This window comes from Miniopterus natalensis, chromosome 6 (genome assembly GCF_054644295.1).
Source record: "Miniopterus natalensis isolate mMinNat1 chromosome 6, mMinNat1.hap1, whole genome shotgun sequence".
In the NCBI taxonomy this organism is placed as follows: Eukaryota; Metazoa; Chordata; class Mammalia; order Chiroptera; family Miniopteridae; genus Miniopterus; species Miniopterus natalensis.
In genome coordinates, this window is record NC_142086.1 from 73,455,219 (window position 1) to 73,527,307 (window position 72,089).

The 72,089-nt window shown below is 40.2% G+C and overlaps 1 protein-coding gene and 1 pseudogene across 1 annotated transcript; both read right to left on the reverse strand.

Moving 5' to 3' along the window:
• Positions 1-23,601: 23,601 nt before the first annotated feature.
• TIPARP (TCDD inducible poly(ADP-ribose) polymerase) lies at positions 23,602-54,539 on the reverse strand. Its single transcript, XM_016222615.2, has 6 exons — positions 54,310-54,539; positions 50,243-51,200; positions 34,651-34,819; positions 32,493-32,653; positions 26,247-26,525; positions 23,602-25,573 (listed from the first exon to the last, which is right to left on the reverse strand). Exons 2-6 carry the CDS (start codon positions 51,157-51,159, stop codon positions 25,126-25,128), a joined length of 1,974 nt encoding a protein of 657 aa, XP_016078101.1. The 5' UTR covers positions 51,160-51,200; positions 54,310-54,539; the 3' UTR covers positions 23,602-25,125.
• On the reverse strand, positions 33,226-34,642 carry LOC107544671 (large ribosomal subunit protein eL34 pseudogene; annotated as a pseudogene).
• Positions 54,540-72,089: the final 17,550 nt, after the last annotated feature.

Here is a 72,089-nt window from a genome sequence, read left to right on the forward strand (position 1 = left end):
CATTTTTTTTAACTGATAAGAAATGTAACAATCCCTGTGACTGGAATTTTTTAAATCATCCGAGAGCTGATGCTACCTTTTTGGGGAAGGGGGAGAAAGTACACTGAAAAACCCAGTGAACACCAGCACCCTGGTGACAGGTAAACGACAGTGACTCTCCTCAGACACGTGCTGCCTTATAAACCCCATCATCGCGACTCTGGCCCCCAGGCCCACGAGGTATGTCCACTGCCTGCCTGACCCACAGGGCTGCTGGTGGCATTGTGGAGTTAACTCCAGCCAAGGCAGAAGTGTTTTCAAAACGCACAGAGGGACTTGCCAGTCTGAGCAGAGGGGGAGGGTGACACTGGAAAAACCATAAAGTGGATTCATGCCCAGCCCATCCCTCCAGCCAGACTTCCTGTTTTGTATAGAAAACTGTATGTCAGGTGAAGAGAGCCCTGATGAGGCTGCAACCCTGGGCCTGGAGGCTGGGTCAAAGGTCTGCTATTCCAGTGCAAAGGCCATCGATGACTTCTTCCTTCCCACAGGCCTGTGGATGTCAGCAGGCTTGCAAGGTGACCTGTGGTTTTTGTCATCAGCATCTAAGGTCAGTGTTCTTGAATCATCAGTCTGATGTCCTGAAACCCCCAGTGAGACATCACAGCTCCCAGTGGTTTTTATTCGTAAGTTGATCACTGAACAGAAAGCAGATCAGCCTATTAAAGAACGTCCCTCGCCCAGACAAACAAGAAATAAATAGGGAGAAAAGCCCCAGTGTAGTTTAGAGCTCAACTCTGCTGTTCAGAGTAAAAACCAGAATTCAGCACCGTCTAGATCTTATTCTATGAATCCAGGACGGAAGACAGCTCCTGGGGCTCAGGCTGCCAGAAAGATGCACCTCTGAGGCACCCACTGAAGTCCCAAAGTCTGGGACCCGGGAAGAGAGAGCTCAGGGTCTTAAAGTAACGGCCACCATGCTTGGTTTTGCGGTTCTGTTTTTGCTCTCCTCACCTCAGGAATTCTCCAGGAAACCTCTGAGAAAATTCCCCATGTGCAGTCAGACACCGTGTCCTCAGAGGGCTGCAAAGCACCGTCCCACCGCCGATTACGCTTACGCAGGTCGCCCTGGCTTTCCCACGGTGCAAGTGTGGCTGGCCGTGAACCTCACCCAGCGCGGCCCGCCGCACACAGCATTCCTCCTGGGGCAGAGGCTCCCCCGGCCCCCTCCCTGGATGCTGATAACCCGAAACAATGCGCTGTGTCCACAGAGCGCTGAGGCCTATCTCCCCGAGCCAGGCGCCGGGCTCTGACCACCTCTCGGTCACACTGGGCCTGTGACGCACTTGGAACACCTCAGAGGAGAGGTCGAAAAGGTATCTCTTTTTACTCAAAGGACTACAAGCTGTTCATCGTGGTTAAGAGCAGGGAGGGGGAAAGGGTGAAGAGAAAGGAGAGGAGGGTGGGCACTCGGCCACTGGTCACAGATTAACAAGAGGTCCAGCTGCCAGGCTGTGTTGTTTAAAGCAAAACCATTTCCTTTGCTAGGAGAGCTTACTTTCCTGGGGATAAGCTTTCCATTCAGTCTGAGGTGAGGAAGGTAACAAGTTGGCTAAAAAAAGAGCTTTCCTTTAAACTGTGGGAAAGCCTTGCGGAGGGACCCCTAGCAATGCTGCACCTTGCCCTGACACTCTTCAAAGGCTCTTCGCGTCTTCACTGCGTGCTGAGTTTACCTTTGCACTTTTTGGTTCCCAAAATGACAATATAGCTTTCTCTCATGCCTTCCATTTTAAATTTGCTTCATCCATTTTAAATCATCTCATCACGATATCCATTACTCCCCTAAGTGAAGAAAACGTTGGATGAAATGAGGGGCTAGAAGTTGAATCATGAACTTCCACCCTCCTCCTAGCTCTGAGAGCGGCCCCAGGACCACAGTGCGTCTCGCACGCCCTCCTTAGCACATCGGACATCATCATCATATCAGATCATTTACCGGGGTAATTCAGGTAATGGCAGGTTCCGCCCGCAGTATCTGGCCAAGTGCCTACAGCCGTTGGCTGCCCATGGCTTCTCAGAAAATAAATGCCTCCCAGGCGTAACTTTTTGTTCTCTTCTGTGGAAATGCAACTCATCAGTCCTGGAAACTATCTGCCCACATTGGGTAATCATTCCTCTTTTGAAGGGACTTGGATAAGGAACCAGAGAAAAGGGCTCCTTCTGGCCCAAAGCCTGCCCAAGTGTCTCTCTCCTGGGCCACCTGGCTCCCGCAGCCTCTCACCTTTGCACAGCTGGTGCTGACATCAGGTTACTGCTCGCAGATCTCCTGAAAGGTGGCAGCAGGTCAGCCGGGTGGGGGCAGGTTGCAAAGCTCACTTCATTTCCTGCCCTTACATCTACGTGGACTTTCCAAATACTGGCTGGTGGGTGATTCACACACATCCCTAGGAGGCAGGCCAATAGCATCAACCACACTTGTCAATGAAGAAATGAGCACAAAGTGGAAGCTGGCAGGCGGTCCAGGGCCACACAGCAAGCAAGTCAGCCACACAGCCAGGCAGCACTTGTGGGGCAAGGCTCATGTTCCCCAGGTCCCACCCTGGGCAGCTCCACCTCCTCTGAATGGCATGTACTCTTGGGGAATCTCGAAACTCCACACAGGGATAAAACATTAAACAATGAACTTTAAAAAATGCAGGACTGATTGAGCGTTCACACCTTAGCCACACACAGCAAAGCCTCTAGCTCTGGCCAGACTATTGGTGTAATATGTAAATGGAAGCTTCACAAGGGCAGGGAGAAGGGATGTTTTCTTGGCTGTTGCATCCCTAGTGCCTAGACCCTGGCCTGGCTCATCATAGGGGCTCAATAAATACTAAATGAACTGCAAATGAGGCTCTACTGCATTATTTGCCTTCGGTGCTATCAGCGGGGCCTTGCCTGGCAGGTGCCTTTGTGAGCCCAGCACTCCCTACCCAACTCACTGATAAAGGCAATTTAAATAGGCTTTTGTTTGAGCTTCTCCGAAGAAATCACAGAAGACTGCATCTAGAATGGCCTCTATGCTAGAGATGGGGAAGCACAAATATTTTGAGGCAAAAGGATTTATTCAAGTTCCCCCAGCTGGGACAAAACCTCAGTTATCCTGATGTAATACCAGCTATGAACTGAATTGTGTTTCCCCCAGCCCCAGCCAAATTCACATGTTTAAGCCCTAATCCCCAATGTGATGTTATTTGGAGTGGGGCCTTTGGGTGGGGCCCTCATATTCTCTCTTTCTCTCTCTCATTTTGACACAGTGAGAAGACGACGATCTGTAAACCAAGAAGAGGGCCATGGCGGCACTCTGATCTTGGACACCCAGCCTCCAGAACAGTGAGAAAACAAGCTTCTGTTGTTTAAGCTACCCAGTCTATGGTGTTTTGTCGTGACAGCCCAGGCTAAGACAATACCCCACACTGGCTTTTCTAATACAACTTCCTCTCAGGGTTAGGCTACAGCCATGGCAACACTGGTCGCCCTGTCCACAGGTCCTGGACAGAGCAGTTCTGTAGAGGATTCAGTAACTTACAGAGAAAGCCACGTCCTCACTATTGTTCCCTTAGCTCTGGGAAACTGAGTCGATACACAGGTTCTTGTTAGGTATTCAGCTGAAGGACAGACATTGGTAAGGCTCTAAGCCAGGCTTGGTGAAATGAGCTTTCCTAAGGGCTCTCTTAATTAAAGGGCATTTTGTTTCAGAAACAATCTCAGTGGATCATCTGAATGGGAATTACAACATCGCTCCCCATTCTACATGCTAGGGAGTATATGTTTCTCTATACCTCTTCCCCCCCAGGCAACTTAAGTTACTTGTGGGAAAATTCTTATTTCCTGGGCAAAATCTAAGGCAGGCAAATGGATGTTTCATAACCTATAAGGAAAAACAGAAATTGGAGAATCTTAAGTGGGACAGAATTCCAGCATTATTTCTTTTCAAAATCTTGCACATATCTTAAACATAAATATGTAGTTCACTTTTCTTTGAGGGTATTTTGCAAAAGATCTAGAAAATATAGGCTGTGAAAAGGAGGAGAGTCTTGAGCCCATCAGACCAATTTCGGTTTTTACATCTTAGAAATCAAACAAACTTTAAATGCTCTTGTCACCCCCAATGCAGCGCTGTACTTTCTTCCCAGCTATGGAGAGGGCACCTATTCAGATGCCCCGGTCTCAGAGGGGTAAGGGCTTTGTACAGCCCTTAGAGTGAGGGTCTTTTTGCTAAGTGTTATATTTGGAAGTTTCTAGTTGTAGATCCCAAGCCTGAGAAGAAACCATTTGGCAGACTCAGAAAAGTCCTCCTACCCCTGGTGCCACTGAAAGCATGAGAAAACATTAATTGTCCATTTAAAGAACTGGGGAAGATCACTAACAGGGATGAAGGGGGTCTAAATCCCAAAAGCCTCCCCTTGGCATAGCACTGGAGCACAGAAGACTAGATACAATTTCTATAGAAGGAACTGAGTAGCAGACTTCTCTGAGAAATGTACATTCTTTGGCAGTTAAGACAAGCCTACTTCATGTATTTAAGCAATCAAGACTGAGAAATATTTTCCAGTGGGAAAATACAAATGGTATTTTCCCAGGATATACAGGGTGGGGCAAAAGTAGGTTTACAGTTGTTCGTATGGAAAATAATACAATAATTAACAATAATACAAGACTAAACTCTGTGTTTTGCATACTCACAACTGTACATCTCCTTTTGCCCACCTTGTATAACATCTAGAAAGCTCAAATGACATTTTCACATCTTCCTGGTGCCAGGCCAGTGAATGGATGGCAAGAAATGTTTATACCAGCAATCATTATTAAAGTTTCCCACAGGGCTGAATCTAATTAATTAGGCCTAGCCTAACTTGCCAGCCACACCCGGAACCCAGCCGAGTAACCCTCAGAGGATTTAGAAACACCCCTTCGTTCGACAAACACTCATTTATCACCACCTGCATTCACTAAATCACCTCTACAGCAGATGCCGTCTGACAGAGCTTCCTCAAAACACGTACTTTATAAACTAAAAGTCAAGGACCTCTGCTTTATTTTTCACAAGAGGATATCTCTCCATTCTCGTAATAATCATAGCCATGGTGCCCGACACTCTTCAAACCACTTTACAAATATTCATATCTATTCCACTGCCCAGACCAAGGATTATGTGATTTATTTTTCTTCGGGCCCAAATCAAAGGACTGGATAGTTTCTACCAACCCCACTTATTTTCCTTGAAATTGATGTCAGCCTTGTTTTCTCTCCAAAGCCTGTAAAATATTCCCAGAATGGGTTAGAAACTGCTCTGAGCCCTCCACCCTCCTGCCTTTCTTGGAGGGCTCTGGAAAGTTATTCCAAAGCCAACTCACATCCATGGAAGCCCACAGTATCTTTGGGCCCAGAGTTTTATTCAACACACATATATTGAGTACTGATTCCGTGGCAGGTACTGTTTCAGGTACTAGGTGAACGACATAGGCGTCATGCCTCCTGATCTCCCATGGCTTGCCTTCTAGTGGGGATGAAGGGGAGAGGAAGACAATAAACAAAGAAGCAAAGTAATTTCTAATAGTGACGGGTTATAGTAAGACGACACAAAGGATAATGGCTTAGAGAGTGACTGGGGATGTGTGTGCTGCGTGATCAGAGAAACTTTGTTGAGGGAATAACATTGGAGCTGAGACCTGAATGATGAAATTATGCTAATTGTGTCCTGTCCTATTAGATATACTTTTCTATTAAAGCAATTCCACAAAGGCAGAAACTCAAATAGATTATTAGGAGAGCATTGTCCTCTCATACTTTTTTTTTAGTTGGGGGAGCTATGCAAGGATACCTGGTAAATTGGTTCAGTCTCTAAGGAGGTCAGCATTGCAGTATCTATCAAAATTAAAAATGTGCTATCCTTAGACCCCACAACCCCACTTCTGGTCATTTATTCTGCATAAATAACGGCACTTATGCATGAAGATGTATATATAAGGCTATCTGCCACAGCATAGCTTGTAATAGCAAAAGACTGTAAACAACACAAAAGTCCATCACTAGGGGGTTGGCTAAGAAAGTATGGACCATCTGTATGAGAGAACTTGGCAGTCATTAGAAAGAATAAGGTCGACCTCCAAGATAACTAAGAGAAAAGGCATGGTGTTCAACTTGCTATCATCTTTGAAAAAAAAATATATACACATACATATTATCTTTGGGAAGGTATATAAGAAACTGATAACAGATTTTTGGGGAAGAATTAGGGAAATTTTCTATATTTTTGTAGTGTTTTCACTTTTTACCTTTTGCATGTCTTAGCTATTTAATAAACATGTTTTGAAAAATAAAGTATTGCAGTATAAATAATTATATATGCAATTTTCATACAAGGTTCTTTTCATGTGCCCTTATCCATCACAATTCCAGCTGGAATGAATTTAAGTGTTAGAAGTGGAAAAACTCCTAGAATTAGTCACCTTCTTGGCTAGCTCAATGGATGGGCATTTCTTAGCCAGTGCTTGGGGATGGTCTCCAAGATGAGCTTAGGAAATGTTCCAGAAAAGGTATTTTCTCTAAGGACGGACATCATTTTTGGAAGACCGTGCACTCAATTCTAATCCATTTAAAGTTTTGAACAACCTACCAGATCAATATTCAGATAGAGAACTGAAAAAGGTGACATTTCTTGAAAAATACCGTGGGCGTCGCTCAGTGGTTGAGCGTCGACCTAGGATCCAGGCAATCGGGGTTCGATTCCCGGTCAGGGCACATGCCCGGGTTGCGGGCTCAATCAATGACCCTCTCATCATTAATGTTTCTACCTCTCTCTCTCCCTCTCCTTTACTCTCTCTGAAATCAATAACGATATATTTTAAAAAATCAAAATAAAATAAAATAAAACAAAAAAAAAGAAAAATACTTTCCAATGCATATATGATATTACAGTGTGCTTGCTTCTAAGTTAGAGCAGGCCTTGGTTTCTAACAACGAGCTTGTTCCAGCAGGAGTTTCTCTGAGCTCTCACAGCTATTTCATGTTCTGGTCCATTTATGATTATGGACTGATAAGAGTCTTCAGCTACCAGTAATTTTAAGAAATACGATGGAAATCAAATGTTTTTCAGATGTCTGCTGTTCGGAGCCCAGTCTCTGTGGTTTCCTATAACACTGTGCCAGGGAAGCACAGCAAATAATACTTACTCCTCCTAGGAGTACAGTCTGCCCCATGTTAAATAAATCATTTGTGCGTATAAAAGTTTTATGTGAAAGAAAATTTGCTGTCAATAATCTGAAATAGCTGTGGAAATGACATTCAGTATCTATTTTTAAAATGCATTAAATATGAATCTAGTGGAATCGTGAGGAGTTAATTTGCTTGGAGGCAAAATTTCCATCAGCATCGAGGTGGCTGTGAGAATCACGCAGGGGCAGAGCCTGGGGAAGTGGCCTGCGGTCTGAGTGTCAGCGGGGCTGCAGGAAGGAGAAACGGCTCATTAGAATTAAGCCTTGGTAACAACACCCCGGAGAACAGCTGCGTGTGAAGCTGAGTCAGAGAACACAACCTGACCGGGGAGGAGTAAAGAGAAACTGCTCACCATCAACGCATGGATCACAGCCTTGAACGCATCACCCGAGAAGTGAATGCCATCAGTTCTTGGCAGAATCTACCCCTCTGGGAAGCGGATTCAGCTGAAAGGTGTTTTGGACACTCGCTAGCTGGCTGATGGTCTTGCATTGCAGCAAGAGCCCAGGGGAGAAAGCCAAAGTCTGTATCCCAGGAGCCCTACCAGGCAGCAGGCCTGTTATCTGTGCCAACAGCACCTGTTCGCAGGAGAGGATGTTATTAAAAAGTGGGTCACCGAAGAGGGCTGGGCTAACTCCGGGCCAGGGTCCCTTGTTCACAAGATCAGATTTCAGGGAAGGCTTTTGTGGCCCTTGAGGACACACACCCTCTGGTGTTCTTGGAGAAGAGAGGAAAAGGGTTGTGGTATGGGAACTGGCTGGTGGAAGTGGAGAGAGAGGAACCTGAGAGAGACAGAGACTAATTCAGACAGAACTCTAGAAATCACAACTAGAAGTGGCTCTGTCCCAGGGAGGGGCTGCTCTAGCACAGGCAGCAAATATGTCTGAGAATCCAGTTTGACAAGTATAAATAATCTTGGATTTTAACTTGAATTTTCTACCTTCTGTTTTTGAGATCCTTCTTTGGAGTCACTCAGCCTAGAATCAGTTGACTTTCTTTATGAAGCATATTCTTTCTCCTAAGGTCAAGTTCTTTACTATTAATGGTTCAAGCTATAGATTTATTATTTCATAATTTGTCTTAGGATCTGAGTTGGAAGGGGCAGTAGAGATCCAGCCCACTTGTTTTACAGATGAGGAAACTGAGGCCTAGAAGGGTTAAAGAACTTGGATAAAGCAATCGGAAAAGCTGGGCTAGAATTCAAGGTTTTCTCCACCAAGCAGAGTCCTTGGCTACTTTAAAAGTAACATTAATTTCCTGCATTTGCATTCTGCTCACACCTCTATTTATTCACTGTGTTTCAAATTGTGTGGTCCATTTCCCTCTCCCAAAGAGAAGTGAATATGTTGGTTCAGCAGGAATTTTCAGAGAGCTGAGCTGAGAAAGGGAGAGAGAGAAAGAAAGGGCGAAGGGGGGGAGAGCAAGAGCAAGCATGCAAACCTAAACATAAGGGCCTGCAGGGCTTAATGTGACCAAAGGAATGTTAATCGACAAACACTATCCAGATTTAACAACACTCGAGACATTATAAACTGACCCCCATACAAACATATGAAATATAGAAAATAAGATTACCCTTTGTCTCCAGGAAAGCTACGCCTGCTTAAGGACAATCCACTGTCAGCTGGCTGGTATTTTGATATGGCCTAGATTCTGCACTTAGTCATTGCAGGTAATATTTGTGTGGTGCCAAGTGGAAAGGGATTTGGCATTTTCCAGTTCAATAAGTGCAAAGAAACCACATAATTTAGCATTAAGTAGATTGTGTTTTACCAGAATTTTCCAGTTCTGCAGTCTATGTTGATCAAATCAACTAAATTATTGCCACTCTGGCTATCTGAAAAAACATAGTGAAAAATCCTGGGGCCTCACCTGCCACTTCCTCCTGTAACACATCTGATGGTGGTGAAATATCCTGTTCTGCCAAGTCGCAGTAATTTCCTCCCTTCGTCACTTAGGGTGGGTCTGTGATGCACAGTGACACTTTGGGGATACAGGCTGCCTTATATGTTTATATGCCTGTCTTACTTTAGCTAATCTTAACCTTAGTCCTTAAGAATGGGTCCCAAATCTTCTGCACCTCTGCCCTCACTCTCTCAACAAACCTTACTTATTGAATGTTCACGACACAAAGGTACCAAAGATGCAAAGGTACCCTCGAGGGACTCCCAGTCTAGTGGTGGAGACACATTCAATAACAGCAACGCAGTGTGGTAAGACAGGCTTAGTCTGGGTGGTGATTAGAAAGTCTGTCCAAGAGCCACAGGCCCTGTTCTGCTGCTGCTTCCATGTGTTCATCTCTACTCTTTGACCCTCACCCTGGAAGGCAGCCACTGACACCCCATCTGGAAGCTGGTCAGTGCCAGACACAGGAAAGGTCCCACGCCACCTCCCCTTCATTTCACCTAATCGCCGGCTTTCGCGGGCAGATATGGAGAAGCCTTAAATCGATCAAAGGGCGTGGAAAAGAAATGATCGATTAAGACGATGGACAAAAATATTGGAACATCATCTACATTCATTTTTATCTAAAAAGTTTTAAGAAAAGTCTTAAATTTACCCAACTTTTAACTTGACACTGGCACCCTCCTTAGGCCTGTCTGAAGAATGGGCACGTATCAGGCAGGTGTGGTGCCCTCAGGAAAAAGGGCGGCTCTCAGAGCAGAGGGAGGCAGCCGCAGTCTTCCCAAGTTAGGAGTAATGGGACTACTTCAGGGTATCTGTGCTTGGTGGAGTGGATTTAAGAATTATATCATCCTAAATCCAGGGTTGCAAACTATGGCCACAGCCAAATCCAGCCTGATGCCTGTTTTTGTCAATAAAGTTTTCTTTACACGGCCATGCTCGTTGGTTTACATATTGTCTGTGGCAGTGGAGCAGTGTGGGGTCAGGGGTCCGTTTCTTTGGGAGGTGCCACCCTGGCACGCACATTATTTGAAGCTGAAAACAAATTAAAGCCCAATAATCACAAGGAGAAATTTTTTCACTCCCCCTTTCCCACCTAAAGAGATTCAGATGGAAGAACTTGTTTCAGGAAGGGAATTTAGCATAATCACCTCAGTGTATTCACTTCAGCACATAGGAATTAAGCGTGGCAGACGGGGAGGGCCCAAGCAGAACTGTTCACTACATTTCCCATAGCGTCCCATTGTTCCTGGTGGCCCCGTAAGAATTTGTTTACCAAATGGTTGCTCTTTTTCATCTACCTGTGAATTGCCTACTATCCCCTCCCTTAGTCCAAAATGACACATATCCCTCATTTTGCCTCACTGCCTGTGGAATTTTCATGCTCACATTAATTCCCCATAGGCAGGCATTAGACTGGGATTTTCTATGTTAATCTGCTGTATGTTACTTGAATTACTCAACCAGCCAGAAAAACTAAAAGCATAAAGGGCAGTCGTCGCAAGAGAAATCATGTAGCCTGAAAAACCTGAAACATTTACTATCGAGCCCCGTACAGAAAACACTGGCTAAGTCCCACCCTAAATAGTTCAATTTTTGAAAAATATTATAAGATGGGGAGAGAGCACAGTGGCCATACGATCTTTCTACTACACCAGGGTTCACTGGTTATCTCATGACAAAGTCCTTAAAAGAAAGGTGGAATTTAAGATAAATTATGCATTTTTATTTTATGAAAACACTAATGTTTCAAAGTTGCTGGCCTTCTTTACTGATGACAAGCAGCTGACTATAGTGACCAAGAAGATATTTTTTGAAAAAAACACACAACATTAAAAAAAATCCCACTCATTTAAACTATTGTTTTAAGTGAAATTATCTTTTCACTTGGGAAAAATATGTGGGAAATGAGTACATATTTCACAAGAAATCTCCTACGGAGAGAGCATTTTGAAAAGGAATATTTTGATGTGTTTCTACTTTATGTGATTATTTCTAAAAAAAAAATAACTATCACATAAAAATGTTCACATGTATATTCTTAGACACTTGGAAGCAGAATTTTTCTGTTTAAAAGCCATCTTAATGAAGAGTTTCAATAGAATTTGAAGCCATATGTTAAAAATATACAAATACAACACTTTTCACTAGCTTGCAAGAATGACTGAGTGGCATCTGGAAATACGAATATTTACTAACTGAATTTCAACAAAAACCTTTGTCTGAGGAGGTTACAGACGCAAACATGAGCATGGTGACTTGGTCAGCTCTGTCAGTGGTCGACTTTTTCTTCCCATTTGGATATGGGTCTTTGTGATACACCTTTTCCAATACTATTTTTCTTTTCTTTAGAGAGACCAAAGAATATTTTTGTACCTTTAATAAGTATAAAAACACTACATTTCTTGTTTTTAAATCTTTAAAGTCTTTTATATTATTTACTTCATCGTTTTCTGACTCATTTCATCTCTGTTTTTGTGTCGGTTTTATAATGTGTATATAGCTTATCAGTGGGAAAGAAGATATATATAATTTATGAATAAATAAATATACATACATTGGGATGCATGCCTCCCAATTTTTTAAAAATAGGAGTATGTCATCACAGTGTTTGGAGACCACTGATTTTGAGCGCGGATATGGAATTTAGCAGACAGATGTAAATAGGACTCTGCAGCTCACAGGCTACATTCTCTTGATCTGAGTAATTTATTAGAAGTCTTATTTTCTCAACTGTAAAACTGTGATAATGCCCATGAGGCACTTAAAACAGAGCCTAGCAACAGTAAATGTTCAATAAATATCAATAAATGTTTGATAAACATCAGTAAGCATTATTATTGTACCTAAATATCTCCACGTTGTCCAGCTTTCTAGGGTCACCCTTTTCTTTCTTGTCCCAATAGAATAACTCAGTTCCCCTCATCTCACTTATTTATGGGAAGACAAGCGTATGTCTGAATCTCTACAGAGGGCGCTTAAATTCTGGGGTAGTTACACTCTCCTGCCGGGTGCTCGACGCCTCTCCCCTGGCTCTGCCGTCCATCACCTGCAGGCTTCTGTCCTATTCCCTCTCCGCATGTCCCCAAGAGCAGACACAGCCTCCTTTCCAGCATTTCTTAAGACTCAAGGCTGTCCTAAAACTTTACTTAAGACTTGGGGATAACACAGGGTAAATACAGCTTAGGACAGTAAGCAACCTAAACTTTCGATATCACACGGTGCCCTTCTAAGTTCATGGCCTGCTGCCCACTGCTGGGAATGCCCCTCTGATTCCATGCAGCCTTATGCCTGGACTGTCTTCCTGGCGTTGGCACCATTCTTTCCCTTCAGAGAACTTTCTGTCTTCTTAGATCTTCCTTGAATTCAGGGTGCAGCCCCAGTTTCTCAGACCACTACAGCCTACTCTCTTATGCCAAGGTCTTAAGCATAGCTTCAGTCTGGGCGTTAAACTCCCCCCAGGAGGCCGTTGACACTGATGAGTGAACAACGCCCCCTGAGGTTGTACAATAAGGCAGCCCTGAGCTTTCCATCAAGAGTGGCGGTGGATGGAAACACTTGACTTTTAAACTCAAGAAGCCATTAACGTAACTTCCTAAATAAAAAGCCTGGAGCCTTCCTGACTCCAAAATTATCAGACTGTATTCTCAAACAAGGCTCAAGGTCAAAAATTGTGTACTTCCTTTCTCCTATGAGTCTTTATAGTGGAGCTAGGCCACAAAAAAATTTATTATCCCTACATTCTTTCTAGATCTTTTTTCCTTTATCTGTAAGCAAGTCCTAGGGGTCTTGATTTCTTCCCCTTTCCACCACCACCACTACTACAATAATAATACTACCATTACCATCACCATCTTTATGACCTACATGACCACCTCGACCATGAACATCACTATTCCTACTATCACCATCACCATCATCACCATCAGCCACCATCATCTTCTCCATCACCACTATCACCATGGCTACCATCACCAACATCACAGTCACTATCATCATGAAGGACCACTGTTATCACCTCAATGGTCCTGATCACCACCACCATAGCCATCACTACCTTTTTGGGGGCCTTGTGGCAATTCTGTGAAAAGCTGCCAAAGCTCTCTAGAGTTTTTTTGGAGGGGGGAGCCTATAGGCATGTCTGCCAGCTCTGTGCGTCCAAATTATTTTGCTTATTAGATACCCTTTCCCCCCATTTCTGTAGAGAAGGGTAGAACAAAACCCATGTTCCATTCCTGATCTCTTGCTTCCATACAGCCCAACTGCAGGCTCCAACGTTGGCCTCTTCACACTTGGGTTTAATCCGACTTGGGTTTAATCCTGAGCCTTTTCCATGCTTCTGTAATAGTTTTCTACCCTTTCCATCCTGCTGTCTCCCTTTGTCTTCAGAGAAAGAGCCCTGTTCTATTTTCTGGCCCTGGAGGCTACTCCCACCATCCAGACAAGTCTAACTCCCAGGAGTCACATGGGAAGTATGATGTGATTCCTTGCCTTTAGGAACTTCTTTAGGCCCTTGGCCATCCTATGACAGAAAACCCCCAACGTCATAAAAGTTTTTCATCCATGTGGGGCCCCAGTAAGAGTATCTGCCACTATTGGACCCAGTTGGTTTCTCATCTGCTCTGTGATGTGATGTGAGAGGTTTCTGTTGAACCAAACAGCAGGAATGGGATGGCTTTTCAACCGTGGGTGTATCAGAGCAATGATGGAAGCCTTCTCATAGTTTTCTCATGATCCACCACTCCCCCAGAGTGGAGAATACTAGCATTTAGCATGCCTTCACAAATAATGTCAGACACAAAGTATAGCCTTTCTAGAGGCTTTCAATTTTCTTTTTTAATTGAATATGGCCTATTATAGAACAGGGAGGAAAAGGAAATTAAAATTTTAAAAGTAATAATAATGCTTTCTTTGTGATTAAGGAGCACAGCTATAGTAAGAGCAAGAAGCAAAAATTTCCTATAGTACCTGGACATCTTGACTAACAAACCAAATAAACTAATTTTGGTTCAGTTTTTTAGACGGAATGAAAGTGGTGTGTAGCATAGGTGGCAGCAGGCTAGAAATAAGGTTTTAGTGAAACAGAGCCAGGCTCATTCACTCATAGCCTATGGCTGCTTTGGTACCACAATGGCAGAGTTGGGTAGCTGTGAGATTCTATATGACCTACCAAATCTAAAATATTTACTCTCAGGCTCTTTTTAGAAAAAGTTTGTTAACCCTTGCTCTCAATAACAAATACTTTTCTCTTCCCGGGACTGGCAGGAATGTGAGTTGTACCAGTCTTTCTTTATATCATAGAAGTAAAATAAAGGCTGATGCCCCAATTAAGGCACGAGAAGTAGGGAGTAGTATTTGGTCCTAAACAATAATATAAAAAGTAGCCTTCCAACCTTCAGTTCAGTTTTCTTTATTTGAGATTAGAACCAAGACCCCAGCTAATAGCAGTCTCTTTGCTTCGCTTCATTTGGGCAAATACCTCCTCAGAGATCTTGTGGGGAGATGAAGTGAGTGATTCAAGGCAGAATTGGGTGTTCCTGGGTTTCTCAGTCAGAATCCTGCCTGGTTACACTCTAACTCCATCAGATGTTGGTTTGCATTAATGGAGAAAGTTAGCTGAGTTTGCTTGCTGGTAATGAGATGATTTAACTTTATCATCTTCAAGTAGGCTTATCTCACTGCCGCAAGCTCAAAGCCTGTCCTAGCAAATTCTGAGGGATGCAAGTTCTTTTCTGCTGTTGCTCATTCCCAATCTCATCTCTCCTCCCAAATTCTGAGTGAGAACTAGCCTTTCATCGCAGATCCATGAAGCTGGGAGGTTGGCTTTGATGCTAAGAGATGTGGTAGACAGAGTTAACTTTTTGTTTTCATTATAGTGATTAGCTGTATTTTATTATCTTCATAGTTTATAAATTTTTAAATTGTGACTGATTTTTGAGTCTAAAACCAAGGAAACTGGATGATTCTACTTTGCAGACATTTATCCCTACTCCCAAATATCAATCTTTTTTTTTTAATTAAAAAAAATATATCTTTATTGATTTCAGAGAGAGGAAAGGAGAGGGAGAGAGAGAGAAACATCAATGACGAGAGAGTCATTGATCGGCTGCCTCCTGCATGCCCCCAACTGGGGATCTAACCTGCAACCCGGGCATGTGTCCTGACCAGGAATCAAAACCCAATCGCCTGGATCCTAGGTTGATGCTCAACCGCTGAGCCACGTCTGGCTGGGCCCAAATATCAATCTTTAATTTGGTCTCACTCGAGTCCTTGGACTCAAGTAATAAGAAGTCAGCATTATTACTGTACTAAATGTTTTACATAAATTCTCCTTTAATCCTTATATGGCCCATGAGGTTATTTATTATAAGGAAACTGAGTCTTAGAGATGCTAACCTGCTCAAGTTACCCCACATGGAGATAATGATTCTAGGATTGCAGCTAAAGTAATCTAACCAGAGTCTTTGTGCCTGCAGAGGCCTTCTAAATATCAGTCCATGGGAAGACCAAGTTTCACATTAAAAATAGCTCCACTTAGAATCTGGAAGTTTCATAAACCAGACAGTAGTAAATCCAGTTTTAAGTCAGTTTGCAGCCTTCTGAAACACTGTTTTTGCTTCCATAACCATTTGGTCTTTAAGTAAATGGACACCTAGGGTGTTTGTGAAAATAGGTTGAAAATTTTTCCCAAGGAGCTCCCTTTAATGCAATCCCTTGATTTAATCTTGCAAAACAACATGTGTGACAGGTAATTGCTGGTTTTTCTCCCCAACAGCCATTTTCCTAAGAAAACTCCAATCTTGGTCAGGTGACTGAACTACTGAACTAGTTGACTACTTGCTTAACAGATCACTCCCCTGCCCTAGAGGGTGAATGTTGTTTAGTACAAATCATTCATCGTGATTCTGTGGATGTTCAAGCATGGTCACATAATGCATCCAGGACAGTAAGACAAAATGGCAGTGCACTGGGGTGCTTTGGTAAAGTTTTTCTAAGTCTTGAAAAGAAAAAAAAGGCACTAGATTAAGATCATTCCTTCCTTCTTCTGGATGTTGCAAACGAGATGTAGAGTTTGGGGCCAGAGCAGTCATCGTGTAATCATGAGGAGAGAACCAAGAGAACCGTTCAAAATCTTTGGAAATGTTGCACCTTTGAATTAATTAGTGTTGGAATAACCTGTTCCCAGCTTCTGCTATGAGAGACAAAGAATTCATTATATTCATTACTACAGTGATCCCTTTATTTACCAAAACAACCTGATTAGTGTGACCTCTCTATAAGACTCTTTGGAATACGGTACAACAGAGAAAAGCAAAGCTAAGTGGATGTCCCTTTCGTTCAAAAAAAGCTTCAGACGAGGTCTTCCGCTAAGAAGCTTCTGGTTACAAAAAAATAAGATGGTTAGGAGTGGAGTTATTCTTCATCAGGTTTGAGACTTTAACAAGGTCTCCACAAAAGACAGGGGTTTCTAATACTCCTTAACAGCAGAGCTAAAGAAAACCCTGTACCTTGCTAAGTTAAAGGAAGCTACTTTATATCCTGGAGCACAGTGCCCTTTGAGTTGCCGCTCAAAGCTACAACCCCCGCGGAGAAACAAGATGGCGGCGCAGGTGACAGCTGCGCCCGCCGCCTCCCGCAACCACATCAGAATTACAACAAAAACACAAAAGCATCATCACTCAGAGCCTCCCGACATCTGGCTGAACAGACGCCTCACAACCAGGGAGCTGAAGAAGCACCGAGACCGGGAGGAGCGGGGAGATGTGCACGGATCAGGGCTGAATCGTGGAGATGCGGCCGCGGGCCCACACCCGGTGCTGTGGTTGAAACCCGGGAGGAAATCTCGGCGGTGGGGGTTTCCCGGAGGAGTGAGGGGTCCCGGCGCCACAGCAGGCCCCAGCCTAGGGCTCCAGGGCCAGGAAAATAAGTTCCCACAACTCTGGGCGGTGAAACCAGCGGGGACTGTCCCTGAGGGTCGAGGAGGCTGCGGGAGCCCCAGCAGCTCCTCTAAAGGGCCCGGCACGGACTCACTCAGACGCTCCCTCTGAGCCCAGCGCCGGGCAGCAGCCGGAAAGGACCTGGGACACTCGGGGAGGAACTAACCTGCCTCAGATCCGGGCGAGAGGCGGAGGGCGGCTTCCTCCCAGGCAGAAGGGCTGGCGGAGGCCATGGCTCCTTTGGCGAGTCCTCCCTGCACATAGCCAGCAGGCAGGCGCCATATTTGAATGGCGGGCACCTGACTCGCACCTTAGGCCCCGCCCCATGATTCCCAGAGGCCCCGCCCCTCCCCACCTGCAGCTCATCCAGGCCATTTCCAGGGGCTTTTCTGTGCAAGGGGCCTCTCGAGCCTCATGCTTAGGACTTTCCTAAAATCTCTCAAACAAGCAGCAGCGGGCCCCATAGGGCTTGATAAGTGGCCCCAGGCCTGGCACTAGCGGCAGCTGCATTGGCTCATAGCTGGGCCTCTCCTGGGCTCCTCCAAGCCCAGCACAAGGAGCAGCCAACTACGGTTTGCTGTGTAGCTCATGATGGGGGGCCCTGGGCAAGGCACTGGCAGATGCTGACTTTGCACCTCCTGGGAGACCCCAGAGACAGTGCACCTGGCGGTCAGACTCAACCACGCTGGATTACAACCCTACCACATCCACAAGTAACACACTCAAGGGGCGCACTTGGTGAACACCAAAGCCCCATTGAAGTAAATCCTGCTCCATAAGGGTGTCCCCAGCACAGCTGCTCTTTGGCTGTAGCTGCAGCTGGTCCTCACAGCTGACTGGTCTGGGGGTCAGTTCCTCCCAGTGATGCCAACAGCAACCAACGCTCAACTACAACAGGACAGTGCACACAGCCCACACAGGGGAGCACCTAGAAGGCCCAGCTCAGGTGACTGGGGAGTCTGAGCCACTGGACCCTATAGGACACCTACTTCACAAAGCCACTCTACAAATTCCAGGAGACATAGCAGCTCTACCTAATAGATAGAAACAAACACCAGGAAGCAGCCAAAATGCGCAGGCAAAGAAACATTTCACAAAGGAAAGAACAGAAGTTCCTAGGAAAAGAACTAAATGAAATAGATCCAAGCAAGCTAACAGATACAGAGTTCAGAATAATGGTTATAAGGATGCTCAAGGATATTAGTAAGAGTATGACAAAAATAATTGAGAAAATCGATGACATAATAAAGTACCAATTTGAAATGAATGCTACATGAACTGAAATGAAGAATAATTTACAAGGAATCAACAGTAGAGTAGAGGACACTGAGAATCAAATCAGCAACTTGGAACATGAAGAAACAAAAAACACCGAACCAGAAGAGCAAAAACAAAAAAGAATCCAGAAATATGAAGATAGTATAAGGAGCCTCTGGGACAATTTCAAGAGGCCCAACATTCGTATTATTGGGGTGCCAGAAGGGGAAGAAAGAGACCAAGAAATTGAAAACCTATTTGAAAAAATTATGACAGAAAACTTCCCCTACCTGGGAAAAGAAATAGACTTAAGAGTCCAGGAAGCACAGAGGGTCCCAAACAAGAGGAACCCAAAGAGGCTCACAGCAAGACACATCAGAATTAAAATGCCAAAGGTTAAAGACAAAGAGAGAATCTTAAAAGCAGCGAGAGAAAAGCAGTTAATTACATACAAGGCAGCACCCATACGACTGTCAGCTGATTTCTCAACAGAAACTTTGCAGGCCAGAAGGGAGTGGCAAGAAATATTCAAAGTGATGGAAAACATGGAACTACAAGCAAGATTACTCTACCCAGCAAAGCTATCGTTTAGAATTGAAGGTCAGATAAAGAGCTTTTCAGACAAGGAAAAGCTAAAGGAGTTCATCACCACCAGACCAGCACTACAGGAAATGTTGAAGGGTCTTCTTTAAGAAGAAGCTAATGAACAAAAGAAGCTGATGAACTAAATAGATCCAGAGACATTGACACATGTAACAGATGATCATATTTCAGAGGAAAGAGGGAAGGAAGGTGGAGGGTGGGAAGAGATTAATCAAAGAAGTTATATGCATAGATGCATAACCCATGGACACAGACAATGACGGGGTGAAGGCCTGGGGAGGGGGTGGGAGTGAGGTGGAGGGGGTCAGTTGGGGGGAAAAATGGGATACCTGTAATACTTTCAACAATAAAGATCAATTTTTTTTAAAAATTTCAAGAACTGAGGAGATTTGGAAAAAAAAAAAAAAAAGCTACAATCCCCAGCCCCCCCGACACAATGCTCCTTCAAGGAGAAATTTCAGGGGTTCTATGAGTTGATCAACAAATGTGTGTTTTTTTAAATAGCTGCAGGCTCTTTCCTATGTAAGAACAAAAGATCACTCAAAGGAAGCTTGAATATGCAAAGTAAACTTGCTATTAAACAACCTCAAATATTAAAAATTTCTATCCCTACATCTTTTTTACCGTTATCTAAAGCAATTTGCTTTCTCTGTCTTTTACGAGGACTGGGCTATTTGACTAAGTATAGTGCTTGTCTTTATTCAGTATTTAAGTACCACTTTGAAGAAGCCTGTTTTTCAAAATTTATTTTTATTGCTGAGGGTGTTACAGATGTCCCTCATTCTCCCCTCCCTTTGTCCCCCTTCATCCAGACCCTGCCCCACCCCAGGCCTTCACCACTATTGTCTGTGTCCATGGGCTATGCATACTAAATTCTTTGGTTAATCTCTTCCCCCCTCACCTCCTCCCCCGAGATCTGTCAGTCTGTTGCATGATTTGATTCAAGGTCTCTAGACCTATTTGTCAGTTTATTTTGTTCATTAGATTTCACATGTAAATGAGACATGTGATACTTGTCTTTCTCTGACTGGCTTATTTTGCTTAGCATAATACTCTCCAGGCCCTTCCATGCTGCCTCAAAGGGTAAGGGATCCTTTTTTACAGCTGCATAGTATTTCATGGTGTAAATGTGCCACAGCTTTTTTATCTAGATCTTTGCTATTGTAAATAGAGCTGCTATTCTTTCTGATTGGCATTTCAGGATTCTTGGGATATATTCTCAGAAGTGGACCGCTGGGTCAAAAAGAAGCCTTACTTTAAATGAGGTCTGCATTTAGCATATATATGTATATATGTGTGTGTGTGTCACACACACATACATACCACTCTTGGAAAGCCATTGGTAGTCTACTTTCTTGGAATTTCATATAACCTTTTAAAATTTCCAACAAGCACTTGAATTTTTCATATTTGTAGTGCTTTTAAATTATTAATTTATATTAAAATAACTTCCTGCAGATTCAATATAATTTCTATTATACTTAAGACTTGTATTAGCTTCCTTTTGCTGCTGTTACAAATCACCACAAACTCAGTGAATTAAAACAACACAAATTTATTATCTTATAGTTCTGGAAGTCATAAGTCCTCAAATTAATGTGACAGCAGGGCTGCGTTCCTTCTGGAAGCTCTAGGGTAAAATGCTTCCTTTTCTAGCTTCTAGAGGTCACCTGCATTCCTTAGCTCATGGCCTCATCCTCCATCTTCAGTCAACAGCATAGCATCTGCCATTTTCTTTCTGACTTAGTCTCCCTCCTGTAATAAACTTTGTGATTGCATTGGGCTCTCCAGGATAATCTCCCATCTCAAGACCCTTAATCACATCTGCAAAGCCTCTTTTGCCTTATAAATTAACATATTCACAAATTCCTGGGATTAGGACTTGGATATCTTTGGGGCATAACAAATCTTTATTTGGAATAGGATATCTTTATTCAGCCTACCATACTACTATATCTATTATTACTACTACTAGCAAAAATTTGTCAGGCACTGTGCTAACTACTTTACATTCTTTACCTCAATTAGTCTATAAGCTACAGACTAAGATTGTGTAACTTTCTCAGGCAGGCTTGTGACTAAGCCATTGCTGATAATGACAGTAATTCATCACAAAATTGAGTAACAATGATACAAAATCTGCATTCCCACTCCAGTCGAGCACTGGCTTGTTTATGCCTACAAGTTAATTATAACAAATTTGTATTTTTAGAAAAATGTAGTCATATGGGTAACTTGCATTTAGGAGAAATTCAGCTACATTTGAGTGGTTGGAATGAAAGCTTGTAGTTACTGGGTTCAGTTAGCTTAGATCATTGAAACCAATGCTAACTAGATTTATGGTTGGTATTCCTAAGTAGAACAGTTCACTGCACTTAGCTTAAGAAACTGTCTTAAGCCCTTGACCAAGATGCTATGAAATGCAAATCTTCAAGTAGGACCTTTGTCAGAAAAGTGTGGGCGAATGCCCAAAACACATCACTGCTGCTCAAACCCAATTTATAAACTGATGGTTGCACAAGAATTTGGCATTGAAGAATCTCACATTATCACGTAGTTGAGTAGCATCTGTTTAATGTACTCTTGCCACTCATATCTGTTAGATGCAGTCCTTAATGTACTGTGAAACACTTTGAAGTGCAGCTGATATATCTAAACATAGGGCCTAAATGACAATTTGGCACCTAAGACTTCCTAAGTATTAGGAGGAGGTTTAGAGCCTCTTGAACACTGGGTTGAGCCTCTTAGCTGTCTGATTTAAGGCTATTTTAAGATTGAATATAATTAAGAAGATAGTTATAAAAGCCTGAATATAGATATAGTTTAGCTCAGTAATTTCCAGCCTGTTGGCTATAAACTCTATCAACATGTGGGAGTTATTGTAAGGAGCACATTAATCCATTTGAGCACCAAATGTCTGTAGACTATATCCTACATCTCAAATGTTATGGTTGTGATAATACAATTTGCTTAAAATATCACTGAATTTATAGAAGCCTTTGGTCATTTTGCATTTTATTAATCATTAGGCACTAAAGTACAATTAAGTCTGTGAAATTCTGGCATCCTCAAAGTCGTTGGGCACCTCTGCTCTAGCAGTGGTCATGAAACACTTCTTACACACAAATACTTTTACATGTAAGAATAAAGCTTTAAAAGAGTTGTCCTCTGACAGTTCTATTCAGGAGTGAGTCTCCCAAAAGATGGTGAGGAGTGAGTTGAGCAATAAATTAAGACTAATAATGCTGATGAAACCTTTCAATAGCATCTTTTTCTTTCTACAGTGATAGCTTAAGACTAAGTTTAGCAAGCTAAACAAGGTAAAATATAGTTCCATTTCCTTTAATTTGCCTGCAAGGAGTACCTAAATCAATAAACTACATGGGTCTGTTTGTAAAACCCAACATTATCTTTTCTAAGGACAATGTCTGGCTTATAATTTGTAAATAAATGCGATCAGTTGTATAGCGCTTTACAAGAAATTTTTTGCATTCTAGGGTCCCAGAGTTGGAACATTCCTATCATCTATAGTCTTTCAAAAAGAAAAAACAAGAACCCTCTATTTCAAAGGTGAGAAATCAAAGGAAAGGTTCAGTAATTTGTCAAACATAGAAGAGTTAAAAAAAAAAAATCACGTAATAGCAAAAACTTAAGTGATATGGATTTAGATGTTAGAAAAGTGCCATACAGAATTTTCTAAATGCATTTTGACTATTTGATCCCAATTAAGAAAAACTAGGAATATTTTGTGGTCATCTTACCTTCCTTAAGAGAGAAAAAAACTGACTTGAGAGGTACAGTTTGGGCGTTGACTATATTCTCTTCTTTAGTCATTTGCAGACTTAGTATAATAAAAATTCCTCTTTAAATATCAGCATTTCAGGCCTTAATGATTAGTTTTAGAACTTATAATTACAAAGGATCCAATACTTATAAATTTTTAACACATAAAAAAACTTCCTGTATACATGATTGTATGACACTGAAATATCTTGGGGAGTTTGCAGACTGTCCCTAGAAATCTTAACCATATTTTAATTAAAAGTAAGTTCCAACTTTCTGAAATGGTGTAAATTATAGCTGTGCCAATAGGCATAAAGATTTACTGAATGCCTTTCAGTATGTTTTAAATCCATGGGACCATTACAAAATTGAGACTGACTCCATAGTTCTTGCTTAGTGAAAACAACATACAATACTATATAGGAATTTTAGAATCATTACACTGGAGTGTAAGTACTGCTCAAGTTTACCAATCGATGACTAAATTGGCTGAAAGCTAAGGTGCTTGAGAGATGACAAGATTTGTATAATTCCTTTTTATATTTCCTTCAGCACCCGTTGAAAGGGACAACCTGCTCATATTTTGCATTATAGCTGTTTGTTGATATACATGTCCCTTTATCCCAAATACTTACCTGCAATATAAAATATTCACTCTTCTCTGGTGACTTAACAGTTGACAGCTACATAATATCCTTTCTGCTGATTTCCAGAGCACACGTTTTAAGCAGCAGGTTCTGGTTAGTTCAGCTCCTTCAGTCATTCATTCACTCATTCAATCAACCAACCACCCAGCATTTACAGATCATTTACTATGTGTTGAATTCAGTTATCTTAAATGGAACCAAAGCAAAAAGTTTTAGAGAATTACCAGAACTTTTATTTTTGCTTAGTTTTATTAAAAAAATAAATATATCATAAAGCTTTTTTTCCCTTTAGGGAGAAAAAAGGAACAAGTTTCATAAAATCAAATAAGCAATGGTAAGGTGTCTTAACTTGAAAAAGATTGGGAATCACAGGTTTACAAGTTATAATTGAAACAACAACTGTAACAGCCACAGTTGGCCGCTTCATGCCAATGGCAGCAAACAAGATCAACTAGAGCAAAATAAATAACTGTGTGGAAGCCCTGAAAAGTGTTTAAACAGACTGATTCACTGAGACATCAGTATAGATATATCTTGCTTTAAATAACACAGAAGTTCCTGAAAAGTTTTGTGTAAATGAAATAACCACAAACATACTATGAAAGCTTGGTATCTGAATTCTTTTGTGAACAGCCACTTCCACTTTTGTAAATCCAGGTGTTTTGCTTTGCTTAAGGCAAAGTATACCTAGCTGATACCTGTCTGAACTGAGGCGTCAGCATATTCACCTAACACTGCTCCAGCTGGGCCAGTAGCACAACTTCCAAGTTTGTGTTTCTATTAAGTAGTGTAAAATACAGAGCCAGCCAGGGAACCCAGCTGCATCTGGCAAAGCAGGTATAGAGTGGGATTACCACCTTTAATAATATTTCCAAGTCAGCAAATACTTTTGAGTCTACTTTGTGCAAAGCACAGTAATAAACTCTATCAATCTGGTTACAGATGTACTCCCTTTCTCTAAAGCCTTCAGTCAGGACGTAGGTTTAGAACTCTAAAATAAAGTAATACTCATAATCTTCAAAACTGGCTTTAACCAAATTAGCTGCCCAACCTCTTCCAATTGAGTGGGTGATAATGGAAGAAACTTTTCCAAGGCTAAAGTTTAACAACATGAGAATCACATATAACTGGTTAGTGAAAAATTCTGCTGATGACAAAAATTTTTCAAATAGTTCCTTTTCTTTTAACTTCCTCTAAACAGAACTCTGAATTTTCAGGTGAACTCTGTGAAAGTTAAAGTCATTGGTACTCTTTGGTTGGGTGATACGTTTCAGTCCTGCTGATAGAAATCTCTCTTTCTGCTTTGGACAGGGAGTATGTATGGTAATACTAGTTCCAGTCAGTTTTATCATTGTAAATATACCCAATCCTCACTTTGTTCACAGCTTCCATTTCACTTGGCCAAACTTCTACCAGGCTTAAGTCACATTCAATTAGGTTGGCTGTTCTTTTTCTTTTTTCTAAAAAATGCTAACATTGCTGCCTATATGTACAAGTGTGAATGAAGAGTATGCAATCTGTAGTCTTTTCCACACTGAGTACACTAACAACAATTAGTAAATAATTAAAGAATAAGTGGTCATTTTAAAACTTGTTTTTCTTTTAAAAATTTACCTTCTAGCACTTAAAAAAATGGGTCTTAAAAGTGCCCTATTAATGTCCAAGGCTGTTTCCCACTCTGTCCCACCCATCCAAAACCTGCTACAAATGCTGGATTGAGTTCATATCAAATAATTTAGCAGTACCAAGATTTTTCAAATGGAAACAGTGTTACTGACTTCTTCATATTGAATAACAAAATAAGGGTAACTCTGATCATCATTAAAAATGACAAAAATCTGAGGCTCAAAGAAATTATCCACACAAGAGTCATATAGATCACTGGTGACACTGCCAGGATTGACAGGAGGAGGTCTTCTCATGCCATGACTACCCATTGTGTATCTGCCAGTTAGCACTTTGGCCAGAAACATGAAATGGACTCCTTTAGAAGACTTCTTAGAAAAGTTATGGGAGTAGCTTGCCTTCTTTGCAAAATAACTGCCTTGTCCAAACATTGTAGCATGCTTTCCACAGACTCGAGGGTCAAAGTTGTGCTTGCAGATTCCATCTACCACATCTTGGGATGTTCCATGAAATAAATGTCTCTCATTTATTATTCTGTCACGGCCACACATTTTCCTGTTCATATATTCCTTTTTCCTAATGCAAGAGTGGATAGGGAATTCAGAAGAAAGGATACATCAATTTAAAAGGCATGATGCAGTCATAAACTTCTCTTATGGTTTCAATGGGGAGGAAATGTTAAAGTAGTTATCAAGAGCAAAATGCCATCAAAGATCATATTAAAAGTTTAAACTTATCTTTTCCACTGCAGACAAGGAAAGCCTTTGTCTTTTTTCTCCAACTGTTCACATGCTTTCTCTTCCACTTTAAAACTAGTTCTCACATTTTACCTTCTTAGAATACCTTCCTTGTCTCATTCCACCAACCTGTGTCTCTTAATTCTGAGATTCCTAAAACCTACACGTATTCCATTTGCACTACATTAATTTGTTGACTTGAGAGGCAGCCTACTAAAGTAATTAAGAGCAAGGTGTCTGGTGCTAGACTGCCAGGGTTCAAATTCCAGCACCTTATTAGCTATATGCTCTGTGCCAAATTATCAAACTTTTCTGTGACTCAGTTTCCTCTCTGTAAAATGTAGACTGCAATATTCCTACTTATGGGTCTGTTATAAGGATTATATGTGAGTTAACATATAAAAAAATAACAAATATATTAAGTTCTACGCAAGTCTTTACTATTAGGTTCTGTACTTGTTCTTAGCTATATTAAGAAAAGCTCTCTTAAACTTTTCATACTACTGACTCACCTTTTATATTTCTCCCAAAGAAACTGGTTTTGGACTCTCAATATTTGCAAAATTCTGTATTTAAACTCAGGCACAGTCTTGTGAAAAAGGTTGTAAATGATTCGGTAACTTTTGTCCTCTGCAGAAACAGGCACTTGGATAAAGTCCTGAGATGGATGCATATAAACCCAAGTTTCAGGGTAAAAGTTTGCTGAGGTCACCCCATCTGGGCAGATGATTTGTGATGATGAGGTTGCTTCGAGAGGTGAAGGAGCCTGTGTGGGAACACCACCAAGTGTCCTAGAAGAAGAAATGTCAATGTAAACCACTCAGAACATTTCACATTAGAGTGCTCTATAGCAATACCTAATACTATAATCTATATAGCTTAAAAAACAATATATAAAATGCTATCGATTAAAGAAAAAAGAAATCTTAGAGCAAAAACTGCCTGTACACAGATATTATTTGCTTCCTCCGGGCTTCCTCCTTGCAGAGAAAACTATACAATATACTACTGCAAGGTAAGCAAACAAGCAAGCAAGAGCAAATTTATAAATACCTTTACTTTTTGAATCCTGGATTCCTCTTCTGCCTATACAGTTAAAGAAACTTTGTTTCAAGGAAGCAATAATTTATATGTGTTCTTCAAACTTTGCTGTACTAAATAGGAAACACATCATTACCAAAGTCTATGTGGGGTGGGGGGAACAGAATAAGGGGTAGGAAAAGTGTGGTAGGCAGGAAAGAGGGAGCTTACAGAGAGAACACATAAAATATTAAAAATAAAAAACTATAATTTTGTATAAAAACAAACAAAAATCATGGCATAGGCATTGAAAGCTGACATCTGCTATTTACTTCATTTTTCAGTATTACATACAACAAAAAAACCCACCAATACTACAACTTTAGGTGTGATGGCTCTAATTACTTTGAGCTTGACAACAGAATGCATATCCTTGGACCTTTAAATTCAGCCTTGCTACTTTGAAAAAGGAATTTAGATAAGCAGCAACTTGTTCAGTTACTTATTCTTGCCTAATTAAATGCTTAAATTCAAATCATATTTCTTGGCCATTTTCAAAAGAGAGCAAAAGGGAAGAAGCAGAGAGAAAGGAAATCCTGAGCCTAAGACCCAGATTCAGGGTTAGGGTACTGTAACACTCATCAGGATGTAGTGATCACAAGGAAGCAATAAGTCTGCCAAATAGATTAGGACAGTGAAATTTTTAAGAGCTTTATGACACAGGTTACAACTGTGGGTGAACATGCACCTAATCTCCAGAGTATATCTTACCATCACCCTCATAATCCTAGTCACTTTATACTAAACACATACTATAAAGGGATTTTATACATAGTATCACTGTCAAAACCATAGTGCAAGAGGACTTGGTTATCCCTATTTTTCAAATAAAAAACTTGCTAGCAGAGCTAAGCAAAGACCAGAGACAGGATTTGAATCAAGGTCTATCTAGATAGTTTCTAAGTGCATATGTGAAATATGGGGAAATGGAAAGAATACATATTTTTCCATTTCCCCCCAATATATATAAACAAGGCTTGAAAGTGATGGATACCAGGATTACAACTCAGGTTTGCCTGGCTCTCACTAACACCACCACCACCTCACATAGTCTTTTGCCTTTTAAGAGATGGCTTGATAAGAAGCTAAAAATTAGAGAGACACAACCGCCTTCTCTAATCCCCATTCCCTTCAAACTGTGCCTTTGATTTATTCTGCCTAAGGTCCCTGTATGAGATAGAGATGAAGTTCTGGGTAGGTAGAGGGCTTAAAGAATCCCCCAGGTGCTTTTAAGTTTGCGGCAGATTTAAAGGGGTGCTGGTTTCTCCAACTTTCATGACAGAAGGCACAACAGTTCTTGTCTTCTGGAGCATTTGCATCAAGCCCTGACAGATCCCTCCAGAACCTTCGTTCACAGGTACATCTTTCTGGAGAGAGGCCCCATCTGTTTTAATCAGATTCTGAAAAGTCTGTAACTCCTTAAAAGCCATCACTATTCTAGAGGATGGCAGAAACACAGAATATAAGCCCCTTATTTAGGTGTCCCCTCTATCCCTGACTCTGCAAAGAGGGTAAATCCCAGCTCACCAGGTTTTCCTGTATTATCAGGGGTTGAAGTTAGCAACAGAGGTTTCTGGGTTGAGGGAGGAAGGTAAGATTCTCTCCAAGCACTCTGCTTAAAACAGATTTTTTGCAACTGTACTGAAAACCTGACACTAACAATAGAGGAGACTCTGCTTCTTTTCTTTCTGTTACTATTCCTGCCTAAAAAAAATAACCGTTTCATAACACAAAAGCTTCAAATATATATTTTCCTTTTTCAGAGGGGACAGGGTCTATTATTTACTCACACATGCTTTAAGATGAGCCTCTGTAAATAAATCTTATCCATCCTAACATATTAAATTAGATTATATATATATGGTCAGCAACCATTCCTACCAATAGATGCTTACTTTGAACAAGCTAACATCCTAATTGGCTAAAATATAAAAATGCATATATAAATGTCTGGTGGACTTATACACTCTAGTTGCCATGGGTTAAAAAGGCCTGGGATGGGGTTAAGGGTGGATGTCAGGTAGAGGGGATCAATGGGGGGGGGGGGGGGGGGGGGGAGAACATTGTAATACTTTCAACAATAAAGATGTGTGTGTGTGTGTGTGTGTGTGTGTGTGTTTTCCAAGCATAGTTAGAAATGTGGCTTTATTTTCTGAGAATGCTGAGCTTAGTCAACTCATGGGTATTCCAAAGATGTGCTGTGTGTTTTACAGTGCTGCACCAGTTTTAGAGAGGCAAAGTTGAAGGGTAAGGACCTTATACTCAAGGACCTCTAAAGAATGGATTTTCAGAATCCAAGGTCACATTTTATCACTCACCTTCTCCCTCCCCTTGTCATTTTGAAAGATGTTTCCTAACCCAACTTCAGTAATGAAGTAAAAATGAATTCATTTTATCCTTTCGTGGGGAGAAGCCAAAGAAATTATATCAGGCCCTCTCATGACCATGAGGTGATCACTTGGGATAGATGTCCTTTCAGCTGAAATGAACTCACAAACCTCTAAATCTGAGATTTGTTTCCTTTTATGCAGCCTCAGCACAAGTATTCTAAGACTATTAAAGAATAAGCTCCTTTTTATCAGCCCCATGAAAAAATATCAAGCACAAGGAAAAAAACTTTTTTTGTAACTATGAGGTGATGGACATTAACTAAACTTACTGTGGTAATCATTTTGCAATATATACATATGTCAAGTCATTATGCTGTACACCTTAAACTTAATGTCAATTATATACCAATAAAACTAGAAGAAGAAAAAGGAGCAGAGAAACCCTCATTTAAAGAGCTGAATTTGCAGGAAATTCATGAATTAAGTCAGCTTCCCTCCCCCACCATCTTACCACCTCCCTACTCTGGCTTTTCCAATTCTTAGGCACCTCTGATTCCCTAATAATTGTGGCTTTTTCGACACCCATGTTTTCCTTTGACTTTTCATATTTACTAACACTTAATAAAACTTTCTTTCTGGCTAAGATCATGATCTCTCTGAAATCTATTTCTGAAATCTGCTTTTTATTTATTTTTTTAAGTGTCTTTATCTTATTGTTGAAAATATTACAGATGTCCTCTTTTTACCCCCATTGATCCCCTCCACTCTGCATCTACCCCTACCCCTACCCCCAGGCATCCCCTAGACCAGTGTCTCTGTCCATGGGTTATGCTTAAACATGTAAGTTCTTTGATTAATCTCTCCCCACCCACTCCTCCATCCCCACCTTCCCTCTGAGATCCCTCAATCTGTTCCATGCTTCTATGTCTCTGGATCCATTTTGTTCATCAGTTTATTTTGTTTATTACATTCCACATATAAAGCGAGATCGTGATACTTGTCCTTTTCTAACAGGCTTATTTCACTTAGTGTAATACTTTCTAGTTCCCTCCAGGCTGTCCCCCAAAGGATATAAGATCCTTCTTTTTTACAGCTGCATAGTATTCCATGGTATAAATGTCCCACAGCTTTTTTATCCACTCATCTACTGATGGGTACCTGGGCTGTTTCCAGATCTTAGCTATTGTAAATTGTACTGCTATGAACATAGGGGTGCATAAGTTCTTTGTGATTGGTGTTTTGGGTTTCTTAGGATATATTTCTAGAAGTGGGATCACTGGGTCAAATGGCAGGTCAATTTTTAATTTTTTGAGGAACCTCCATACTGCTTTCCATAGTGGCTGCACCAGTCTGCATTCCCACCAGCAATGTACTAGGGTTCCCTTTGGATATATTCCTAGAAGTGGGATCACTGGGTCAAATGGCAGGTCAATTTCTAATTTTTTGAGGAAACTCCATACTGCTTTCCATAGTGGCTGTACCAGTCTGCATTCCCACCAGCAGTGTACTAGGGTTCCCTTTTCTCCACACCCTCCAGCACTTGTCTTTTTGTTCATTTATTTGTTGATGGTAGCCATTCTGACAGGTGTGAAGTGATACCTCATTGTGGTTTTAATTTGCATCTCTCTGAAATCTGCTTTTTAGAACTAATAGCACTCCTCTTTCTCCCCATTAGGCCAGTCCAGTGCCTCTCAGGCCCTGACTCAGGCAGATGGGAACTGAAGGGCTGCATTTACCCATTCCACCCTGGTGAACTTGCTGCTTCTCTATTCCTTTCTCACTGAAGTGTCTGCACAATCTCTTTGATTTGCTAAGCTCTTACTTTATACCTGATTATCAATGTTCCAGACAAGACTAAAATAGGAAATTTTTAAAAGAAAATAGAACAAAAGAACTTTGTTCTCTTTAAGCCTAAGTTATAAAGAGTAAAGCCATATTTGTGGCATTAATTCTACTACTGCTTATATTATTTTTACAGTCTAAGCTTTTACAAAATGAGCTTAAGTTTAAAAAGGGTGGGGAAGAGGGAACATTTCATAATTACTTGTCTTAAGACTGAAACAAATCAATTTTCACCATTCTATAAAAGTCCCTCAATAACGTAGCACTCAAATGAGTATTCTTACTCTTACACAGAAGCTACATCTCACTTGATTGACTCAGCATGCCAAGATGCTGTTCTCACTAATGAGTTCCACTGTCTCACTAGGAGGACAATGTGTTCTTAAGTACTAGACACTGACACTATCTCTAGTTGCTAATGAAATCACAGAAATAGCACTTTTATTAATTTTTAATAAAATTTTAAAAAACCTGTAAGGTGAAATTTTTCACACTTGGACTAGAAAGAAAGTACACATTTATCCAAGCAAATATATATTTCTAAAATTGGCCTTATTACACAGTACTTTGGATATTGAGAATTGCAGGGATTTTTGTTTGTATTTTGTTTTTAATGTTCCCTTTGCAATCTCAGAATTAGAATCATTAAGATTCTGTCATAATGACCTGGAAAAAACAGTTTGGGCTTGAAATTTAAAAAAACTACTATTAAGAATATAAAAAGAGCATCTTCACCTCAGCAGAGGAGACCAACCAATATTACTCTAGACCTCCAAAGTCGATAAAAACAAGTAAACCTAGTATCATTTTAAAAATCAGGCTCTAAATATGAGTATATAATGATTTCCCCAAAGATACTAAAGTTCACAGATGACCATTCAATGTGCTCCTCTACCTTTTCACATCAACGAAGATGTGCCAGTGGCCTATATCAAGAGAGAAAGAAGAAATGGCACTTGGGAAAATGAAAGAGTTCACCTATAATTCAGATGGATGAGTTCAGTCTCAACCTAAAAGTGCCACAGGTAATTTTAGTTAGTATTACAGAAAGATGGGTCTTACTTAGCAAAAGCAATCAAGGAAGAAGAATGGAGAACACCACCTTGAAGGACTCTTCCTACTTGACCTGGCAGTGTACCGGGGCTGGGCAATAGTCCCATAACACAGAAGGGTATCATTAGAACACTCAATCTTCCATGGAGGAGGCAAATGCAAACTTTGCCTCATTCCATATATAATTACTTTTAGTTGTGAAAAAATGTTAACTCTACTGTGCTTTCAGTTAAAAAAATCTAATACAATACTCACTCTTTTAGTGTTGGGTTAACTGCGGCTTATCTGAATTCTAGTTTTTAAAGAATTAAACCCAAAGAATAACTTAGAATTTCACATTCTAGAGGTAATAACCAAGTTAGTTTTTTAATTTAAAATGTTTTTCTCTTTGCCATTCAGTTATACATTTATGTAAAGTAAGAGTAAAAATGAGACTTTTTGCTGGACACTTACTGTAGATATGGAAGCAGTATAAAACAGGAGCGGAAGAGGGGTCTCCTTTTTATTTCTCTCCTGAAAAATGAGTTGTGGAGTATGTAGTGGTTGTTCCACATCATAAATCGGACCTCTTTCAGACCTCGAGAGTTGGCTTCTTCAATCAATCTAATAACAGTCTGTGGAGTAGTAAACAGAAGGTAAAGGAAAAAAAAGCAAATTAATAAATAATCACTATGAAATATAAACTGATAATGTTACTAAAGCCACAAATAGTTAACCTTGCTGTTAACATCAGAAGAGTTTCAATAAAGTACAGTGAGTCAAATTAATTCCCTTCATACATAGGTAATTTTTCCTTTTTCTTTTTTGGAGCAAAGATGCAGTGCAGAAGATGCACCCTGTTTAGAAGGGCACCGATTTCTACCTTAAGAAACATGTGAGGCCCAGGGAAATACTCCATTCTATTTTGAGGCCTTAACAATGTCCTAGAGATTTAAAAAAAGATATGTTCTTATTCATTTTAGAGAGACAGGAAGGGAGAGGGATAGATAAAAACATCGAGAAAAGAGAAACATCCATCAGCTGCCTCCTGCACGCCCCGTACTGGGGATCCAGCCCGAAACCCAGGCATGTGCCCTGACAGGGAATCGAACTGGTGACCTCTCAGTTCATGGGTCAATGCTCAACCACTGAGCCACCCTGGCTGGGCATCCTAGAGATTTTTTAATTTCTTTTTAAATTTAGCCTTTTAATTGTTTTTATTACTCAAAAAAGCTTCATTTTTTAAAAATTTAGCTTTCTCACTCTATGCTAGTGCCTTCAACACTTTCACAATGACTTTTTGCTCCTCAATAAAGAAGGCACCCTTGATCCTGTCACTGACACCATTAGCACACATGGATCCACCATAGGCCCTGCTGGCATGTTTTTCCGTTTTAGATAACCTCATTACAACTTTAGGTCTCATAGCATGAACTCTGTGAAGTCAGCCAGGGCACACGCCACATGCACATTGTGGTGCTTTCCCAACTTTCTTGGTATAAAAGGTAAACAAATACCAGGGGTTCAAGACAGCCTAGTTTTGTTAGAGGCTGTATTGTAGGGCAGCCTCCAACAGTGTGTCAAACACTGAACCATTCTGAATGAAGACACCATCCCCAGAAGAGGATAAGCAATTTTTTATATTTCTTAAGGGAATTTTGAGAAGAGGATTAAATGCCAAATCAATTAAATGCCAAACCTAAAAAAATCTGTCAGAGGAAAAACGAAGGAACAGTCCAGTATTCTGAGAATACATTTTAAATAGCCTCTTATTCTCTTTGGAAGATATTAGATACTAGTGATTACTTAAAAGAGAGTCAAAACTTTAATTGAATATTCTGTTTTATAGCAATTAACATACTATGTCATTTTCCTTTGTTATTGCCTTAAAAAAAAAACTAAGGTAGATAAGTTAGTTTCCCTTTTTTGTAATGTTGGAAATTTGATCAAATTGAAGTCAGATCTTTGGAATGTGAAATTAATCTCTGAAGTCCATTTCAGGGTACTTAAACTTCACTTAGAATTCTCAGTTAGAGGCAAATAAACCATCACCATTTTAAAACCTTGCCTTGTGATAAGCTATTCTTACCACCTTAGACTAAGGATGCATGTGAACATTTCATACAATTTTAAATGACTAATGTGCCTGACCACAGCCCAATAAACATTTTCAAGTACTTCTTCCAGAGGCCTAAGAGTAATCGTTTCCCACTAGACTTCTGAAATGCTAAGTGCAACACATCATCTAATCACCATGAGCCCAAGAGCCAGATACAGTCAAAAGTTACACTAGTGCTCATCTCACTAAAATTACTCCAAAAACAGCACTGAGCCTGAGTACTTATAATGTAAGTACTTTCTCTCCATAATATAAGATACTGGGGAAGCATTTTATCTCTCTAATAATAGTGGTATTCTACTCATGGATTCCAGGAATTTAATGAAAAAAAATCATTTTCAGAAAAATCAAAGAGAAAAAAGTATTATAACTTACATCAACAAGACTCAATTTTATATCCATAAGCTCTTTGATTTGTAGTTCTGTCTAGTCATTGTTGGAAAGGAAGAATGAAAGAACAATAAAAGACAAAAAAATTTAAATGTACTTTTGGGGGAAAAAACCTATAAATACCTCAGGATACTCTCTCCATCCAAAGTGGTCCCTACAGAAGAATTTCCACACTGTGTGGTAAACAGCGTTGACATTGCTAGAGGGCGGTGTGGACAGCCTTCGCAGTTGGTCAAATTCAGTTGTTTCATACACATTCATGGCATTCAAATCGGCCCAAAATTCTTGTCCTCTAAAAAGACCCAAGAAAAAATGATTTGTTAATATTAATCCATTTATAAAACAGAAATATTTAAACATCTCATTGGACATTAAAAATATCTAGTATAGCATGTTGTAGAATTTTTAAAATTGGTCTTATTTGGAGTAAAAGAGCATTACTGATTGTTTTCCCCATTTCCTACAAGACTTTTCTTAACAAGACCAAAATCTCCAAGCGATGGAGTTATGGTAAAATTGATTCTATCCCACAGCATCATTGGTCTACACCAATCAACAGAATTCCACCCTCCCCACCACAGTGGGATGAGCCAAACCCTGGTGTCAGCCAATCAGGGAGTCACATTTAGGATGACACTGACAAAGCAGACAGAGAAACAAAAGAAACCTCTTGAATCCTGTCCTTTTTTTCAGAGGCATCAGTTTACCTAAGCCAATATAGTAATAAACAATACTGTCTGATGAAAGACAGGAAAAAAACAAGGGAAAAATAAAATTAGACTCCAGGAGGTCAGTACTACTAATCTACCCACCATCAATATTATCTTTTATCCTGTGGGTGAAAAAAGAGTTGACAAAACATGAAGAGAAAAATGGTTTGATTATGAGGTTTAGCTATGAGATTATTTTTGTCATTTTTGTTATCTGATCTGCTGTTGCTGAATCAGCACTTTGCAAAACATCTGAACACTGTTGGGGGAAATATCCACTGTATGAATCAGAATCACTTAAGAAATTAATTTATAAAGGGTGGTCCAATTAAAATATTTGTGTTTCTTTTTAAATGGAACTTCGTCTAGTGTCTGAAACATCTGAACCATTATTTTAAGTAACTGACAAGCTGTTCATTGCTCTTTTCTTTTTGTGTATGTTTCAAAATTTCCCTAAGAAAACAAAAACTTAAATATATCATAAAATAACATCCTAGATATACTTTCCACCCTTTCCACCACAGATTTCGAAACAGATGTCTGTAACACACAGGATACTCCAGATCCAGTGGCACTCAGGATGACTGGCTTATGTGAAAACCAGATGTCTGGGGAGATATGCCCAATAAATTATTTCCTTGTTGTAAACTGGGATCTTGAAAAGGGTATTAATTTTGACCAATGGGTTTTGTTGGTTAGTGCAATACTTTCCAAACTCTGCCCTTAGAAAATGTGTTTCAAGGATTGTTAATAGGTATTCTGCGCAAAAAGCATTCTGCGGTCAAATATTTGAAAAAATTTGGTTACACAAAATTAAACAATTTACATACTGTGGCCACTCCTCAGTCCCTTTAATATGCTAAGGTAGACATTGAAGTACCATGATGAGGGCTATAAAGTATCCTTCCAAACCTATTACAATGCTCTCCCTTTTCCCCAAGAATACCTGCTAACAGCTCTCAATAAACATCCCTGACAAGTGTCGGGGAAAGAAAATCTATTTTCCACCCATCGCCCCCATGTTCATAATTAGTGAATCGGCTTCTATTAAAAAAAATGCACACACAAAAATACTCAAGTCATAAACCCAAATGATGGCGCCACAAAGCACATAACTTGTAAAATACAGTACAGTCTTTAAAAATTCCTAAAGAGTTTCCAAACCCCTAATTTCTTGCTTAGAAAGAGTACTAACTAGTAAGACATGGTCTTAAAAAGAACATATAATTTTAATTGTAAAATGGGAATAAGACAATAAAGTGTAGCTCAAAAATCACATTTGGACACTGCTTTGTTGAAAATGATTATGGTAAATAGGAATATTCCATCAAAAAGAAAAAATTATTTCTGGGAAATCCTTAAAGAGAAAAAACAATGAAAACAAACTCCAACACCTAAACTTTACATCAACTTGCTATAACTAATTTTCACCTAACTTTAGGAGAATTTATTTTTTATTCCTCACCTGAGGATATGGTTTTTACTGATTTTAGAGAGAGGAAGTAGGGGGAGAGAGAGAAACAGTGATGAGAGAGAGAAACACTGACTAGTTGCCTCCAACCAGGAATCAAACCAGCCACCTTTTGGTGTATGGGATGATGCTCCAACCAAATGAGCCACACTAGCCAGAGCTTAACTTTAGGAGAATTGGATGTTATCACAGAGCCAAGAGATATTTATCTCTTTCCCCCTCTTAAGAGCATTTCCAATTCCTAAAAAGATTTTCCTGCTTTATGTTTACTTCCCAATAACTGTTCCCAATTATGAGTTAATAAATACCCAGTATTTTCTTTAAGGAGTTCTTAGAACAGCAGTCATTATGTTAACATGCATTATAATATACACAGCCAATGCTTTTTGCCATTAAAGTATCAGATTTTATTCAGGACATCATTCTAGCAATTTTTGTTTAAGCCTATATTATTAAGACTTTATAGATAATGATTTGCATGAAAAAGACGTCTAAAACTGCAGCTTTTGCTACATTCTCTGCATTTTAGTCCTTTGGACATTATGAAATTTCTATGACAGATCCTAATTTACTACAATCAAATGTTTCTTGGATTGATGTATCAAAGTACTGTTTTAGCTCTATTTGATTTTCAATATGCTTTTCTGGACTTGACAGAGACAAAACAACAAATTTGAAAAACATTAAATTATCTTTTTATAAGATTAATTTTACCACCTGCTCTCCCATAAACAAGCAATGTTTAATAACTCCAAAGCCAAGAGTTTTTTTCCTCCTCAATCTGCATCAATATAAATGCATAAAATACAGGTGCCAAATGTTTAGCATCTACCATTCTTCTTTATCAAACCATTGTTTTCCATTATCAGAAAGCAGTTATAAGTCATGTATGTGGTAATGGTGATGGTTGGCTGTTTTAGGCAATACACAAAGAATTAAACAGATGTAGTCTCTGGCTCCCAAGGGCTTCAAGAGAGAAATGAAAAACCAAACATAATACCAAAGAAGCAGTACATCTGCCTATTTAAATTCATCAGTAGCAAGTACAATCCTGGAATAAGAGGACAAATAGGCATACAGCATTATGGGAGAGGAGATGGTTAGTGGCATCAAGGAATGCATAAAGGTCAGGAAAAGTAAGAGGCTTTACTTTATCAAGCCAAGATAACTTTCTGTAAAAGAAAAAAATGCTAGGAACAATTTAAATAATAGGAAATGTTACCAGTGAGTAAAGGTGGTGTGGAAGAGCAACAACAACAAAAAAGAGTTCTTTAAGCACTTTGCTTCTTGGAAAGGCAGGGACAGAAGCAGTGCAGACAGTTTGGAAAGGAAACCTTCTAAACGCGGATAGAGAAGAGATTAGGAAATGTGAAAACCAGAGTATATATAGCTGGCAATGTGAAAGATGTCAGTCCATTAGCTGATGAGGTAAGTCCAAAGTCTCAGAGCCTTAAATAAGGGCAGGAATTTTAGAGTATTGAGTAGATGGTGATAAAGGTTCAAAGAAGTAAATAAAGGATGTGTGAAAACTGAGCAACAGACAGTGCCAGAGATTGGGAGAGGGACTCAGTAAAATAAAAGCAGGATGCAATAATCCTGGTGGATGAGAACCCTATCTAGCCCAAAGGGATCCCTACTGAGGGAGAGCCAGAAAAGAGTATTCAAGACAGCCACTGTACAGTAGGATTTAGATTCTGCTAAGTATATCACATGGCTAAATCAATCAATCAGTACTGATTTACCCAAGACATAACCCTATCATGATGAATCAGAAAAAAAAACCCTTTTGAACAGATTGCTAATTTTTGCTATAAAGGGAAGAATGAACTTGAAGTGCTTAAGTGTTTCTACATGCTTCACCAACAAACACACCACCACACACACCAATAAGAATCCAGATACAAAACTAATTTAAAATTTTGAAAAGGACACCCATTCTCATAATTTAGATGCTTTATAACTATGGCTCTCTCCTCCTACTCAACAAATATTTCAACAGAGCAATTAAACCAACATTTTCCAACATACATTGGCAATACCAACATCCACACTAAGTCAGAAAGTATGCTCCACATGCCATCATTTCTTCTATGTATATTTCAGATACTAAAAATAAAGTTAAAAGGGACTAATGATAGTAAATGATAAACAGCTGTAATGAATATAAACCAAAACTATTAAAGAAACAGTTGCTGAATGAAACAGAAATCAGCAAGAATATGATCTCTTTGTCAGACAAATTGTTCTTGGGATTATGCATTTGGGAGCTCAGTAAAGAGTGTAACCATTTGGGGTCATTAACCTATTTATAAATTGTTTGAAGCCGAGAAAGAAATGTGACAATTAAAAAAACCTATAAAATAAGCTTAAGTAGACACATTGATTAGGCACTAGGCTATGTATTGGAGGTAACATGAAAAAGGCAAATGCGAAAGTCATTGGGGGGAGCAACAGAAAAGACAAACTCTGTGGCATAGTATGAAATATGACTCAAAGGTGGTTTGGGAACAATTCAGAGAGAAGGCCTACCTCTGCTGAAAAAGGGGTCAGGAAATGTAGTCAAGGGAGGTATCCTAGAGTGAATGAAATGAAAGCCAAATCTGGCCAGCCACCAGGCAGACAAAGGGAGGCAGGACACCACTTGCAGAGTGACTGACATGTGTAGAAGCTAAACAAGCAAGGCAGGAGAGACCAAGAGCATGCAACACATGCAGTTCATGTGGGAGGTCAGGGTGTACGTGTGTGACGGGTATGATAAGAGAGAAGACTGGACTGGATAGGTTGGCTCTGGCCAGATAATGAAGAGCTTTGTATTCTGGGTTAAGAGGTTAGGACTTGATTCTGTGGGCAGTAGGAATCACCGGTGGATTTTCAGCAAGGTTCAGAATGCCTTTTACAAAGGTCACTCCAGCAGTAGTGGTATGGGCTAATTTGTTTATTTTTGGAAGGGGAGGGTGGGGAAAGATGGAGGAAGGGTGGAGACAGGCACTTATTTGCTTTAATATTTATTATTCTATCCTTAGCCATCTACAGCTATTAGCATTGCACATGAGACAAATGATGACAGATAATGGAGGAGGCTAGGGATGTTCTAAGGGGTATTTAAGAGTTAGAACATAACTGCATAGAGAATGATAACATGTGGGGCTGAAGAGAGTAGAAAGACTCCAAGATATGTCCCATGTTTCTGGTCTAGGTGACTGGATAACAGTGCCATTAAATGAAACAGGAACTGCAGGAGGTAGAACACATTTAAGTGGGAAGATGACGTAAATAAAATATAGATATCAGACTTTAGCAAAGGTCAATTAAGTATAAAGTTTTCCGGATCCTACTCTGTATAGTTTTAACCAGATGAGTTAGACTTTGGCACTTTGGCTTTCTGCCTGTAAGAAACCTGTGACCTCTGTAACACCTGCCCTAATCAGCTGAACTAACGGCACACAATTAATAGGTCCTTATTTTATTACTATGATGTAAAATGAAAATATCTCCCCAAATTCTATTTCATAATGATAGAAGGATAAAGATCAAATGCAGTATGAAGACAGTGTTAAGGCTCTTCTCCTGCATACTTGAGACAAGCATGACAGATGGGGTATGTTTGCTGCCGCTAAGGAAATTTCACAGGCGCACAAAATATAGCTGGCTTTTGATACCTGGCTTTGATGTTTCCAGGAACTCATTTAGCAATGCTGAAATATGTGGCAGCTTATATATCCCTTCAAATATGTTACAAGGTGATGAGAATCAAAGCCATGGCATACACAATACCAACATATTTTGTAAAAGCAGTATAATTATTAAACTTCAGAGGACTGGCTATGTACTCTTAACTTTCTGCTTAGAAGCATAATAACTATCATTTATTCTGTTACTAATTAAGATTTTTTGCTAACACTGACTCAAATAAATAGCACAAAGCTATTAGAGGAGGCAATAAAAATTACCTATAAACACTTACATACAAAGCAACATCTTTCAATATTCATTAGAAGTTAAAATTCTATATTTAACTTCTATACTATGACACCGGGTCTTTGTAACAACTGGGTTTTTCCCCTTTGTATCCAAAATAGCTGGAGACACACACATACCTATAAATCAAAATTGGGAGTTTATATTATTATGCATATGGCCCTCAGTAATTACGGGTAGGCTACACATCGAATGTTGACTCTCAATTAAATCTGCCCATATTTAAGGAGACCCTGACGTAATCAAGGCAGGATTGCTGAGGCTTAGATCACTCTGTAAAACAATTAACATCAATCTTGGATCATGGATTTATATTATGGTTCTAAATGCCTCAAAAGATTTTTCGGTAGGTAAAAATATTCCCCACTTGAAGAAACAACTCTTGCCTAGCCGGGCGTGGCTTAGCGGTTGAGCGTCTACCTAGGGTCCAGGAGATCATGGTTAGATTTCCAGTTGGGGCACATGCCTGGGTTTTGGGTTCAATTCCCAGTTGGGGGTGTGCAGGAGGCAGCCAATCAATGACGACTCTCTCATCATTGATGTTTCTTTCTCTCTCCCTCTCCCTTCCTCTCTCTGAAATCAATACAAATAAAATAAAATAAAATAAAAAGAACTCTTAAAAAGGGATCGTCAAAAGGCAAAATTCTGACTGTGTGTGTTGCTCCTTTGGTCCCTCCTGGGTGAATGAGAAGGCAGCAAGTTAGTTAGTGGAATCCAGAATCACATTTAGACATGTGCAAAACCCCATCTCTGATTTACAAATTGTTAGACATCTAATCAGTGGTCTTAAAGTCATTTTAGAAGTGAACACAGTGAAATAATAATGAGGATAAGAGGAGAAAAATGAAAGGCAGGTAGGTTTCCTAAATGAAAGGATACCCTGGTTTTTAAGCTTTTGTAATTCTATAGTCTCCAAAAGAATGTGGGGAACTAAACAAACACATAATACGGTTTATTATCAAGAACTGTACTGACACAACCATTTGAGAACATCTAAATGTTTCTTAAACCCCTAAGAAATAAACCATACACTGTAGTCTCCTTCATTCAACCACTAAAAACAAATTACAATATTCACTTGAGGAAAAGAAACCTACTAAAATACTGTTGTTGAGCTTTCTTGGTTTTTATTACAGAAAAAGCAAAGAATACAAAAGAACTTTCTAATAGGATGTGGATAAGCCTATAACCTTTCATAAATAAAAATTATACTTAACAGTTCAGAAGATCTCGCTGCTATCTATTTATGGAGGCATGGGATTAATTTTGCACCCTAAAGACATCAGAAATGTCATACAGCTTTAACTTTTATCCAAGTTTAATCATGTCTTGAGACTCCTAGAAGGTAACTTAAGTGAGACATACTTCTCAACCGTAGCCTGATGAGGAAGTGAAACTTAATTTCTGCAAGAAGCTGAGATAGAAAGCACACAATAGATTAAAATAATGTGTACCAAGCCTTGCACTACTTTAAATTATGTAGCTGTTGCTTTTAATGAAGATAGTAAATATCACCTTTAAGTGAAATTATTTTTAAACTGAGAGATTTCTATTTTACCTCAAAGTAAACAATAAAAAATGTCTGCCATGTACTAAAAACACAAATACTGATTAATTCAATTTTGTGGATATAGAATTTGACAGCATTTAGAGTGCTAAAATATATTTGTTTATAAAACTTTCCTACATACACATTATAAGATCAAGTGTATATAAATGCTAGAATTGCTTACAATAATTGTTTTCAAATAAGCACAAACAATTCAGCACTCACTTATACATAAATGAAATACTAATTACAAATAATTATCATAAATATATCCTCTAATAACCCCCAGTAAGATACAACCTATTAGCTTAATTTATTTCTGGGCTAATTTTTAAATTACAAACAACTCCTTTAAAAAGGTTTTTATTCAGAACTTTCTCAGTTTAGCCTTGTATTGTTCCCCAATTAGTACAGAAAAACTAATTGATTAGTGAACGAACTAAAAATATAATCACTGATGGCTTATCACGAGAACCCAGAGATAAGCGAGAAACTTTCAGCACTAGAGATTTGCATGTATACAAACTAACTAGTATATAGCAAATGCATCACACCCTGAGAATTTTTAAAGCAAATTTCTGACAGGAAAAAAAAAGACTTCCTATAGAAAACATATCAAGAGAGATGTTTTTTTAATTGTCTAGGTTTTATAAACTATGGCCACAAAACCTTTCAACAGGGTCTTAAGTCAGTCAACTTTTCCCAAAGAGGGATTCTACAAAGCCAAGTTTTTCTAATAGATTCAATTTTATCAAACTTTAGAGAGTCTACATTGTTTTTTAGTAGCAAATTAACTGTAATACACTTTACACAATATTCCTGAGGTACAGCAACATTTGGACAAACCAAACCTCGGAAAGCAAGCAAAGTTCCTTCTGTTTCACATACTCTATCCCCATTCAAGGATGTTTTTCTTTTTCTTTTTTTATTAACTTGGAAGGCAAACCTAGTGTTTCTCCTGTGCTTATTTTTATTCTCTCAATGCCTGGAAATGAAAGAGAGAAGCCAGGTGACAGTCAGAAACCAAAGACCAACCACAGCAGGAAATTATTTAGAGTATTTTTTGCCATTTGCCCTCTCTATGCCCTGATCAGCTGCAGGAGCTGTGAAATCACAGGGTGCAGGCAAGATTCTGAAAGCACATGCACTACTGCAAGCAAAGTTCACTCTTGGGCCTCTACCACTCCCATTCTTCACTGACTATTCAGTGATGGTAAAATTTAAAGCAAAGAAGGTCACCCAAACTCTATGGGTATATGTCAAATGAGAAGGGAGAGTTTAAGAATCTCTTCAACCAAAAGGAAAAAAAAATAATGTATTAAAAAGAAATTCCAGTAAGCGTGACCTAAACGAAACATATTTTCCAATCATTGTGAGAAGTGCTGTTTCAACATTCAGACTATTCACAAATCCTTCCCTATGCGCAGAAACGACACCATTTGAATAAATACAAATTTCCTGAATAAATCTTTCTCAGACAACTTAGTCATAGGGGATTCTAATATAGTCTTTACACAACACTTTGTGGCACACATACTCGCAAATCACTGGTTTCTGTAGAATGTGAAAGGAAACTGTCATTCTAGCATTCTCACTCTCATATGAGCTTACCCTTTCATTGTGATTACCATGCAAAGGTTCTTTACTGGTCAAGTGGGTGTTACCAGTAAGTAAACAGCACATAGCTGAGAAAGACGAGGAGACAGACACATTTAATTGTATGAACACTGCAAATAGGAATGCTTAGTTAACTCCCTTCTGTGCTTGTCTTAGCAACAGTAACTGACTAGGTCAGAAAGGAAAATTGGAAATTTCAGAATTAGAAACTTATTATCATCAACTTCTAAAATTTGAGTTCCTAATCACAGAACTGGTTCTATTTAGCACAAAACTGCAATACTGTCTTTTGCACAGATCAAATATAAATCTTTCCAAACTACCAAGTTGAATAAGTGTAATTTATTTTACATAAAATCCTTTATTTTCAAAGATTTCAAAATGTATTTCAGAAACTACCCCTTCTAATTTCAAATTTCCCTATTAACAAGGAATTAATCTACACTGGAAATTCAAGGCTTTTAGTTAATGTGTCAGAGACTGGGCTGGATTAGTTTTAACAAAGGGATTTTAAATAGAGGTGAGTTTGTGTAGTATCATTCTTGGTTCCTAGAAAGCACTACCATAAATAATCTATAAATATAAAAATATTGTTTTTGTTAAAGAAGTTCCTTCATATCTAAAATGTGACTTATTTGCTCCTAGAAATGGTGAACTATATAAGTATTTTATTCCTTTGTACAGTTTTTGTTTATGATGTTACAAAGTACATTTCAACCCTAGATCTTAAGCTATAATCTAACAATATCAAACCCAGATGAAACAGAAAAAGGCTCAAACCTCAGCACTCTGGTGTGTTCCAATGATAGAAAACCACTCATATTCACTTTAGTTTAAGCCTCCCTGATTTATTTTAGAAGAGAAACTCTCCTGCTTTTAATAAAGAGAGTTTCTGGAAAAAATTTCCAGCATCATAGAAAGTTGGGCTAGAATAATCAAGAGTTATCTTATAACTCAAAATATATTTGTTTTTTTCTGTTGCAAAGACAACATGCACACATACTTAAGTTTTCTTTCCACAAATAGGCAACTGCGACTCACAAACAGCACACTGGTAATTATTAAAGGTTGCTGACCAAGGTTAAGAGGACCTTCGGTCCTAATTTAAATGTGATGAAAATTATTACAATCAGATAAAGGGTGCAGAATCTGGTTGTCTCAAATCATGGAATAAGAAATAAGAAAGGCCATAGGAAAATAGTTATAAGCTCAAATGGCTGGATTTTAGTAGCATTCCTTGGGTAGCCAAAGTTTATATGGGCTACATACTGCTTTCCCCTTTAGAAATAGCCCCCAAACTCAATATAAAACTAAGAATCACTAAGAACAGTCAGTGATAGATCTGATAGAATTTATGAATTTACTTTTACTTCATGGTAGAATGCAAATCTAGAATCTATAAATTCTAGTGTAACAGAAAATAGATTTACAGGGATAGAGTAATCAGTCAAAAGTTGCAGTTTTTGTATGTCCATATATGCAGAATAAAGTTTTATATGTTGGATGGAGTTACTACTTTTTCCCATTTACTTACAATAAAAAGTAAAAGCTTTAGAGTCAACTCAGTAAGAAAATGCATAACATATGATATATTTTTAGGGATTGCCAGATAACCTTCTAAGCTGTTTATTCCAAACTGTCTTTGCATTTTGCAAAGTTCATTTTCATTACCATAAATACCTTAGGAACACAATGACCCCAACCTGAAACCAGGTGACAGCTGCTTCAAAAAGTCTAATCTGCTTATCGATAAAAACTCAGAAAAGAAATGAATGATTGCTATTGATTCCCATGATAGCTCAACAGACTCAGTAAACTCCTCTAGATTAGTACAGAAAGAAGCCAATTAGTTTTATTTCACATGTAAATAGCATCATAAAGAGGTACAAAATATAATTCATTGGATTGCTTTATTCTAAAGCACAAGGCACACATTTTGAAAGTCACTTCAAATACAGTTATTGCTTATGGAGCTCTCTCTCTCTCTTAGGCAGGAATTTTTAAAATAAATTCAAACTCATCCAGCTGTGTATATTCAAGAAATACCGAAAAGTCACAAGGCATACTAAGTTTCAGCTGTTCTTCTCTCTCCAGTATTATCAATAACACATAATGAGTTAGTTCATACATCATCACAGCTGTGCAGGCCAGAGCTAACTTGGCTAATTTAACTATTCCAGTAGAGTTCAGTCAGGAGCTGGCTCTATTTTAGGTAATCCACTCTGCAAGTCATACAGAAAATAGCATATGCTCTTTATATCATTAATATGCAATTCTCCTGTCTTCTTTCACAGAGTTCCTGTAAAGTCATCTTTATTATCCTTTGGACAGACTGAAAAAAAACACACACTTCTAAGAGCAAGTAGCAATGGAAATCACTCAAAACTAAGACTTTGATAACACTCTAGGTAGAAGCCATATCAAGTAAAACTCCCTCTTTCATCAATACACCTTAATTCCAAAAGAGGAAAAAAGAACATGTCCTCTGAGAAAAATTAACCCTGGAGTCGGGGTTTGCAATTTTCTACTTCACCCTCCCACCCTCCTTCAGAAATTTCAGAATTAGAAATAATCACTGGTTATATTTTCACCTACAGATTAACTTCAAATTAAGGTTTGCAGAGTGCCTCTTCTTTATGGTTAATAATAACTATAAGACTTCTGGCACACTTTAAAACCAATGTAATGTGAAAACCAATGGCCAGCTCAGTTGCTAATGGGAGATTTGCATATCCTCCACAATTCCAATTACCCTCAACAGTATTCTACAGTTAGTGAGGCTCTTTTAAAACTGCTTAGACCTGCCATTTAGTATCATTTTCTAATAAGGTTGAATGCCTAAACTGCCAGAAACTATGTTTTCTTAATTGAAAACATAACATTCAATGTTGTTTTCTTAACTTCATATTTGGAATTTGGAAATTCTCCAAAGCCCATCCTGTGTGCAAAAGAAGCCTCAGCATGTAAATATAGGGAATTCATACATACAATTAATTTCCAGTTGATGTTGGCAATGAACATCTGCACACGTACAAGAGCGATGGAAAAGTGGGGTTGTATCATAATTTGGGGTGAAGGCAAAGTTGGAAAATAATTAAAATATTTCACTATAATGAACCAAATAAACATTTATTATTATTAAAATTCTCTTTTTTAAATGTGTTTTTAGTATCTAAGCATCTTGATTAAAGAGGTAGAAGGGACCTGTGAACTTATCTAACTCAACTTCCTTTCCAATTTCATTCTTGAGAATAAAATGAACCCTGGGAATCTAATTCGGATTAACTTAGCTGTTGAATCTAATACATTTTCCAAACAAAGAATTTTATCTGTACAGCAGACCCAGAACTATGACCTTTCCCCAAGTTTCACACAATGAAGTATTAAGGATATAGTATGTAATAATGATTCACCAAGTCATATAAAATACTGAGCAAGTGGGATAAACAACTGTCATTCATTATTCCTAAATCCAAAGACTGCTGGGGCCTGATTTGGACATATACACAGCTGAACACACACTTCCTGGTTATGTGCAATCTGCACAGATAGACCAGCTTTACAGGCCTGACCACAGAGATTAATAGCTTTAGCCAAATAATGTGGTAACCATGTGAACCTGGGCTGCTCCAGCTTGTTTGTGAATCTCTCAGCAAGGCTCAACATGCCGTTATCTGCATCTTGTTGCCAGGAAACACAACATCGCTTTGGAATACAAGGAAAATCAGGTTGCAATGACCAGAGGTCAACTTCCCAAAAGCCTAATTTTTGACACTTAGCTATCTACAATTTTATAATATTTCTTATGTAGTCCATGGAGAACCTTCACTGTACTAATAATTAACTTAATACTTTGCTATTTTTATCAGGGAAGGACAACTTACTACCATTAACAACGTACTAGAGCAGCAATAGTAATTACAATAATAATTCACTCATGCCTTTCCTCTTAAGTGTCAAATAAATATTACTTCAGTAAAACTGATTTGGAAATCAAACACTCACTGCAACTACTTTTAACTAATCCAACAATATCTATGTCTATTCTTCAGCAAAGTAATTTTACCAAAGGACAAAATATGCTGCTGACCTAAGAGTTCCTGGATTCTCTCCATCAAAATACCCGTCTTGCCTGGCTGATAATAACAGAACGTAATGTGTTGGACAGTAATCCTGACCAATTCAAAAAGAGAGAAACTTAATGTACCAAGATGCTGAAGTACTCAGCAGACAGGAAATGTGCTTCCGAAGAGTGAAGTGGGAGGCTACTATTCTACAGTTATGCATTCTGGAGATGGGAGGATTAGAGTGGCTTTGAGAGTATATAAAATTAATTACCCTTGACACACCAATTAGAATTGCTAGCTCATGGGCAACAGAGATTTTGGACAATGCCTTATTAAAAAGATTTTTAAGAGAATGCAAAACGTCTTCCAATGCTGGCTTTGAAAAAATAAGTTAAAAGTACTTAGTGTTATTACAGGATCTAAGAATTTCACTTCCCAAGCAAATCTTGAATGAATCTTAGATGCATTCTATTATCAAGATAATACATTTATGACCAGGAAAACTACATTCTTGATATAATCTTACTTTTATCCCAGAGTCTTCTATATAATAATGCCTTTAAACTTGGGCCTTATATTGTTTCTCACCTTGTTCCATATATCCTGTTAGATGTCCCTTTGCAACTTAGACGATGCAAAGTTCTAGTCTTATAATTTAGTTGCTAAAAAGACAACATATTTGTATACTATATAACTGAAATATTAAAAAGAAACCACTTATCTAGTACTAAATGGGAACAAGAGAAGTTAAAAAAAAAAAAAAAAAGGCCAGAGTTCCACAATTCCAACAATGCTTGGCATTATGTTAGAACACAGAAGGTGAATGTCAAGACTAACAGAATTAGCCCAGCCGGCCAGGCTCAGTGGTTGAGCATCAACCTAGGATCCACGAGATCAATATTCTATTCCGGGTCAGGGCACATGCCCGGGCTGCAGGCTCCATCCCCAGTGGGGAGCGAGCAGGAGGCAGCTGATCAATGACTCCCTCTTATCATTGATGTTTCTATCTCTCCCTTCCCCTCTCAGAAATCACTAAAGACTTTTTTTTTTTTTTAAAGGCTAACGGAATTAACTTGAAAGTGGTTTACTGCCACCATTTGCTTGTTGATTTTCTAGACACTTGAAGAGAGTAACCCAATTTATCTGTGAACAAAGATGACTCAAGGAAGTTTTTCTCCTGGACTTCTGGTCTAGTACTTTTCCTCCCTATGGGTCATGCCTCTCAGTACTACACACATCAGGCCATTCATTCATTATCTGTGAAGCAGTGAGGATACCTTCATGGTCTCCCAAATCAGGTAACATGAATAAAGTGCTTTTCTCCCCCTAAGTAATTTGAATACTTATTCTTGGTCATACACAACTATTAACATAACACATTTTAACTCCTTTCCAACTACAGGAAAAACAACTTAGAAATATAAAAATTAATGCTATTATACAGCCATTTTTACACTAGCAACTTTACATGTGGCAACTATCATTGTCTTCTTCACTTTTAAGTTCAACTAAAGAAGAATTCAGATGTGGAAATTTCAGTTCCCTATCAATGAATATTGCTTAGACATCCATACTAAAAGAACTGAATTATTTATATACATGTCTTGCATACAAAAACATGAGGATAACTGCTTTTTATGTAAACGATAAACTTACCCATTAACATAAACATACCCTTCACTCATTAAAAACTCAGTTTTAAAGAAATACCCTGAATTGCAGAATTTATTTTACGTCTAACATAAGTAGAATAATAAACTTAATGGTAAAAAGCTTTAAGGAAACTTAAAAAAAATTTAACATGTTTGGGCAGGATTCATAAGTTTGGGAGGAATTTCTGAATCATTCACAAAAAAATTGTTTGTACCATTCAAAATCAAGAGGGCCACAAGAATGTCCAAACAATACTATTTTCCTTTAAAAAGTAACAGCTACTCAATATGCAGAACTTTAAAATTAGATATATTAGGTATTCATTATTTGTAAGACTCACCATGGATTTTCTTTCAAAATCAAGTTCTCCTATATGACTAAAATTATATTTGATTTACAACATTCAACATACATGTACCTTCTCAGTCATACATATTACACAGAGTAATATCTGAATTGTTCTAATCATAAAAACTTTATTGTCTAGTTAGATAAATAGCCTGCATTCAACCACCATGAAAATCAGTATAGCACACAGCCAGAAGAGTAACAGTGGAAAAAAGAATAAAACCTGTTAGGTTACTACTAAAAGAAACCACCCTACTAAGCTTTTAACTTCTTTACCTTCTCTATAGTATTTAACAGCTTTAAAAAAGTTATAAATACATACCCATACTTCATTCTCATCCTATCATTCTCTGGGTTACAGTAAAATCTTTCCAAGTGCTCCTGGGAATCATTGGATACACTCTGCCACTTTTGGGTAGTTGTCCTCTTGATCTGCCAATGATAGGGCAAGACCGTGTGGTGCTTCAAACAATCCCTGCCATAAATACACATGCCTTGCAAAAAGTCCATGCAAATTTCAATTTCATTCTCTTGGTGAGTGTGGTACTGTAGCTGGTTCACCAACTCAAATACAAGGTCAAGGGAAGCCTCCTCACTTTTGTCCTGAAAGAGCTCGGTACTCAACTTATCACTGGTGTCCAAAATGTACTGGATTGTAAAACTGTTGTCTTGGAAAACCCCTGGAACATAATCCATGGCTTTGTCTATGCAGTCAGGACTAACAGGAACATCACTTGAAACTGGGTGTAAAAGGGCAGTCTGGAAGTGCCCTGCTGTAGAATCTGCCACTGTCCCACTGATGGTTTCTGGTGCAAAGCTGTGATCCTGGATTGGGACCACTTGTTCTGGAGCATCAGTGGAAGGACGAGCTTCTGGTATTTGGTCCCCGACATTTGTCCCCTCAGGAATCAGGACAGACATATTGTCTTCTGCTGGTGGACAGGATGGGTTGATTTCCAGGTTTTTTTTCACCATAGGTTCATGTAAGCTGCTCTCCTCTGCATTCTGGTTTCTGGATCTAAAAACCCCACCAAGTGAGCCAGACTCTAGCAAAGTGTTTAATATTGGCCTCAAAGACCTCAGGGTTCCGGTTCCCAATCTCTTTTGATCCTTTTTCTTAAAACAAGTCTTTAATGGAGTGATCTTCTCAGAGAGTCTCATTTGGCATGAAAAATCATCAGGAGGAGAGGGAGGCTGCACTACACAGTCTGGCTCAGGTTCGGTGGTTTCCATTTCCATAATGTGGATTAGCTCCAATTGCTCCTCTGAGTCTAAAAATCCTACAAGGAAAGGAAAGAAGATGATCACTTATAAGCTGACAACAACTCGATCCCATTCATTCATCAAAATGTTTAATTTTAGTCTGTGACTAAGTTCCTGAAATCACTCCTTTTATATTATATTTCATCTTCATGGGTCAATTTTAAATTTTATTGAGAAATTAAGGCTCCAAAGCAGCCAAGGCAAGAGACAATATTTTCCAATAGGCTCTTGAAATTTATTTGTGGACTTAATATACAACAATTCTGCTAGGGTATGAATTTTCACTGTAAGTCTAGGGTGGAGTGTGTGGGGGGTGAAGGGTAGAAATAAGTGAGTCTAACTGATGACAGCAAGGAAACCACATCTTCACTGCTTTGTGGTTCTTTTCAGTTGTTCTTTTCACCTTTCTTATGAGGTGACAAAGTTGTTTCTTTGTAAAAAAAAAAAAAAAAAGTTCATCAAATGAAGGATAAACTTCAAAGTTAAATAGTGAGTGAATTTGGGGTGTGAGGATATACTCAGGAAACAGGGGCTCTCAATTAAAATGTTATATGGGAGAAAGCCAGGGGCCTGTTGAAGCATTTCTATTCAATTAAGTCCTTATTTAAGGTCATCTGTGACTTTAGGGGAAACAACTATAACAAACCAATTTTACCAAAGGCTAATTATTGTAAACAAGAGTTTAGTTCATACAACAATATGATGTTTTTGATGAGCTGCTATATTCAGAAAGTTTCAATATAAACCCCAAAGACGTTCAGGGTCTATTTTTGCAATCCCCAAAACATTACCACTGCTGGAGGAGGAAAACCAGGGCTTGTTTAGCAACAGAAGCTACATCAGCAACAACCACAGCACACACTGTTTTAGAAACCAAACACAACTTCATAATACAGAAAGAGCCTCCTTCACTTCATAATACAGAAAGAGCTTCCTTGTCCTTGTCTTTAAAAAGTTACACATATGTATTTTTTTTAAGGCAAATGAAGGCGTACTGTAGAAAATAACACAAGAATATAAAACATAAACCGCATTTTCAGATTCCTTATGTACTACTGAAAAGGAATAAAAGTGCTTTCTTCAAGGAATCAGACCCCTTGAAAGAGAACTGGAACAAAGAATAAAGCAAAGAAAATTTTGTAAAATGACAAATGGTGAACAAAGTATAAAGCAAAGAAAACTTTGTAAAATGACAAATGGTATCTCCTCTGTAATCTAGCACTCATTAACTAATTCTGAAAATATTTATTGAGCATTGTGCCAGGTGGAAAAAGGTTAGTGACAAGCAATTAATACTATTCTCTCTTATCCAATAGAATTAAAGAGATAGTTGATGCAAGGGCCCATGACTTCATCAAGTATACATCCCAGGTGCCCATTACAGTCCTAACACAAGGCAAACAGTGGGTAGTCACGATATTTTTTGGCTAAACTGCTGAAGAAAAAGAACCTAGAGTGCCTGGTTCTATTCGTTTTTGTGAGTCGCCAATAACAAAATAATAAAATTGAGTCCCCAGAAAAATGAACATTAAAGATCTAATTGGAGAGATTCTTGAATGTGTGTGTGTAGCAAGTGCATAATGATCAAACTCAGAAAAATTTTAAAAAGGTGTTAGCCTCCATGGTAAGTACAAAAGGAAAAGGTAGAAGAAAAAAAAAGAGTTCAGTGTGAGCTGCCATTGTTAGGGAAAGCTTCACGAAGGAGGGACTTGACAGAAGACATAAATCAACTGGAAAGCAGCCAAGCCAGGCGTTATTATTCATCATTCAGTGCTCTTGCCTCAAGGCACAATTGGCACAGATTGTGGTATTCCCTCCCCACCACACCAAACCCGCCTGTGCCATCCTCCACGCATGCACACACACGCACGCGCGCGGGCGCGCGCGCGACACACACACACACGCACACACACACACGCACACACGCACACACGCACACACCTCCTATCACACCCTATCAAGGCAAAACAAACCCTAAGCCAATCCTGACACACACACTTCAACTTTTCCCATTATTGTCCTCTGTCACACTCGGAAATAAAACTGAGACGAGACAGAACTGGGGGAGTGGTTGGAGTGGGGAAGTCAACAGAACCTAGTTCCTCAATTAGTTTGCATAACAAAAAAATAAAGATTAGAAAGACACTTCCTCGGGTCCCCCGCTGCAGGCCCCCTACCGCTCCACCCCTCACACCTCCCGACGCCCCGGCTTCTCCAGCAAGCCCCCCGCTCAGAGCCCGGTCCATGGAAACCGCCGGCTCCAAACTCAGGACTCGAAAGCCCGCCGCCCGACACCCCGGCGCCGAGCCCGGGTCCGAGCGACGCCTCCTAGGGCCGTGGCGGTTAGCGCAGCTCGGCGCCCGGGGCCGCGCCAGTTCGGCGCAGCGCGGCTGAGGCGCGCCAGGCTCGGCCGTCCGGTCCCGGAGTCCCGAGCATCTCGCCCCACCGCCTTCCCCTGGGCAAGCGCCGCGGCGCCCCCCAAACCCTCGGTCCAGCCTCCTCCTCCCGCGAGCGCCTCCCGCCCAGGCTTCCCTCCATCCCAGAGCCCCTCACAGCGCCTTCCACAGTCAATCTCTTCACCTCCTCAACCGACCTTCCCAAGAGGATCGCCCCGCGAGTCTCGGAGGATCGCAGAACCGACCCGCAAAGCCCCGGGGAAATGCGGCCGGCGCTTCTCAGAAAGGAGGACGAAGACTTCTGCGCCTTCAAAGTTAATCTGAAAGCCTGCAAACTTCTGGGCTGCAGCCGGAACGCGGGGCGGCGGGAAGGCTCCCCTAGCTACCGTTCCCCCCTTGGTCTGTGAAGTATTCCCGCGGGGGAGGCCGCACAGACGCTCCCCCGCTGACCAAGGGGGGCTGGGGGACGCCGGCGACCCCGACTAAACCTCAACCCTTCAGCGTCTTATTCCGATTCATACACCTGCCAGAGGCCCTAAGTGACTAAGAAGTGTAAACCAATTCCACCTCGCTGTTGACGGGATCCAAGGGAACTCGGTACAGAAAAGCACAATCTAAGTATCAATCAGCCTAGATCCCGAGAGTTGCTGCGAGGCCGGCGCCCCCTTCCTCGCCCGCCATCCCCGCCAGGGTCCCTCACCGGCTCCTCAGCTCACCCGGAGCCCTTTACCTGAACCGGCTGCCTAAGAGAACCGATCACAGGAGTCAAGTTGCGGCGCTGCCGAAGCGCGGGCAGCGTCCGCACCGGGGGTCGGCGCGGAGGGCAGGCTCGGTTTCTAGGGGTCGCAGGCTGGAGGCGCGGTGAACGGCGCACGGGCCATTCCGCCGCCGCGAGCGCTGAGAGCCGCGACGGCAGTCCCGACCCAGCTCGCTCGCCTGTCACCTCGAGCTCTGCTTTAAAGTGGCTTCCGGTCGTCTGCTCTCGACAGCCCGGCCGCGGGGGCGGAGCCTGGGCGGCAGGGGAGGGGGGTGGGGTGAGGGGACCGGGCGCTCACTGGGTGCCGGGAAAGAGCCCCGCCCCACGTGCGCGCTCGCGAGAAGGCGCGCGGGAGGTGCGTGCGGCGGCCGCGCGCTCCCGCGAGGGGGCGTGTCCTCCCGCGGGCCGGCCCGGGCCGGGAGGGTCCTCGTAGGCGCGCGCCAGCGGCTGAGCGCGGCAGTGAGGGAAGAGAGGAGCTCCCCGTGGGGCGGGCTCCACCTGCCTGCGGGCAGATGGAGGGTCACTTTGTTCCGAGAAATCCCAGGCGTCCGAAGGAGGATGTGAAACGGAACGACCCGCTTCTTTGCGGTTGGCTTTGTTTATTTGCCTCCTCACACGACGACTCTTCCTGCGCCTGAGGCCGCCGAACCCCAAGGGGAGGCAAACGGCTGCTACGGCCGCTGCGGCCAGACGGGGTCGCCCGCCCCGTACCGAACGGGCGGCGGCCGGCGGCGCAGCGGGTTAGTCGCCTGCCCCACGGGGTCGCACGCTTCCGCTTTCCGGGGAAACCCGGCTCGGGTTCTGGCGGTAAAGGCGCCCGTCGATACGTTTCAAAGCCCGCAGACGCCGCAGTGATTTACTGACAGGACTGGGGCCCGACTGCGTGCCTCGCGCGTGCCGGCCGCGCTCGGCCCCGTCAGCCCCGACGCCCCCGCGCGGCGGGCGGGGCGCGCGGACTCCCCCCAAAATACACCCCGTGAGGACCCGCTGCATTGTCTAGATTGTAAAATGCCTTTAGTGTAGGTCCACATGGTGAACAGCATTTCAGTGGCGGAGGAACAAACCCGTGAAACCCGTATAATCACTATATGGGGGGGAAGGCCCTGATCAAAATCAAAGTTAATTATGGCTTTACCCCCCCGCCCCCCCCAACGGCTGCCAGAGAGAACAAAATACAGCTGACAAAGATGCTCCGCCTGTGGCCTGAAGTATAAGCTGATTTAATTCCATAATCTGGAGACTTTCCGGGTTGAAAAAGCCAACTATTACCAGCCGGGGAAGCCTGTGAAACAGCAGCTGAGGGGCGGCGGTAACAGACGTGAGACGTTCCAAGCTTTTCTTCAGCTCTCGGTGACGACAAAGCTCTTCTAAATCTGTTCAGCGAAGAACAGGTTTCTCTTCTCTCCTTTCCACTTTCTTCGCTAGGACAGGGGCGAGGCGGCCTCCCCCGCAGGCTCACTGCAGCGGCGTCAGCGGGCCGTCCCGCGGCGAGACGACGGCACGGGCCGGGGCGGCGACGAGAAGCCCGTGGTCGGCGCAACGCGGCGTGGGGTCGAGCGCCGCTCCCGCGCCCCTCGCGCGGCGCTGCCCGGGGCAAGTGCCCGCGTGGAAGTCGGTTTCGCTGTTTGCTTTGATTCGTCTTCTCTGTTTTCTTTCTTTTCGCGCCTTCCTCTGGATTACCTATTTTTAATTGTATTTTCCCCCAACAATTAGGTTATTTGCTGTACATTCTTTATTCGTCTAGTAGTGTTTCAGTGTTTAATTGCTGTGTACCAACCACCTCGAAACTTAATGACTTAAAACAACTCTTATTTGCTCAAGATGCAGATTCCCCGGCCCCAGGCCTCGGGCCAGGCGAGGGAGGCCCGCCTGCTCGGGAGGCCCGCCTGCTCGGGATGTGCGCGGGGCTCAGAGGGCTGGGCCGCCAGCCAGGGCCATGCTCTGGGCGCCCCGCCGGGTTCCCTGCTCTCTCCAGGGCTTCTCCGTGCGGCCAGCTTGGGCTTCCTCGCGGCGGGGTGGTTCCGGGTCCCCAGAGGCAGCGCTGCAAAGGACAAGCCTCAGTGTGCGAGCCTTTGCTTACTAATGTACCCCTGGCCAAAGCAAGTCACAAACCAAAAGCAGAGTCTCGGGCAGGAGGCCATGAATATTGGGAGATGCAGTTCACTGGGGGCCCTGCAGTAGATTCAGGACAGATCACCTTAATCCAATCAGGGATTAATTAAAAGTTGCTTCCAGGCTGTAGCTCCTTGGAATTCCAACTTAAAATCTTTACTTTTTTGGGGTCCTGAACTAAAAATTTTCGCCCTCCACGCCCCTTGAGAACTTTACAAGCTCCCCACTACCGCTGTCAGAAAGTCAGTTGCCTCAGAAGGTAAAAGGACACCAGGTTCTGGACTCATTCGCCACTCTTGGATCTAGTCTCTTCAAACTGCTCAAGTTTTAATGCTCCAGAAAAAGTATCCTCCACAGTGTCCACCTAGGATATGACCCCTGGAAGGCAATAGAACAGGAAGACACTCCTACAGAACAGAACCAGGAACTCACAGACTAACTGGCCAAGGTCATGGATTCCTTGCTATAATTATCCAACGGGAGTGGAGATTTCTCTGGACCAGAGACCACTGTGTTTCCTATTTTCCCTTTTCCTGAAAACGAGTTCTACCAACATTTTATGCCTTGTCTATCCACCATTGCTTGTTAGGAGTATTGAGGCAGATAACTTTTCTTTAAATACTGGTTCCCAGAGCATGAGCATCCACACTCTTGATGGGAAGTGCCCCACATCATCATGACTTCTGGAATCTGGACCTGAGCTCATTGCAGGAACAGGATGAGACTTTGGGATTGTTTCTCTTAGGGAGGGGATGAGTATATTCCTTATATGAAAAGAAGACACTGCTTGTTGCCCCTGTCTATTAGAAATAGCCTGATACTTTTGTGGGGGAGGGGAGGAGGGCTGGCAATGAGCCTAGCTAAAAAAACTCATTTCATTCTATCCCATACAGTTAGGGGTGACCATGGGATATAGTTCTAGACATATGGTGAAGATTTCTAGAAAAACATTCTTTTTCTTAATACAGAGATACCCCTTCCATTTATTCCTTTTTTTCCTTTCTCCTAGAATACTAACATGAGGATAGAGATGGAGCCTCATGACAAAAATGAAGGTGAACATGATATGGAAAATATGAAAATGGAATCTACAAGCTAGGGATGCTGAGCAGAAAGACAAGGCCTGGGTCATTCTTGACATCTTGAACCTGCTGTAGCAGTCCTAGACTGGCTGTGTCTGGACTGACTTGTATGTCTGAAAAACCCCAATATGGTTTTCTGTTATGTGTTGCTAAACATGTTCTTAACTAATATATAAACTATCATAAGTAATCTTCTAACCAGTCTCCCTGCTTGCAGGCTCTACCAGTTGGATAGCAATATGACCTAGTATGTCAGAGATACAAGAGCTGTCACAAAGAAATACATCAACTCCTATAGCATTTCTTGCCAAATTTCTTATATCAAATTATATGATTAAGAAGCATGTTTATTAAAGAAAAAACAGAAAGTAGAGAGGAGACATAAGAATACTTCTAAAGTCCCATTTTAACATTTTGCTATAGTTATGTTCCATCTTATTTTATTCGAAGATTTTTTCTATTGTTGTAGCATCACTGTATATTCATATTTAACTTAACATTATATCATAAGCATCTTTCCATGTTAGTGCATCTTTTAAACAAATAGCTGTTGAATATTCCAAATAAGTATCAACAGGTTTTACTTAACTGGTTCTTTGTCATTGAATTTGCCAATTCACTTTTTAAAAAAATAATTTATTCACTGAGTAGTTAGTACATTTAAGTCACTGGATTAAATATTGTAAGTACTCATACATGAAAAAGTGGCTCCTTTCTGAATGCTCTTCAAAACTGCAAAAGTTACAAATATATACATGCAACATATATAGCATATGTGCATGTGTATACTTTCAATATGTGGCCCTAAGCCATTTAATGCTTTTAAAATATGCTTATAGGACTGAAATATTCTAATTTCCTTTGCACATATTTTTTATTGCTTTCCATTTTCCTTGTCTGCCAGATTTGCCTTACTGATCAGTTCAGTAGAGTGCTCCCAATGAGCAACTTATTAATGTAAAAGCCAGGACTACATATTTGAAATTACAAGTGACTCAGGACCTCCTGTTTTCATGTTCTTTAACAGAGTACATACTATAAAGTACAAGTATCAATATCTGTTGCTTTCTGTTTCATAATTATTACTAATAGTTATTTCCCCAACACCTTTCTGGTAGAAGGAGAATCATTTCTGGTTACTGCCCCAAGAAGGAAACAGTGACTAATGTGACTCAGAGAGCACAATGAAAGACCTGGGATTTGAAAACCTTGGCTCTTAGCAATGCTGTACTGAGATTACGTGAAGAATGCAGCATGGATGGCAGGCTGAGAATTCCTTATCTATGAGTGCTAAGTCCAAGCTATAATGTTTTCTGACTATGTATAAGGACAACTTATCCTCTAACTCAAAAGAAGTTTATATGTGCATGTATCTAAAATATCCCAAGTAAAGGAAAACTCCAACTGTTATTATCTAGCCAACTGAATGACTTATTTTTAAACATATGAAATCTATTATTGAAAATTTTGTCTTGATGATGTTACTATTGGGCCAACTCTGGGAACTTATCTAAGGGAAGATTTCCTATTTCCTGGAGGCAAAGTTTTGTACTTTTGGGATTCTAGAGCAAGAAAAGATTTTGACCGAATTTATTCACCTTGAATGGGTTTTAAATATGACGTTTATGGGAGAAGGCTGGGAAATGCCACTAGAGAATATGTCAGAGCAACAAAAGGTAGAGAATTTATTTAATCACCATGAATTAAGGGTGAATTAATACAATGCTCAGAGGTGGTCTGGCTTAGACCCTGACATGAATATGCTTTGATAAATGTAAACTTCAAATTCATGTTTTCATAAAGTGATAGAATATTCACTTTGTGGACCATTTCTGAGTTTTAAAAACATTTCTCAGTTATAATCCCTTCTTTCTTGAAACTCACTCCATCTCTGCCTCTGATGAGGCAACAAGGTGCCTCTGTCTGGAAAAGGTGAGGGTACAAGGCCTAGTGGAAAATGAAACAGATAAAATATGAGTAAGATGAGTTCTAAATGCTTATGCCAGATCACAAATAAAGATGCTTTTTTAAAAATATCTTTATTGATTTCAGAGAGAGGGAGAGAGAGAGAGAGAGAGAGAAACATCAATGATGAGAGAGAGTCATTGATTGGCTGCCTCCTTCACACTCCCAACTGGGGATGGAGCCCACAACCCAGGCATGTGCCCTGACTGGGAATTGAACTGAGATCTCTTGGATCCAAGGCCGATGCTCACTCGCTGAGCCACGCCTGGCCAGGAAGTAAAGATGCTTCTTGACTTACGATGGGGTTAGATCCTGATAAACCAGTCATGAGCTGAAAAACTGTTAAGTCAAAAATGCACTTAATACACCTAACCTGCCAAGCATCATAGCTTATCCTGGCCTTCCTTAAACATACGCAGAATGTGTATATTAGCCTACTCTTGGGCAAAATCATCTCACTGCTGCTGCACAACACTATGACAGAGTATTGTACCTCATATTACTAGCCTGGGAAAAGATCAAAATTCAAAACTGGAAGTACAGTCTCTACTGAATGAATGCTTATAGCTTTTACACCCTCATAAAGATGAAAAATCATAGGTCAAACCATCATAAATTGGGACCCTCTGTATTCCATGTTTGTTTGTTTGTTTGTTTAAATGTTTTTATTGACTTTTTAGAGAGAGAGGAAAGGAGAGAGAGCAACATGGACTGGCTGCCTCTCGCACAATCCCTACTGGGGATTGAGCCCACAACACTAACCAGGAATCAAACCAGTGACCTTTTGGTGCATAGGATGACACTCAACCAGCTGAGCCACACAGGCTAGGGCTATATTCTGTTTATCTAAGATCTGCATTTGTAAACTGCCTTATCACCTGTTGGACTATTCTTATCTTCACAGGACAACTAAGTGTGCTCTTTAATCCCCTTTAGTTTTGGACCTGTTTGTTGAATAATCCCCACTGCATATAAGCAAAGTGCTGTCTGATCTAACTGGTTTCCATTCTAAATGAAATGATTCTTTTAGAGAAGTCCCCAGATGTTTTCCAGACCATACATTCAGTTGATTCAGCACACACTTATGGGTGTGTATGTGCCAGGCGAGAGTTATGCAATGATGACTAAGATAGTCCCTACTCTCAAGTCATTTTCTTACATTGAACTCTATGAACTAACTACCCAGGTCACTTGGGAAGTCTGCTACAGATTCCCCAGCCCCACCCCAGAACTCCTGAGTCAAAATCTGAGAGGGCGTGACCTGGTCGATGTGGCTCAGTTGGTTAGAGCATCGTTTGGTGCACTGAAAGGTCGCAGGTTTGATTCAGGTAGAGGCACCTCAATGATTTTGGCAGACTGGACATCCCAGCCATTCACTGAGGAGAGTTGTTCTGACACCCATCTGCCTTTCATCTCTGACTCCTCCACTAGGCAGGTAGCTCCCAGACCATAGATTTTCAGCCTGGCCTGTTTGAAAATCTGTTTCCAGTCTCTACATAAGATCTATCAAATGAGAATGTCTTAGGTGGGGCTTGTGTATTGAATAGGGTATCTTATTTATCTTTTCCTCCCTGGTTCCCAGGAGACCAATGGACATTATCAGGTAGCTAATGACCCCATTCATTCGACACATATTCACTGAGTCATTGTATTCTAGGTACTTCTTAGTGATAGGGATAGAGCAGAAAATAAAACAGTCAACTCATACATTCAAATGGGGAGAGACAGAGGTGGTATCAGGTGGTGATGAAAGCTACAAAAATAAAACATTGTAAGGGTGTACAACATAATTTATCAAACAAGAACATTTTGAGATTAATTACTTATAATTATGTCAAGATAATACAGGTGAAACCAGGACTATCGTTGATAAACCTTACTCTAGGTAAGGCATTCATGAGTCCTGTGGGTAGGGGATGAGGTACTTTTAAAAAAGTATGTGCTCTTCAGGAAAGGCATATTCTGATCTGAAACATTTAAGCAGAAGCATGAGGAAGATTAAGAAGCTAGCCATGAGGATATTAGGGGAGGGACATTCCAGGAAGATGGAATAGCATATGCAAAGGCTCTGAGGTAGGAGCAAGGTTGGCATGATAGAGAAAAATCACAGAAACCAGTTTGATTGGAGTGGGATGAATAAAAGGAAGTTCTGCTGAAGAGGTCAAAGGGGAGGCTAGAGGCCGTATTTCATATCTTTTAGGCCCATGGTAAGGACTTTGGATTCTACCTTGAGACAAATATCTATATGATTTACATTTTGAAAGGATAACTCTGGCTGCTGTATGTGGAGGAGCACTGTAGGATGGTAAGAGTGAAAGCGGGGAAGATCAGTTTATAGTCTAGGCAAGAGATTATGGTGGCTTGGATTTGGACTAGGGGGGTAACGGTGTCAGTGGTGAGATGTGGTTAGATTCTGGACACATTCTGAGGGTAGAACTGAGAGGATTGCTGGTGACTTGGGTATGGGGTAGGAGGAAAACTGAAGAGCCAGGGATGACCCCTCAGCTGCTTGAGCAATTAGAAGAATGTTGTCATTTATTGAGATGATGAAGATTATGGGACACAGGCTTTTGGGAGCAAGGGGAAACAGGAGTGTAGATTTAGACATGTTAAGATTGAGATATATTAAATATCCAAGTGGATTTGGTTAGTAGGCAGGTGGATAATGAAGGCAAGGGCCTAGGGAAAAAGTTGAGACTGCTTGCTACTATATCTAAGAATATCCCTATTTTAAACCTACATTGCAAACATACTGGTTCCTCCATTTGACATGAAGGTTAATTAGGAGAGCTTAAATGTGTGTCTTTAAAAAAGATCACCGATCTGTATTCTGCATTTGCAGAGGAAGATTTAGTTTCACAAAGCCTGGAAGTGAGCCCAATAGTGTGTCCACTGATTTCATATTTCTCCAGCAGAGGCAAACTGTAGTCTCTATAAACCTAGGCTAACTTATAGTTAACATTACCCAACTTTGTCAATGAAGACCCCATTCAGGAAAGCTGATTAAGAAATTACTTTGAAGCTAAAGAAGTAAATAGTTGTTGTTTGTGTGATCTATAGGCCTAGAAAAAGAAAAATAGCCAACTCCAAGACAAGCATATTAAAATAGAAAGTACAAAAATGGTACAGACTTATACAAGTTTCTAGTAATGTAAGCCTAAATCTGGTTTTAAAACAAAAACCTATAGTATTAATTAGAGTTCCCATTATTTATTGACTTCTTACCTACAAACTTTAAAGAAGCAGCTGTCTTTCATTTTCAAATGCAAAACAGATAGAAATTTACTCTACCAGGGAAATATATAGTCAGCAAAAGAACATATTTGCAGCATTATTTGCTATGTTATTTTGACTTCCATCACCTGCCTGAGACTCTGTATTTTATTTTTCACTTTCTGAGGTGTTAGCCAAAATAGAAATCAGGAGTCTGAATGGCTTTTTCTCAAGGATCAGTGCATTTACATTGAAACCAAGGTAACCTCTCCCAAAGTTTTACAAAGTCACCAAAAAAAGCAACATTTCTTTGGTTAAAAATAACTGCTCTATTGACATGAAATCAAAGTAACCATAGGAGAAAGGAAACCGAAACTGGTGGTGTGTGTTTTTTTTAATCAGACTTCAAAGTTAAAAGCCAGGAAATTTCAGCTGCATCAACAAAACCCTACAGAAATGTTGGTGCAAGTAAATGGGCTAATTGCATAGATAAGTGACCCAGAAAAGAACTTTTGATTGACAACTTTTGATTTTTATTCTTTCCTCTATTTTATTGAACACCTGTTACAAGTAGTTGCTGGGCATGCAATGGTGAGCAAACAGGCAGGATCCCTGCCTTCATATATCATATGGAAGAAGACAGATATTATTCAAATAATCATTCAAATCAACGTATAATTGCAAACTTAAGTAAGTGCTTTGAATAGGACCTGGGTGCCATGACTGACCTACCTAGGCCCAGAAAGTCGGGGAAGTCTTTCTTGCTGAACATTTGACTGAGCTCTGACAATTAGTAAGCATTAACTAGGTCAGAGGGAGATGGGTGGGAGCAGTTATCAGTAGTCAGGAGATGGAAACCACAAGTACAAAGCCAGAACTGTAAATGTGTGGCATGCAAAAGAGAGCCAATGTGTCTGGAAAGTAGAAAATGAGAGGAAGAGTGGCTGGAGAGGATTTGGGGATGTAGACCATCCAGCTTAATAAAGGATTCTGAAGAAAAATAGGCAGTTATTGAAGTGTTTTAATTAGGAAAATGACATAGCCATATTTTTATTTTTAAAAGTCAACTCTGGGGCAAGGGGAACTTTCACTTCCAGTAATGGATTAGGTAATTCAGGCAAACACTTTTACCGAGAAAACCCACAGAAATTGAGCAAAATATTTTTTAAATCACTCTGAGAGCTAACATGACAATGAAGAAGTAAGATAACAAGATCTGAGAGAAGAAAACAGAGAGGTAAACAGAAGATTTAGAGCTGCTTTCCCCATAGAGGCGACTGGGAAGCTGAACAGAACTTTGACAGACTCATAGGAATAGCGGTATAAAATGAAAGTTTGAGGAAGGTCAAGGGGAGTGACTCCAGGCTTTGGGTTGGGACCCAAAGGACTTACATTGGGAGTAAAGATAAACCAGAAATATGCCAGCCCTCCCAGCTTCAAATCCTCTCAGGTCCTGCAATTGGATTAAAGTGACCTAAGATTCCTGGTAGCTTTAACTTCTTGCCAGAAGCAAATGTAAATTCTCCTTGAGGAAAGATGATGATATTCTATACCTCAAACTATTTCTACAATTATCCAAATGCAAAGTATATGGTACTCAACTAAACATAACCAGGTAAGCATTCATAAACGACACAGAAGCCAGATTAAAGGTCCTCCTACTGGCAGACATAGGGCAATTGGAAAGATAAAAATGATGGCAATTCATTATAACATACTGAATGAAAAAGAATCCATAGTCAATAAAAATACTCAAAAAAGAGGGAGGGTGTGGGAGAGAAGGGAAAGCTCTTCTACAGAAGAATGCCAGCCAATAAATGTAGATGCACTGACAGAACTAGAAAATCATCATTCTGTAACCACCAAAATAATTGACAAGGAAAAGATTATCAGTGGATATTAACACCACTGGGTGACAGGTTGGAAAATAGGATATTCACATAGTCTCTAAGTATTTTCTTATCTATTATGCATTAATAACAAAAGCAAAGAGGTGATCTGACCAGAGAAAACCCTGATACACACTACCTTAACCGAGTGTTTGAACTTAAAATTGCCACCAACAGACATCACATACCTTCTGATATGATGAATAGAGGAGGACAACCATCATCAATGTAATATTCTTATCAAAAATATATATATTTTTAAAACTCAGCAAGCCTCTGCTGAACTCCATTTATAGGTAAGGCATGTTTTAGAAGCTATCAAGAACCTTAAGAATGACCTTAAGATATCATTATAAACTAGTTGGTAAGACAAGCCATCCATGTAATAACTCGATATTACAAGAGTTATTTTGTTTGCCAAGACTAAAATATTTCAATCAAAGATTTTTTTCAAATGCCTACCTGGTCACCCAAGATTCTAGCACTCTCCTGTATAAACTATTGTCAATAAAAACAGTTATCACTCTGAAAGCAGTTCTTTAATGAAGACAGAGTTTGATTTGGAAATCTTTGATTTTACCCACTGAGTTATATGTCAATTCAATTCAACAGAGTCTGTTATGCCCTGGGATCTGGATGGGCATAGATATTCACAGAACTTTGCTAAAGGCAAATCCTCCCCCAGGAAATGTGTCTTTTTAAACCAGTGGTATCCACTTCATTTTAGTGTAAACATTTTCAATATTTTCGTGAGAGTTTTTAATTGGGATAGAGAATGGGAGGGCATTTCAGCACCCAAGTGGTAAAAAGAGAGACTCCTTCTGAACAACAGAATGGGAAAAATAGATGATGGAATTTCAGTCATTCTTAAGAATGTGTGGAGAGGGTTGAGGGAGTTAGTTGTGGAGTTGTTTGGTTTGGTTTTTTTGGAGAGAAGAGAATTGGTTGGTTACTTGTTTGCAAATTGGTTAAGGAGAGAGAAAGGAATAAAAGGAAGAAAAGAACATTACAGAAATTTCACCATAATTTACCATAGCAACCTGGAACCTGGTTGGGGAAATAGAGTAAGGCAGTTGGAGGAAACAAGTTCTAGAACATAAATATTTAATCCAACCCAAAGCACAAGACAATAATCAGATAAGTCCAAATAGTGGGACATTCTACACCCTTTAAAAAATATCAGCATCATGAGAGAAAAAGAAAAAAAAGGAGCAGAACTATTCTAGATTAAAGGAAACTAAAGGCTATACCTAACCTTTATGTAGATACTGGACATTAAAGAATGCTATAAAGGATATTATTTAGACAATTGGGGAAATTTGAATATATACTAAATGTTAAATATATTATAGTATCAATGTTAAATTTTTTGAGAGTAATAAGAGAAGTATTGTGATACTGTAGAAGAATGGCCCTGTTCTTAAGGGATAGAGATACATGTTGAAACATTCAAGAGGTGAAGCATCATAATATCTATATAGTACTTTCAAATGGTTCAGAAAAAATATATATACACATATGTAGTCCTCACTTTTCATTGTAGTGTAGTACTAGGTAAAGTAAAACTGTGCAAAATGATTTTAATAATCAGTGGAAAAAATTACCACTGTTCCATGACCTTTGAACACTTTTGTCAAAACATTATGAACTCTCTTATGGTTAGTTAGAAATGCAGGAAAATGAAAAACTAGTAAAACAGTTTTTTATTTATTACACTTTAAAACACTAGAAACATTGAGGATTAAAGAATTTTATTTCTTGCTGGGACGGTGTGGCTCAGTGGTTGAGTGTCGACCCATGAACCAAGAGGTCACTGGTTCAATCCCTGATCGGCATATATGCCTCGGTTTTGGGCTTGATCCCCAGCAGGAAGTCTGCAGGAGGCAGCCGATTGATGATGTTTCTCTGTCACCTATGTTCCTGTCTCTCTATTCCTCTCCCTTCCTCTCTCTCTAAAAATCAATAAAAACATTTTTTATAAGTATTTTATTTCTTTGTAAAAAGCTTAAAGGATAGTTTGAGCAATTCTTCTGATTGTATAGTTACATGGATTAAACATCTCTATGCCTTTGCAAATTGTCGTATTTCCTTCTAAGCTTGAATTAGCTTGTATCATTTTATCATTTGCACTTATAATGTCATGAAATAGCTCCAGAATTTCCTTTAATGTGAAGTTGTTGTCAATGTCACTTCCTCCAAAACATCTTCACCCCTTTCGTAACAATCACTTTCCTCATTAATCTTGATAAGTTTGCCTTCACTGAGTCCCTCAAGCTACCTAGCTAGTGTTTCTAATGGCGGCAGTGCCAATACTGCCAGCTCTCTTCTAGAACTCCATTTATGTTTGATTCTCATTTCACTTTCAGTGCTATCACTTTTAAATTTTTTCCTGCACCTTCATCTTTTTTGGCCCATTTCCTCATTGAAATATCCATTTTTATAAAATGTCATGTAACTTTACCGCTGGGGACCAGGAGGCAGCACAGTTGCATGCTTTGCTGTCTGTTATGAACTGAGAAACAGATGTGCAGTGACCCATCACTGACAGATTTGGAAAGAAGTTGTGATTGGTCACCGTCACTGATCACGATGGTCATCTGTTAATTATGTGGTGCTTTGAAGACTGAAGTTCTGGCAGTGAAGTTTATACTTTATGCAGTTACAATTAATATACCATGGTAATTAAAATTTGAATCATGTCCTTGTGTAACTGTGTGTGTGTTTAGATGTGAGTGTGACTCTAGATAGAGGGTACATAATAGGTGTCCACTGTTCTATTCTTGGAGCTTTTCTTTAAATTTCAAATTATCATAATAAAATTTAGGGTGGGGAAACAAATCATGAGGAGACAAGACAATGCAATCAAAAACCTAGAGAAACAATAGCTAATAAAAACAGATAAACAGGAAATCTAGAGAATAGAAAAGGCTATGGAACCAGACTGCCTGGGTTGGAATCCCACCTTACTCATCAGCTGTGTGGTCTTGGGCAAGTTATATAATCTCTCTGAATTTGTTTTCTCTTAAAAATGGAGGTAAACATACTACCTAGTAGTACGATTATTAAATAAGTTCCATATATAAAGTACTTTGAACAATAGTGGTACATAGTAATTACTTTATAAGTATAAGCTGTTACAGGTTTGTTAAGATCAAGGAGACTTTAATATGTTTAGATTCTGATAAGAATCCAAAGAAGAGAGGTTGAAGTTAGAAGGGATAATGGTTCCTAAGAAGGTGGGAGGGGATGGGATCCAAGGGAAAAACAGAGGCACTGGTCTTGGACTAAAGGAGGAGCATTTCTATTTTAACAGGAGGGAAAGAGAAAAGGATTGTGCAGGTGTCAGTTGGGTGGTAAATTTACTAGCGAGAGGGTGTTACAATATAATAAATTCTGTATTCTCCAAGAAATAAAAGGTGAGGTATTTTCTGAGAGTGAGTAGCAGGTGAGGGATTGGAGGTTGAGGAGAGTGAGGAAGACTTGAAATGACCCTTTCAGATAGCAAGAGAGCCAGTTGGCCAAAGAAATGTAACCGGATTGTTGGCAGTGTTGAGGGCCCAGGGCTAGTGAACTTAAAATTATAGATAAACTTGCCCTTTTGTGTTTTGCAAATGTGGCATGCAGCTGCCTGGATTCAGACATGGAGGATGTGGGCTGTTGAGTTCATCTAATACTGAGGTGTTTCCAGATTGATGTGAGGAAGAGATAAAGAGACTAGAGAATTTATGATACTGGCAAGAGTATTACTGAAAGTATGGACCCTGAAATCTAACCTGGGAGGGAGGGAGGCAAGTGAAGGCTAATGATGAGAGAAAATAAGCGGACCGTGAGTGGGGGAAGGGTCCTCCTGAGGTCAAGTAATGTTCCTAGTGAGAATTATTTAACAAGCAAAGTAGCCATTTCCTAAATTAGGGAGCAGTGTTCTGTATAAACAGGATGTTCATTTGGGGCTCTTTCTGTTTCAGTTTTGGCTGAGGCCCTACAGAGAAAGAAGTAAACAATAGGTGCTATAATGAGAGACTATATCACCTGATACAGAACTTGCAAAGAGAGGGTCAGACTTGTATTATGGCCCTTAATCCATCACCCACCTGGAGTCTGTACAAGAACTGGAGTTGAAAAATTGACACAGAAGTTTGCTTTGGAGAATTGTTGGAGCACCTTGGCTTGTTCTTCCCCTTTATTCTAGGTGAAGGGAGTGGTGCTCCTCTCTCCCTCAACCAAGTGATAGAGATAATTCAAGGAAACTACTTGAAGAGCTTCAACTGTGCCTCCTTGAGTTTGAAGAGTGTAAGGACTGGTAAGAGAAACTGACCAAATTAGACGGGGTGGTGGTGGAGATATAAGGCTGCATTGGGAGCAAGCTACATATTTACCAGCAGTGGGACAAGGGTATGAGCAGACGGCCTGGAGCTATCTCAGATTCCATGGATGGCTGGAGGGAGTGACTACCAGATGGAGAGGAGCTGAGGAAGAAATTGTAGGAAGCCAGGAGGAGGCGAGAGACATTGTCTCCATCAAGAAGGGAGTATCTCCTCAAAATTCACAAAACACCCATTGAAGGAAAGAGCAAGCGATAGGACTCTGTCATCCCAGATGCTGCCATGGTGGACTGTGTCTGTGCCAATCAAGGGAAGCCTTGACAAATTCTTCTCTCTCTTCCTAATGCAAACAGACATAGGGAAACTTGGGGTGGGGTGGGAACGACAGAGAGAAGCTGCCATAAGTCCTCCTTTCCAGCCAGCAGCAGTAACAAGGTGGAGGAGAAGAGCTTTAGCTTTGAATGTCGTTCAAATTCTATTGAACATTAAAATGATTGAACTGACACTATTCTTGTGACAGAGAGTTCTCAGGAGAATTATTGTGACCTAAAAGTAGCCAAGAAAGTTAGAGGTCTACCCTACGGGCAGGGAAAACAAAACAAAAACTAGTTTGGAAGTTGAAAAGAGCAATTGAAAGAAAAAAAGAACTCACTTTATAATTCTGCCCTGTAGAGTGCAACTCATTCACTGTACTACTGGTTACTCCAAATCAGTGAAATAATGACGACAAGGTCCAGAGTGGGCTGTGGGAGTGGTTGGCTCTGATGGACTGGAATAGAAAGTCATTGAGGGTGAAGAGGTCAAGATATGAGAGATATGGTGTTGACTATGTCATCTTTGTGGATGATGAAGTCTTCCACGACATCAGCAAAATTCAAGTAGAAAGACTGCAGGCCATGTGCCCAAGGCCAATGGTTCTCAAACTCTGGAGTGTATTAGAGTCACCTAGAAAGCCATTAGAAGAAACAGAGGCAGCTTTGTTGAAATAAGATAGGGCCTGAACTTCTGTATATTTTTATGAAGTTCCCAAGTGATTTGGAATTTACAACAAAGTGTGAGAACCACTGCCCAATATTTAGTGGAGAGAAGTAACTGACTAGTCGGCACATAACAATATCAGAAGAAAGGAAGAGAGGATAGTTTAGTCAAATAGAAGGGACCTCTGGGAAGCAATTTTTTGCTATCAGAGTATAGGAAAGTAGTGGTCTGGAAACAGTGATAGGGACAACTAGCCTCCCAACTCATTATCCATAACTACCACATTTTCTTTCTTTCCTCTTTGTGAAAATGAGTGTTATGAATTGAATTATGTCTCCCCAAAAATGATATGTTGAAATCCTAATCCCTAGTACCTTAGAATGTGAACTTATTTTGAAATAGAGTAACAAAAATTTGGAAATAGATGTGATTAAGATGAGATCATACTGAAGTAAGGTAGGCCTCTAATCCACTATAACTCGTGTCCTTAAAGAAGATGGCAATGTGCAGACACAGGGAACACAATGTGATGATGAAGGCAGATATTAGAGTTATGCAGCTGTAAACAAAGTAAAGAAAGGCAAAGCTTGCTGGCCAACCACCAGAAGCTAGAAAGAGGCAAAGAAGGATTCCTCTATAGGTTTCAGAAGAAGCATGGTCCTGCTGACACCTTGATTTTGGGCTCCTAGCCTCCAGAACTAAGAGACAATACATTTCTGTTGTATTAAGCAACCCAGTGTGTGGTACTTTGTTATGGCAGCCCTAGGAAACTAATACTGTTCAATGAAATAACTGATGCAATGAGATAAATAGTCTCTCTTACATTCTGCCCATGTTGTGGCCCTGTTCCTTTGCATTGAACTTACAGTCTTTCTCAGAACACAAAGAAACCATGTGTAAATTAATGGGTGCCATTAGAACAAGAAAAAAAGGTTCATTGCTTCTTGCCATGCTCAAGCTGAAACACTTTGTGTTCTTGATGGAGTAGTCAGCCCCCATACAGGCTTTTGGACTTATTATTGAGAAATGAGTCAGTTCATACAAGGCTGGTAGCTTATTGGAGTAGGTGTAAGTTAAAGTTATTTTGAAAAAAAGGAAAAGAAGACTGTAAAATATACATGCATGCTACACTCAAAAGAAAGTATTCCAAAACAGTCTTCATAGAAGTACTGAGAAAACATCGCAGTCATACATAATGGGTTCCACTTCCAAAAGCCCCCCCACCTCTTCTGATTTTCATAGCTATTCTCTGCTTCCCAATATTGAAAAAAAGTTGTGGGCTATGGAATAGCCCAAGAGACCACACTAACCAGGAAAGATGAAGTTTCTGATTTATTTAGCAAAGGCTATAGAAACCAAGCAGTAACATGCTACTCAGAGCAGGAAGAAAGGGTCACAGCATACCTCATTCAGCTTTTTCCAACCTCCCACCGTCCCAAAGAGGGTGCAAAGCCACCTCTGACATGTCAAACCAAGACATGCTTTATGGTCCAGAAATGCTACTTCTAGAAATTTCTCTTACGGTAAAAAACCAAAGGCCAAGTAAAAGACTAAAGTGGCTTATATATTCTAGAGCAAGGATGGAGTCAGTGGTTACTAGCTGAGCTGGGTTGTCCAAGACTTATGTCTGGAAAAGGGATTACGTGTTACATCTCCTCTTTTACATCAGAACCTTGAGCATGTACTGTAGAAGAGACAGGGCATGTTAAAAGGGCATCTGAGCCAGAGATTCTTGTCCCAGCTTTGGCTGCGCATACATGGTTCCAAAGCTCTCTCTCAAGTCTTCTGTAAGATCATTTTACCCGGATGCTCTGTAGCTACCTGGAATTCACCATACCTAAAAATTTACTTCATTTCAGCCCCATCTTCCTTCCCCAAGTCTCTCTCTTCCTTTTGAATTTCATTTTTATTTGCTTTCCTAAACTCCTCCCCAAAGAGTTATCTACTTGTACTGTCTCAAATTGCTCCCCTCTCCCGGAGTCTACAATTTGTCTTCAGCATCCTTCACATTCCTGAAAGGGCCTGGTTAAGGCCTTCTGTGACCCTGGTGGTGTCCAATCTAATAGTCACTGGATTCTCTTCATGCTTACTTCTCAGCAGCCTTCGAGCTGCCTGCTTCTCAGCTGGCTGTCCTCCTCTCTTGACCTCTGGTACATTACACACCCTGGTTTCCTTTCTACTTCCTTTGCCTG

What these genes read in the sequence shown, in the direction of transcription:
- TIPARP (XM_016222615.2), bottom strand. Translation starts at nt 51,159, where the DNA reads ATGGAAATGGAAACCACCGAACCTGAGCCAGACTGTGTAGTGCAGCCT. An exon ending in AGGATGAGAATGAAGTATGG is followed by an intron (nt 34,820 to 50,242) that starts GTATGTATTTAT and finishes GGGTCTTTTTAG; the next exon opens with AGGACAAGAATTTTGGGCCG. An exon ending in CTTTGGGAGAAATATAAAAG is followed by an intron (nt 25,574 to 26,246) that starts GTGAGTCAGTAG and finishes CTCTTGCATTAG; the next exon opens with GAAAAAGGAATATATGAACA.